Source organism: Hippocampus guttulatus, chromosome 7 (genome assembly GCF_054856545.1).
Source record: "Hippocampus guttulatus isolate MCC_2025c chromosome 7, RoL_Hgut_1.0, whole genome shotgun sequence".
Taxonomy (NCBI): Eukaryota; Metazoa; Chordata; class Actinopteri; order Syngnathiformes; family Syngnathidae; genus Hippocampus; species Hippocampus guttulatus.
Window position 1 is genome coordinate 6,889,534 of NC_141267.1, and position 70,504 is coordinate 6,960,037.

General features: G+C 41.1%; 6 protein-coding genes across 10 annotated transcripts in view; 3 read left to right on the forward strand and 3 right to left on the reverse strand.

Annotated features, from left to right (window-relative positions):
- The first annotated feature begins 2,468 nt into the window (after positions 1-2,468).
- Positions 2,469-8,257, forward strand: pdcb (phosducin b). Its single transcript, XM_086115367.1, has 4 exons — positions 2,469-2,617; positions 3,654-3,700; positions 4,427-4,575; positions 7,084-8,257. The coding sequence occupies exons 2-4, from the start codon at positions 3,658-3,660 to the stop codon at positions 7,597-7,599; spliced, it is 708 nt and encodes a 235-aa protein (XP_085971493.1). The 5' UTR covers positions 2,469-2,617; positions 3,654-3,657; the 3' UTR covers positions 7,600-8,257.
- A 4,265-nt stretch (positions 8,258-12,522) lies between these two features.
- On the forward strand, positions 12,523-41,010 carry tprb (translocated promoter region b, nuclear basket protein). 5 transcript variants are annotated; one of them, XM_086115292.1, is made up of 51 exons: positions 12,523-12,696; positions 13,009-13,113; positions 13,199-13,272; positions 13,443-13,539; positions 13,808-13,911; positions 14,288-14,452; positions 14,539-14,631; positions 15,097-15,177; positions 15,281-15,368; positions 15,499-15,639; positions 15,768-15,871; positions 16,130-16,327; positions 17,120-17,227; positions 17,318-17,544; positions 18,197-18,360; positions 18,514-18,656; positions 19,903-20,051; positions 21,581-21,743; positions 21,819-21,953; positions 22,032-22,172; positions 22,385-22,553; positions 22,807-22,973; positions 23,125-23,277; positions 23,390-23,506; positions 23,674-23,877; positions 23,994-24,181; positions 26,322-26,469; positions 26,769-26,906; positions 27,518-27,649; positions 28,143-28,273; positions 29,382-29,592; positions 29,668-29,811; positions 29,879-30,068; positions 30,406-30,620; positions 30,716-30,789; positions 30,873-31,069; positions 31,255-31,545; positions 33,242-33,402; positions 33,485-33,565; positions 33,681-33,863; positions 34,947-35,090; positions 36,159-36,252; positions 36,573-36,682; positions 36,946-37,020; positions 37,117-37,208; positions 38,449-38,546; positions 38,632-38,730; positions 38,819-38,969; positions 39,912-40,039; positions 40,121-40,207; positions 40,807-41,010. In XM_086115292.1, exons 1-51 carry the CDS (start codon positions 12,546-12,548, stop codon positions 40,854-40,856), a joined length of 7,053 nt encoding a protein of 2,350 aa, XP_085971418.1. In that variant the 5' UTR covers positions 12,523-12,545; the 3' UTR covers positions 40,857-41,010. The 5 variants fall into 5 exon arrangements, with proteins under 5 accessions (XP_085971418.1, XP_085971420.1, XP_085971421.1 ...); XM_086115294.1 differs by having other exon boundaries at positions 38,452-38,546; XM_086115295.1 differs by having other exon boundaries at positions 37,120-37,208.
- Positions 41,011-41,041: 31 nt separating this feature from the next.
- On the reverse strand, positions 41,042-47,651 carry prg4b (proteoglycan 4b). Its single transcript, XM_086115711.1, has 8 exons — positions 46,370-47,651; positions 45,053-46,051; positions 43,898-43,984; positions 42,777-42,913; positions 42,504-42,660; positions 42,313-42,420; positions 41,563-41,691; positions 41,042-41,151 (listed from the first exon to the last, which is right to left on the reverse strand). Exons 1-8 carry the CDS (start codon positions 47,649-47,651, stop codon positions 41,042-41,044), a joined length of 3,009 nt encoding a protein of 1,002 aa, XP_085971837.1.
- A 190-nt stretch (positions 47,652-47,841) lies between these two features.
- Positions 47,842-50,258, reverse strand: LOC147202092 (uncharacterized). The gene is made up of 2 exons (XM_086115712.1): positions 48,166-50,258; positions 47,842-48,100 (listed from the first exon to the last, which is right to left on the reverse strand). The coding sequence occupies exons 1-2, from the start codon at positions 50,256-50,258 to the stop codon at positions 47,842-47,844; spliced, it is 2,352 nt and encodes a 783-aa protein (XP_085971838.1).
- A 268-nt stretch (positions 50,259-50,526) lies between these two features.
- LOC147202093 (uncharacterized) lies at positions 50,527-57,123 on the reverse strand. Its single transcript, XM_086115713.1, is given in 12 exon segments — positions 50,527-51,892; positions 51,958-52,099; positions 52,217-52,366; positions 52,496-52,561; positions 52,875-53,135; positions 53,248-53,302; positions 55,080-55,084; positions 55,669-55,728; positions 55,854-55,934; positions 56,203-56,325; positions 56,738-56,854; positions 57,057-57,123. Coding segments are annotated over 12 exon segments (2,493 nt in total).
- Positions 57,124-63,658: 6,535 nt separating this feature from the next.
- The window catches only part of fcho1 (FCH and mu domain containing endocytic adaptor 1), a 40,452-nt gene continuing 33,606 nt past the window's right edge, over positions 63,659-70,504 (forward strand). Inside the window, exon 1 of the mRNA XM_086116007.1 lies at positions 63,659-63,801. The gene's annotated coding sequence lies outside the window, so the exon portion shown is untranslated. The remainder of the gene's footprint in view (positions 63,802-70,504) is intronic.

The window sequence follows — 70,504 nt, forward strand, 5'->3', positions numbered from 1 at the left end:
GGGTACACCCTGAACTGGTTTCCAGCCAATTGCGGGGCACACATAGACAAACAACAACTATTCACACTGACAATCACACCACGGGACATTTAGACTGTTCTATTAACCTGCCATGCATATTTTTGGAATGTGGGAGGAAACCCAAGGACCCAGACAAAACTCACGCAGGCACGGTGAGAACATGCAAACTCCACACAGCAAGGTCGGGGCCAATTACCTCTGCACAGTCAGTCACACCTCTAAAATCATCACTTTTCAGGAGACCCCAAAAATGCTAGTTTTGGTTTTCAACTATCAACATTGCATCGTCAAAGACAGCAAATAATTTTCAACACTTTAGATTGGTCAATAATTTGTGTGAATAAATAAAAAGTAAATAAATAAACACCTACATGCATGAACTGAGCAATAGTATACATTTGTGAAAACCCTGACATTTACTAAATTGTAACTTTGAAAGTTCTAGCCCGATGCTAGCGATAAGCAGATAAAGATAACATTACTACTAAGAGAAATAAATGTATTTTCTCTGCATGTGAGATTCGAGGGTGTGAAAACTCCTGAGTCAGCCGAGGAGAACGGCATGCGAAGCTGAATGGAATCTCCCATAGCACTGCAAAAGCCTGGAGTTGTAATAACATTGGAAGGATCTCAATCCTCTCCGCTCTGGTGATACAGTAAATGTATCAGAAAGGGGGAAAATTCATCTACAGCAGGTCTGCGGAAAATTACAGCCTTACATAATATGGTTTGAGCAAATTGCTCAGAAAGGAATATGTTTTTTTTTCAAGATGAATGAAGAGGTAACTACGATTATTTAGGGATACATTTCTCATATCCTCAACAAGTCAATTAAAAACGTCATTTAAAAACTGCACCATTAAATGCCGTGGGGTGTATTTATGTATGTATGTATTTATTCATTTCAACGAAAATATTCTTGTTTAATTGATTGGAACCTCCATCCCCTTCCAATAGGTGAAATCTGTGTCATATAGTAGAAATAGGCCTACCCTATTAAAATAAACCCAGTATTTTAAACAAATAAACAAAAATAACACCTTTGAAATGATACAAATACTTAAAAAATATATATTGTGAGAGAGCAAGAGCAATGGGCAACATAGAAATATTGTACAGTATACCGATCCCTCGAGTCTACAGTATAAGGATAAACAGATTTTGTACTAAATTTGTATCATGGGTGCTTGGACTATGTTAAACTTGAGACTTGTGAACACCTCATGGTGAATGACAGTCTTTAAGATGAAAAAAAAATATTCACCAACACTGGGACTAGATAGATAGATAGATAGATAGATAGATAGATAGATAGATAGATAGATAGATAGATAGATAGATAGATAGATAGATAGATAGATAGATAGATAGATAGATAGATAGATAGATAGATAGATAGATAGATAGATAGATACTAAGAAATTGCTGCATGTCTTTAAAAAAATAGGACAAATATCCTCAGCTCTGACACACAGAGGTCAAGTGCTGACCTCTAGTGTAATATAAAGAAAAAATAATAATACAGTAGCAACATTAAAGAGGTGGTTCATTGATCTATGATCAAAAGAGACAGTCACATTTACAATTGGGATTAAAAAAGAACAAAAAAACATCCATCTATACAAATATCTTGTAAAGAGTAAGTTTTATTGGTGTAGGGAGACTGATCCAAAGAAAGAGTCAGGCTTATTCACGACTGTCAGGTCTTGTGTCATACCCTGCTAAATAAACTGCAGTACAGTATTCCATTTTAAGCATTGAGCGCTTAGTGAGAGTATGAGATGACGAAAACCCCACCTGACGTGCACCGCTCCTCTGTGTGCTTGAATTTAAAAAGTCTGCTAATCCTTTAAGCCAATAAATGCAGGACACAAAGGGACAGAAAGACGACACACAGGAGTCAAACAATTCCAACCGCCCACATCATTTTGACAACACATGCAATCAAATATCAAATAGTCCAACTTGGCAAAGCTAAAATGTGTGTTTATTCGCTTTTAAATGACACTGTCTGAGAGCTATCCATTTAAAGATGTGAGTTATAGTCTGGCGCAGCACTGTCCTGCATCGTAATGTGAGCCGTCGAATAATCGAGTCAAAAGCATTAGAAACAGCACAGGGACAACAGTGTGATTTCTGTGTTGGTAAGTCATGTGATGAAGCATCCCTAGCCAGAGGTACTTGATGTTTTGTAAGATATTTCCATCATGTGTTGATTTTGTGTGAATGGTGGAATGCCTGGGAGACACTTCACTGAATAACAAACAAAACATTCATTTGAAAATTTCAAGATTTAGATCTTCCTTCAGTGAACTGTTGTGACTTGTTCTGAGAGTCTCTCTCTCTCTCGGGGAGTTGGGCCTGTATCAAGTAGAGGCTTCTTATTCCTGAAGTTAAATCCTCTTAGGATCTATTTCCGTTAGGTCGACAGCGTCTTTTTTAAAATCTCCATTAGACCCTGCTCATTGGCTGGATAGAACCTACGCATGCACGCAAAATCACACACCAAGAAGCAACAGACAATTGTGTGAAGTAAATTGAGCGCAGACCATTGTGAGGTTACTTCGTGCACAGCTTCAGGACATTGTTGTGTAAGGTAAGAAAAAAATATTTCAAATTCCACTTAAGTACATTGTTACATTGTTCATGACGTTTATTGTAGATGTATTATCAAGTAGGCTATCCGTTTACTTTTTTCACTTTTATTCTGAAAAGCATTATTGCTCTTTTCCACTTATTTATTCAACTACTTTATATTTTAAATTTAGAGTTGATTTCACTTGAGTATCATACAGAGAGATTTGAATAACCAAGAAATTATGTGAAATGAGTTCAAAAGTACAGTCTACAACAAAATCTAAAAACAAAGAGCAACTTATTTCGCTACTGTGTCATGGGACCCTCTTTCCCGAAAGAACTCACACACACACACATGTGCGTCCTGAAATTAAACAATGAAACATTCACCCATGTCTTGAACACGTGTTATAGGAAGAACTAATCAAGACAAATCTCCCCCAGTGACAAAGACCATCAGCCCAGATCAGCTTTACGGCTGCCCCCAAAAAAGAAGGCGATACTAATTGAAACATTGGCTCATGACAATTTGATCCAGTGAGGTTTTAATTGAGCAAATCAATCTACTGGTCAAACGGGGACGTGAAAATCCAAGGTCCACCATTTCGATACAAAGATATACTGTAAGAAAGCTTGTAACTTTGGCGAAATTGAAATTAGGTTTCATACCTGTATATAACATACCGGTAGTAGTAAACTGTGTAACAATGGGATGACTTAAATGTATTGTTCACTATTCAAGCAAAATGTCTGCATATATTGTTCTTATTCATTTGAAAAAGTGATTGAACGTACGATATATTCTTTTGAAAAGAACAATGTCTAAAAGGACTAACAAAGCCACAGAGAGACCCACTGCAGTCAACTAATCCTCTCAGACAGCATTAATTTAATGAAATATCATGGGAATCACTTCGTTAACCACTCTAGATTTTCAAAACTATCCAATCACGAATGCCATATGGTCTTGCATGTAAAACCTGTTGGTAGCTATTATTCTTCCAACCATCATCCCATTTCCCCATAATTTATTCCAATTCTGCAACTTTACACAGAACCATGTGTGAGCAGATTGACCTGGAAGAAACAGCAACCCACACGGGTGAGTGAATCAGTGTTGAAACCATTTTAGTTTTAAAACTTAAGGGGCTGCATAGAAGGCACGGTGTTTGACTGGTTAGCATATCCGGCTCACAGTGCAGAGGTCCAAGGTTTGATTCCGGGCTCCGGCCTTCCTGTCTAGAGTTTGCATGTTCTCCCAGTGCCTGCGTGGTTTTTTTTTTCAGGTAGTCCTGTTTCCTCCCACATTCCAAAAATATGCATGGCAGGTTAATGGAACACTCTAAAGTGCCCCTAGATGTGGTTGTGAGCGTGAATGGTTGTTTGTCTCTGTGTGCCCTGCGATTGGCTAGCAACCAGTTCAGGATGTACCACGCCTCCTGCCCGAAGATAGCTGGGATAGGTACATCCGTGATCCTTGTGAGGATAAGTGGCTCAGAAAATGGATGGGTGGATGGATGGGGGCTTCGCATGGCCATCACTCAAATATTGTGTGTCAAGTACGATTGAAAATGAATGTGACAGTGTGTGTCAGTCCTCTGAACACTTTCCATGGTAAGTACCGATAATGTAAACAGAGATTCTTGACAGGTAATGTGTGGATAACACCTGAGCAGAGCAATAATCTTTTTTTTTCTTATCCAGTCTTATCCAGTTAGCACCCCACTTCACCATTTCTATATAAGACAGAAAACCGATTTCTCATGTTAGTACATTTTGATATTGATGCAGAAGTCTAACTAACTACTATTTGTCAATATTTCAAAAGGTCCCAAGGGTGTTATCAATGACTGGAGGAGGTTTAAATTGGAGAGCATGGAGCAGGAAAACCTTCCACCTGCAAAACGGGAACTGCTCAGACAGATGTCATCCCCTCATCGGAAAAAGGACGACTCTCGGGCAAATCTTAACCGCAAGGTATATATTTGATTTGAAGAGTTTTCAAAGACTCTGAGGTTTGTCATTTTTAATGCCAAACGTGTGAAAAATCCAACCTCAGGGCTGTCCATATTTGTAATTTCAACAATAAATGTCACTTATTTGTTGGGCAAGAAACTAACACGTAGACAGGAAGACTGTAGTTAAACAAAATTAAAGAGCTAATAATTTATCTATCATAAGCAATTGAACTCATGTGTGAGTCAAACAGACACGAGGCTACGCACAAAGGTAGATCAGGTAACTTCCTGCCAGTTCCAGCAGATGGTACTGTGATCAAAAAAGCTTCAACGGTGTACCTGTAGTAAAATGGCTATGTGTTCTCTTCTGTGTAGGCAGTATCGTAAATGTACAAAGTCATCAATAATGTAGTTTTATATAAATGCACACTAGTCACAAAAAGTTAAGTACCGTATTGGCCCGAATATAGGACGGCCCTGATTATAAGACGACCCCCTCTTTTTCAAGACTCAAGTTTGAAAAAAGACTTTTTGAACACCAAATTATTTTTTATACAGAAAATAATTACAGTACATCTGAAACAAATGATTATAACAAGATATTTGAGAGAAAAAGCATGTTATTTTGCCTCATTCAAATCTTAATACCTGAACATTTAAATACGTAAACTAAAATGCACTCACATTCGTAAATGAATGACTTCTGGTTTTTGAAATGTAAATTACATCATAACTTTTCCACAGCTGCTGGTTAACCTGGCCAATCTTCGACCCACTTTTCTCCAGACTGTCGCTACTTTTCTCCATTTTCTGTTATCTCTTCTATTATTTTCTTCTGTTTTCTTTCGTACAGCTATTTTTTATTTTTCTTCTTCGTGCTACCGTTATTTTTATTTTTATTCTTCGTGGCAGGGGTTCGCTTTGGCCTGGGGAGTCAAGTTCAGCATTCGCTTCAATGATATGTGGCGCCATCTAGCGTCGTAAATTGGTATAACGTCTAGACCCCGAATATAAGACGACCCCCACTTTTTCAGTCTTATTTCAATGCAAAAAACACCGTCTTATATTCGGGCTAATACGGTATATTTGGCTTTTGGGTGAGATTTCAGGACAAGTATTCAAACCCTTACAGGTGAACTTAATGTGACCTTCTTCAAGCTTTTGAATGCACATGTCCAGCTGTTAAATGTTTTCGTACTTTTTGCACAAGTTGCTGTTCTCCATTGAGGAGGAGCTTAAAGGAAAATTACACAACAGGCATTTGATTCTTGACTCAACCAATGAATGTCCAGGTTCAATTCAAGTTGGTGTTTACACAGTCGTCCTCATCATGCTGTTCACATTTTGACATAATGAGTGCCAGATGGCACCTAATAATGGATCAACAGTACCTTGCCATTGTCATGCTTCAAACAGCACGTTCAAAGACGCAAGTGGCCCCTGAGCTTAGAGTGTCACAGAGTGTCATCAGGAGGTTGCAACAGAGATACCGAGTGACTGGAAGAGTCACAGAAAGATGTAGAAGTGGATGTCCTTTGGTCACATCGCATGCTGATGACTGCTGCATTGTGAACAATGCCCTGAGAAACCAGATGATGAATGCCACTCAGCTCCAAGCACGTTTATGGGAAATGAGAAATAGATAACCTGCAAGGGTACCTCCACCATACCACCGGGCGTCATCGTTCTACATGGGCCAGGGAGCATTTACGCTGGACGAGGAATCAGTGGGCAGGTGTATCCAGTCGGTACAGGACTGCCCTACACTTGTGACCATACTATGCGAATAATTTTTTTAATCCAGTGATTGTGCCCCTAAATGAACAGCATCAGCCTTATTTCATCTTCATCAACGACAATGCTCCATTTCATCGAGGTTGCATCCTCAGGGAAGGGCTGTTGGAGACTGATGTACCTCAAATGGAATGTCCTGCACTTTCACCAGACTTGAATCCTATTGAAAACCTGTAGAATCAGCTGAGTCGCCATGTAGAAGCTCGAAACGCTGCACCCCAGAACCTCAATGATCTGGGGGCTACCCTTCAAGAAGAGTGGGATGCTGTGCCTCAGTAGACAATAAGTCGACTTGTGAACAGCATGAAATGTCGTTGTTTAGCTGTAATTGATGCTCAAGGGCACAGGACGAATTATTGAGATGTTGACATTTTTTGTTGTGGTGTACCCACCATTGTTGTTAATTTTTGTTTTAATGAATTGTTTGAGTTGAGGAACTCACCAGTGCATCCATCTACTAATGCCATCATGTCATCTAAATGTCCTATTTTCATATATATATATATATAGAGAGAGAGAGAGAGAGAGAGAGAGAGAGAGAGAGAGAGAGAGAGAGAGAGAGAGAGAGAGAGAGGGAAAGAGAGAGAGAGAGAGAGAGAGAATGTATATAACTCACCATATACTGTATATTTGAAAATTCTATTCTAGTGTTCCTAGTTGTGGTCATTTTTACATGCAAAATGCCACTGATCATTCAGAGCTAATCTAAAAATACATTTGAATTTATTTTCAGATGAGTGTACAAGAGTATGAAATGCTCAAGGAGGAGGATGAGGGCTGTCTCAAGAAATACAGAAAGCGGTGCATGCAAGAGATGCATGACAAGCTTAGCTTTGGGCCAAAGTTTGAAGGCGTGCACGACTTGGACAGCGGGGAGGCGTTCCTTGAAGTCATCGAGAAGGAACATCACAGCACAGTGGTGGTAGTCCACATCTACAAGATTGGAGTCAAAGGCTGTGAAGAGCTCAACAACTGCCTCAACTGTCTGGCCACAGAGTATCCCACTGTTAAGTTCTGCCGGATTGATGCAGTTTCCTCAGGTGCTGCTGAGAGATTCTCAGATGAGGTGTTGCCTACGCTTTTGGTCTACAAGGCAGGTGAACTGCTGGGGAACTTCTTGGCCTGCACACAGCACTTAAATGAGGAGTTCTTTGCTACAGATGTCGAGGTCTTCCTCAACAGCTACGGTTTGCTGCCAGAGAAAGAGATGCCTATGATGGATGATGAAGAGGAGAATGATGTGGAGTAAATTATTCTTCGCGATTGCCGAGGGGAAAAAAAAAATCACTTGTTTGGGTGGTTGTATGTAAAGTTCATGAGCGTTATTAGAAAATCCTAAAATGACTAAAATCTGTGTTTGAGAAGAGTTCTCTGCGAAGGCTGTTAACGTCTCATTACCAAAGGTTTCTCTGGCATGTTGCCCTCAAATCTGGTTTGACTTCATTAGACTGGATTTAAATTATAATAGTACCAACACCCAAACTCAATTTGTGTTCATATAACTTTAACCAAAAAGGTAGTCTTTTGTTTTGCACTCTTAGAATATTTTACATATTACAATTAATGGCAAAGTGCATAATGCAAGCATTGAAAGTCTTTTAGCACTTGACTGGATTGATTAATGACTCCTGAATTTATACTACGGCCATTCAATTTGTTTTGATAGTTAACCAAAGGGCTGTTTTTAGTAAATTTACCAAAGAAGTGTGGATGTTGTAATCGTATTCAGGTAAATGAGACGTGCATCTATTTTAACATACAGTATTTTGTGCATACAGTACAATATTTAGTAAAAGTGCAAAATGATTTGCATAAGGATCATATTTTGTTGATGATTACAGTACAGTATACATGGTCAGAATTATAATTTGCCCATAATTTTAAAGAATAAAACAGCATGAAATGTTTGTCTTGGTTTGTTTACTCTAATCACATCCATCTGAAAATCTAAATCTTTTAAATTTATCTATTGGGGCACTATGTGCAGAAAATATTGCAAAATGTCCATTTTTATGTCCAGGAACATGGTAAACATAATGAGTGCAGGCATTTACGTTTTTAAGTGATTAGGTTCTTGCAGTTGTCCTCAGTAAGTTTTAATAATGCCACACCGTGAGGCAGTGGTTAGCAGTTCTGCCTCCCTGCTGAGTGGTTCTGCATTCACTCTCTATGGGTACTCTGTCTTCCTATTCCAAAAACTGGCATTTTAGGTCAATTGAAGACTGTCAATTGTCCCTCGGTGCAAATGGTTGTTTGTTCAAATGTGCCCTGCGATTGTTGACTAATCAGGGTGTAATCAGTGTTCACTTCTCCTGTCCCACGTAATCCGCTTCAAACTCCAAGCCGCGACTCCCAGTTCCAACGCTCCTTTCTTCTCATCGTCGGCTCCTCAAGCCTTACATCCATCCAGCCGCAGACCGTTCAACAGCACCGATCCCCCCACTGAACAAAGCGGGGCTGTGAAAAATGCTGCCCATTACAGGCGCAAGACACAAGCGCCCCGGGACTGTCCAGCAACGACAGTCAAATGGCGCCGACATTCCTCCCAGTCAAAAACAGTGCTGGTATACCCATGCTGCCGAGAAGGCTCAACCACCAAGCACAGAGTCTCCTCCTTGATGAATGTCATGGCCAAAAAAATGCTGAAAAAAGTCCACATCAGGTCCACACGACGTAACAACAAACACAAAGTGACAAAACAAACACAAAAACAACAAAAAAAGCAAGGCTCATGAGAGCACTTGCCGACGGCTGCCTACTTGGGCGCCATCTTGACTTCAAAGGTCAAGATCAATATCAATAATATAATCAACCAATATCCGAAACCGAGTAACCTCTTCCACATACAGTAAATAAAGCAAGTGGCAGACTCATCAAACGAGAAATTGCAGGTGTGCCATCCAAAGTTATCTTTGAAATCTCCAATAATCGGAAGTTAAACAATATTTGTTGATCTGATACTATGACATATCATCAGTGACATGCTGCCATTTTATTAGGAGGGCAGTGATTCACATAGCTGAATTTGTTGCTTGTGTTGTGAAACACAATTCCCACTCAATGTCCAATTAACACTTGCCCTCTGACTGACTGGTGATCATCAAATTTCTTCATATGCCTGCAGGCAAAGACTCCAGGTCCTGGCATGACCCCGATAAGAATAAAGCACGTAAAAAAGATAATCCAGTGCAGGATGTCACAATCAAGTAATTCAAGAATTGATTGAAAATATCCCCTATTTATACACACACACACACACACACACACACACACACACACACACACACACAGGTCAAGGTCAAGAATGAATCATAAATTCGGAGAGGTAACATACTGTTTTGCTTTGGGGGGGGGGGGGGGGGGGGGGGTTAACAAAAACATTATGGGTTGACTCATTATCCTGTCCACTTAATGGGTGCCTAAATGTTTGCCCCTCCATTGGTCACATGTCCCTACCCCCATATCTGACATTATTATACTTTCCCAGTTGATTATACAGAGTCACCAATTAAAGCATATTTTTGCCTTTTGTGTTTGGACTTTTGAGAGCCCAGCTGATACGCTCTAATTCACCCACATAAAAAACGTCACCGTGTGCGATATAGCCCACTCTTGCCGGTCACTCACACTCACCAAATATGGGCAATGGTGTGAAGGATATTACATAACTGTGTTTACTGGCTTTCATCATGAATCAAAATGTCAACAGTTATCACTTTAAAGTTCATTTTAGATGTGCTAAAGTGATTGTCCACTGATAAGCTCCAATAAATACATTTGCTCTTCAAGAAAAAGAAATGTTAAACTTCAGCCAGTACTCATCTAAATGAGGGACAGATAGGTCATGAGAACAAATGCAACACAACAGCAGCTCAGCACTCAAACCTCCACTCAATAGCCTGTTCACTTACTTTGCTGGCCGGTCAAAAAGACTAAATAATCTCACGCATATTCATGAAATACTGCACATTAGCCTCTTGAACAACAGCATGTGTCATACATGTGTGATAAAACACGTGTGTATTGGAAAAAGTGAAACTGCGGTGTCTCTTGTGTGACAGCATGCACCAATAACTGCCGATGTCAATTAATGAGTGAATAGTCGCATGGGGCACTTGGGGAGCAATGCATCTCACAGCCACTCTTTCCTTCTGGTCCATGTTTTGTCAAAATCAGAAGCCTCTTTATTGGCCATGTATGTAAAACATACAAGGAATTAGGTTATACTAGTATTGCAAGAACAAGCAACTACAATAAACAAAGACCTGACATTTAAGTCTCAAAAGAATTTCCATAATGTAAGGGTAATATTGTGTAGTAGTACCACCCAATGACAGCTGTGGGACAATGTGCAGAGTCATTGAGCAGAGGTAAAGTGATCAGTGGTGCAATACAATACTATGATGGTTCGGCAGTTGGTGCTGATAACTATTTTTAAGTGGATTTTTTTCTGCAACACCACACGTAGTGCTCGAGCTGCAACAACCTCACATTCACCCTTAGGCTGATCTTACCTGTGTTTGTCCCACAAGGCTGTTACTCCCATTTGTACTCATCTGTCCCGCAATGCTTTTAATACCTTTTAATCTCTTTTACCCATTTTGCTTTTTGTTCATCTAAATGTGCTTTTGTAAATTATGTATGCTTGTTTTAAATGCACATTTTTATCCTGTGTTTTAAGCTCTTGTAAAGTGTCTTTGAGTGTGATGAAAAGCGCTTTCAAATAAAATGTATTATTATTATTACCTGTACAGTGCCATTCATGTCAATGGAATGCCACTGTCAACATAAATCACTCAATGGGGGACAGCTTGTGTCACCAAGTATCTTGGTTTCTGTCAACACTTTAAATTATATCTTTATAAAGTTTGTGCTGCTCAGACTCTCCAAAATACATTTGGTGCACATGATGGTAACCAGGTGTACTGATGAGTTTTAAAAATGTCTGCCTCAAGACAAACTTCTTCCATTATTCTTCTCAAGTTCACATTTTTATTCGAATGAATGATGACACAAATAAACATCTTCTTTACAAGATATACAGTATTTCAGTGAGAAGGCAAGCAATTTGTGGGGGTTGACTGGCTCGCACGTCAGCCTCACAGCGCAGAGGTGCAGTGTTTAATTCCTGATCCGGCCTTCCAGTATGGAGTTTACATGTTCTCCCTGTGCTTGCGTGGGTTTTCTCAGGGTACTCCTGTTCCCACCCACATTCCAAAAACATGCATGGCAGGCTGATTGAACACTCATAATTGTCCCTAGGTGTGAGTGTGAGCGCGGATGGTTATTCGTCTCTGCGTGCCCTGCGATTGGCTGGCAACAGGTTCAGGGGGTCCCCCGCCAACTGCCCGAAGACGGCTGGGATAGGCTCCAGCACCCCCTGCAACCTTTGTGAGGATAAAGCGGATCGGAAAATGGATGGATGGATGGATGAATGGAGGGATGGCAAGCAATTTGTCTTGACAGAAGAGAGTTTTTTATAAATGTATTCATTGAGATTTAAATTGACTACATGAATCCCCTGAATTTCCAGCAGCATACTTGAAGGTAGGGTCTAGCGAGGAGGGCTCGTTTTTGACTCAATAACTACATGTTTTGTTTTGTTTTTAATCAGGAAAATGACATTACATTGCATTGTCAATTGTATCAATTTATTTTGGAGAATTCAATAAATAACTTCTCTGAAAACATACCTTTCTGGTCAACAATATAGCAACGCCCTGGTAGGTGTCAGCGGAGGAACCAGACACCATTTGTTCAATCAAATTAAATGTCCAGACATCGCTAATAATGTCTAAAAAATCAACTGGAATTTGTAGAATTATTATAACTACGTTGTTTTTTTTAAACAACGCCCCCCACCCCAAATATACCGCTGAGCATACAGCACTAACTGAACAATACAACTCTCCTTTACTTTCAGTTTAGTACCATCTGCTGGTGATCGCCGTCTATGAAATGAAAACGCCGAACCACACAGAAGGCAGAATTTGAATTCAACGTGGTTCCGATGGGTCGAGGAAACCATCTTAAACATTTTTTTTTTTGCGTTTTAATTTCAACAATTTCAACAATTTGTTATTATCAGTGACGGGTTTTGCCTGTCGTAAAATTACATCCTCTCCCACAATCCACCAGGCGTTTACGACATCAAATTGCAGCTCTGCGCCTGCGCCGCCTCTCACCCTCGGAAAAATGGCGGCACTCTTATTGCAAGACTTGGATAGTTCCGAGCTGTCTAAATTGTCAAAAGGGACACTAAACAAACTCGAGAAGATTATATCGGATCAGCATTACGAAATCGATACCCTCAAATCCCAGCGGGAACAATTCAGAGTTGACTGTGGTAAGATATGTGCCGATATTTCGCTAGCGAATGGTGCTCGTAAAATGTTCGGGTCTGCTCACCATGCACGCAGTTGGTAAATAGTTCGTCGCTATAGTGGACAAGTCTGTTTTAATTTCACTTCAAGCTAGCTCATGCAGTTGAATATAGCGCATTCTATTTCACAACTGCCGTAGCTGTTTATTTTCAGTTTTCATATTGCATTCTGTTTTAAATAAGTCCGTTAGCAATGCTAATGTTTAGCTAAGTTGCATAACAAGCAATAACGTAAACAATATGTCACCGTTCTTGCGATTCCCATTTCTCTCGCAGAACAACATTTCTTTGACAAGGTGAAACAGCTGTCTCAGTGTCAAGAAGACTTTCTGAGACAGACACAAGAACACAGTACACTGCAAGAGGAGTTGGAGAAAATCGGTAACAGTGAACTTTGCGATCCCAATTTATCACGTCTCTTGATCCTTCGTGCTAACTATGTATGTGATCTTGCCTTATTGTAAAGCGGTTGAGCTAAAAAGTGCCCGTGAGAAGAACCATCAGTATGAACTTGTTCAAGAGAAGTCATTTTCAGAACAGGTAACGTAGATTACTTTTAAGTTGTTCATTCACTTTGTGAGTTAGTCGGTTGATTTGTTTGCTCACTGAAGATAACCAAGTCATTGAGATTGTCTCGGTTCACTCCCCGACATAGATATGTATGGTTTGTTTTAACAGTTTGATCAGCATATTTATTCACTCAATTTTAGACGAGGCTGTCAAACGCCAAGGAAGAACTGGAGACACAAAAGCTTGAACTTGTGCGGACACTTGAGAGGAGAAACTTGGAAGTGGAGCATTTAAATGGTACAGGCACCTTCATCCATCAATAAGATAAGATAAGATAAGAAAACTTTTATTAGTCTCGCAATGGAGAAATTCCCGATTCACATGTGTCTTCTTTTAATTTTTTAATACCATTTGTCCGTATTAAGGTTACAGGTAAGACGGAATCTGTCCAATCTATCTGCTTTTTAACTACAATTTATCCCCGGGTCTATTTTTTTTTGTTGGTCCCCCCCCCCTCCCTGAAATGAACCCAAAACAAAACACTTTTTTTTTCTTGTCCCACTAGATGACTTGAGGCAACTGAATGATAAGTTGGTGGAGGTCAGTGCCTCCAAAATGTCTCAGCAGCTGAGGTTAGACGAACTTGAAGGAGCGGAAGTCAACATCAAAGTGAGTTAATAGTATATTTGTGTATTCACCCACAAAACAGATTTCATTCACTACACTGTATGTTAGGGCCAGGCCGATTAATTGGCTTTTGACGTTGGTGTGCTGTTCTTTTTTTTCCTCTGCACACAGTCTTGTGTGTTCCTTCTAAACTCAACTTTGGTTTCTTCTGTCCACAGAATATACATTTCATGTTTATATTTTTGCTAATGATCAACCGATTAATTGCCTTTTCAGAATTATTTTTTGCCAAATATCAGAATTGGCATCAGCCTAAAAAAAACATATTGGTTGGATCCTAATTATTTTAGTGTAAAATTGTATAATTCAATGCGCAAACAGTAAAGTAACATGAACTTGTGATGGTTTGACATTCTAGTACAAGGAGAAGCGTATGGAACAAGAAAAAGAGCTCCTGGATGGGCAAACATCTTGGTTGAATGCAGAGTTGAAGGCCAAGAGCGAAGAACTTTTGAGCTTGTCCCGACAGAAGGGTAAAGAAATCCTTGACCTGAAATGCAGCCTGGAGAATAAAATAGATGAGGTATGTTACTTTCCTTCATTGATACAGTAACTGTGATAACATTATGTTTGCGGATTTAATTAGTTTATGGTCCATGTATTTTGTAGTTGAACAGGGTCCAGGAACAAGTGGCCAGTCTGAAAACATTAAATGAAAACCACCAAAAACAGAATGACGACCTCATCCACAAACTGAAAGAAGTATGTGCAACCTACTTGATGATTTTCATTTTCTTCTTGCTGTTGTGGAAAACAAATTGCTGTATTTTCTGGAGTATAAGTCACATTTTGGGGGTAAATGTATTTTACAGAAACAGACGATCTCAGGTTCGCACCCAAAATCCCTGTTCCGTAATTGTGGGCACTTTGATAAATATGCTTGGAATGGGCACTACTTCACTTGGACCATTCGGAAATTCAGAGCGTTCAAATGTACCGTTCGGTTAATCAGAGTGCACAATTAATATGACTACTTTTTCATTTCTTCTACTGTGTTAAGGTTAGCCATACAATAATATGCAATAATTCTATCAACATCTTTTTGGCTTTTAGCAAACACTTGTGGTGCATTACCACCACCTTACTTAGCATGCTAAATTGTGTTGACTTTCTTTTGGCGGTTGGCAAAAATACGGGAATTAATTTTACAATGTTCATTTATTTAAGGCGAAGGAGCAGCAGACCACTACAGAGGAAAAGTTCAGAAATGAGCTGAATGCCAACATTAAGCTCTCCAATTTATACAAGGTATATTTTATGAGAGAATGTATTCCAACAAGACATCAACATTTGGTACTTGATTGGTTCAGATTGAAGCTCAGTAGATGCTAATGTGTTAATATCGCTGCAGGTAGCAGCAGCTGATTCTGAGGCCAAGGGTGAAGAGCTGAGTCGAGCCATCGAGGAGCTGCATAAACTTCTGCAAGAGGCAGGGGAGGGTATGAGATGACAACTCAATTTTGTCACAATTGTCCATGAAGGAAGACTCTTGACTGTCCGGTTTTGATTCTCTTGTCAATGCCCCGTTAATATTCAATTTTGGTGCTCTGTTTCCTCCTTTGGCTGCAGCAAACAAAGCTCTTGAGGAGAATTTGCAAATAGCCAATGCTGCTTCGGGTCAGACTGTTGAGGAGCTGAAGGAGAGGATCCAAGCGCTTGAGAAGGAATTGGACAATGCCAATGAGCTCCTTTCCTATTCTAAACTAAGAGGTAATTCGGTTCTGTTGTTCCCTTGATTGCAGTACGTCAATGTGTCATGGTTGTTATTTATTTATTTAATTCATTTTTCTTTTCTTATTCGTTCATTGTCTGCCTTTTTATCTATTTTGTGTGCCCAGGTCCAGTTGGCACAACATCTGTGCATACTGAGGCGCAAATGACAACGGTGTCACCGACAGCCGCTGCTGTGTCAAAGATTAAACCTGAAATGAAGCTCACTGAAGTGTGTGAAATTCAATCAAATTCTAAAATTAGTATTTTTAAAAACCCTCGTGGAGCTTGCATGATTTTACTTGTGATGCATTGAAGTAGCATGCAAGTTATTGCCTCGGTCAAACGACACTATGCTAAAGCTCATATTTATTCCTAACTGGCACAGAATTTAAATTTGATTTTTATTTTTTTTGTGCTCACTGTGGGGTATTTTGACTTGTATTCTTATTTATTGTGTTTTGTGACTTATTACTGGTGTTTTTTGCAGTTATATACTGCATATGTAGAAAGCCAGGAGCAGTTGCAGTTGGAGCGCCTGGAGAACAAGCGTGTCAACAAGTATCTCGATGACATAGTACAAGAAGTGGAGGCAAAGGCTCCCATTCTGAAACGGCAGAGGGATGAGCATGAGCGCATGCAGAAATCTATAACCAGTCTTTCAGCCAAACTGGAGCAGGCTGTAAAGGTATGTGGTCGTATGCATGCGTTTGAAATTGTTTCAGATACTTAAGTTTGGTTCAGTGTAATTGACAGGCACTTGACCGTTATATATGTACTTATAGACTAGGGCTGATATATTATTCAGACGATATGATAATCATCAGCAAAAATTTCGTAATATCAAGGTATAAAAATTAAAGGTCTATAAAATGTCCTTTTTTGAAATACTTTGGGTAAATAACAGCGTTGTATTCTTATATACTATCCACAATATATTTAAGTTTTAAATGAAATACAGAATATTTGGTACATTATAAAATAAAGACTCATTTCAACTGATTGCTGACCTTTCATATGAACATTTGTTTTTTTGTTTTTTTTTACACTGTCCAAAAATCATAAATCCTCATTTATAAATTAGTCACGTGTACATTCGACTGTTTTATATCAGCTGTGCCAAGGAAGCAAGGTCTACTTCAAGACAAATAGCATATTTTCCTTGTCATTCTCTACTGCAGTATGCTATCTCTTTCGCACTTATTTAAAATTACTTTATGTAAAATATTTAAAATGCCATAGCTTTAATGTGTAAGGAAGCTTAAGTTATTGTGAGTGGTCATTGAATTTGAACTTGATGAGGTGTACGCACCCTAATTTTCATTTAGTACTTTAAATCATTGGATTTTTGTTTTACCTCTTTTATTTTTGCCGTGTTTTGTCTGGCAGGTTTTACTGTTCATCCTAATCTATTGTTGACAGCATTTTCCATTGTCGTTTAGTCAGCAGCTTTCAATGTTTGCTCCTTTGTGTGTTTCAGGAGGTGCACCGCCTACAGAATGAAGCTGATGAAGCCAACAAGCGTTCCTCTGTTGTAGAAAGGGACAATAAAAGATTTGAATTGCAGCTTGCAGACATGGCTCAGCAGGTAGGTTATTCTGATTTAAAAAAAAAAAAAAAAAAGTTGGCATTGCCTGGTTTTAAAATCAGGAAAATCTGACCCGTGATTCTTTTTTAGGTGCGCGTGCTCCTTATTGAGCTGGAGGAGGCCCGAGGAAACCACGTGTTTAGTGAGGAGGAGTTGAGTTCTGCGGATGTTAGCAGTACCTCAGAAGTGATTAGTCAACACCTCGTGACCTTCCGAAGTGTGGAAGAGCTCCAGAAGCAGAATCAGCGTCTTCTGGTGGCCCTCAGGGATCTTAGTGACGCCCAAGAGAAAGAGGAGTTGGAAGCCTCTGATTACAAGTATGTTAATATAATTTATTTTATGACAACGCTGTTGATGTTTCTTTGGCTGGAATTATAGTGCATATCTTAAGTGTCCAATTTCAACTTCCTCTATGCAATTTATTATTCAAACATATTTTTCAAGTGACGAGTGTTCAACATTCACATGACCCATATTTCCATTTACTAATGCAAACCACTCGTTCTGAAATAACATCAGGTATCAGCAAGCAAACAATAATACATATAAATAATAGTAAAAATATCAATACTACATTAGTGGTATGACCCTTGTGAGGATAAGGAAATTAGAAAATGGATGGAGGGATAGATAAGTGGTACGTATAGTTAGCCCGCTCTATCTGCCTTTAGTTTAAACTCGGTAACCTTGGAATTACTCCACTGACCACAAAATACAGTATCCTTAATCAATGGTCTGTGCACTTCAATATCTACATTATATTTGATGGGCTATGTTTTTTGACCGGAGGACATGAGATTTCATGCATTTCCCCTTCAGTTTATGCTGCCATTATTGATATCTGTAGACATGTCTGAATTCTACCACTTGGATCACAAAAAAAGAAATCATGTTCGTTTAACAGTGTATGGTAAATCCAACCTGGATGATATGATGAAGAATTGGGCTAATCAGCATGAGCTTTCACAGGCGAGTTGAAGTGGAGCAGAGTTTGGAGACTACCTTGGCTGAGGTGGAGTCTCTGAGGGAGCAACGCAGCCAACACGTAAAGATGGCAGAGACCATTATGAGGCAAAGAGACATGTACCGTGTGCTGTTGGCTCAGGCAACGGGAGTCAGCTTCCCTCAGCAAGGTATTACTAACAATGTAAAGCATGAAGAAGCTGTCAATTGTGCATGACAAAAAAGTTAGACATTGAATATAATCTTCTTCCACACAAAAAAAAATGTTGAATCTAATGTAATGTTAGTGTTCCTATACTGTATAGCTCAATTTTCTGTTTAAGGGACATCATCTGAGGAGTTCACACTTACGTCCACCCCTCGCCGTTCACCTGCAGCCACACCCACCACTGGGACACCCACTACACTCGTATCCATGGCAACCGACACTGCTGAAGCATTGGAGGCCAAGGCAGCCTTGCGACAGGTATGTCAACGTTGCTTTTGTAATGTTAATGTACAGAGATAGGGGTTGTCATTAAAAACCTCACAATTCGATTTGATTTGGATTCTTTAAGTTGCGATTCCATTTGAGTTCGATTCTTCAGGTTGCAATTTGATTTGTCATCTTATCAATTAAAATGCTCCAATATTGATCAAGAAGTCAAAATTTGCAAATAGGAGTATGTTGTATTATTTTTGTTTGGTTGGTTTTGAAAGATTTAACTCCACCATGTCATACATTTTTTAGCAAAATACAAATTTGCATGCAACATATGAGCATATATAGTACAGAGTAAAAATTATTAGTGTTGTGCAAAACACTGAAAAATAAAGTGCATGTTAACTTAAATATTTATTTCCTCTTGGAAATTGTAATATCCTTTCAAATTACAGAACCGTGCATATGACGATATGTTGAGAAAGTAACTTACTTATCACTTTCCTCACAATGAAATGATAGGTAATAGTTATGTAGAGGTCGGTTGCTCTTGAAATCCAACTGTCACGCCAAACCGGCTATCTTCAACACTGTACAGCTTCCGGTGACTTCTGTCATGTTTTCATGTTGGTAGAGTTGTGCCATCTGGACAAAAAAAATTGTATCGCGATACAGGTAATTTTTTATCCCGATATAATTACAGGAAATTCATGGCAATTTTCTGGCATTTTTTCTTCATGTATTTACAAAAATACATATTTTATATAGAACTCACAATAAATTGAAAAAATGGAAAAATATCAAATATTGAAAAAAAAATCCATGAATAGGTGAATTATCAACCCGCGAGTACCTGAGGGCCCACTGTAGGATGCCATGTTACCTCTGTGTGGGTACGTGTAATAAAGTAGAAATTAGAAATTCTGATTGGCACAAGCATATTGAATAGCCAAGGAAAAGAAACTACAGCATTCACTCTCTTGCAACACGGTGAATCTTATAATGGATCAACTACAGAGGGAAATTATGTCCCTGTTTTTCTGATTTTTGTCAGGTACTTATGATATACATCTACTCCTGCACTGTAATTTGTACCATACATGTTTACTTTGTTTAAATTAATTGAAATGAGTGAAATCAGTCTTAACACAGATTTGGTCTCATCACAGAAACGTGGCAAAATATTACGTGATTGTTTTGTAGACATGTACAGCTGTTGACCAAATACTCCTAAGCTAAATTAAACCTTTTTTTACAAGTTGAAATAAGACATATATTCTTGCCTTTGCAGCTGCAGGAGGTGTTTTCCTCCTATAAGAAAGAACGATTGGAGAGTGACAAGGCACTGACCGAGCAGAATGACAAATTCCTGCAGCAGGTTTCAGATCTTCGCTCCCAGAATGCCAAGATGGCAACACAGTTGGAGTTTACTTCCAAGAGGTCTGTTCTATCTTCAAAGCAGGACCATTAATGTACTATACCTTTGAATTACTGTGGAACCTCTTAAATCAGGTACACGCAAAGACTGGCGATCTTGCCCAGATTTTGCCCCTTCCCGATCTAGGATGTCAAACGGCTGACATTATGTCTTATGAGATTGTTTTAGAAGATTACTTGTGTGTGATGTGTGTGAAGTCTGGATGTTTCCTCAAAATTGGATCCAAAACCAATTCGGACGTCAATCTTAAATAATTGTTTTCAACATTTTCGAGCAAAAATCTTCATGTGGGTTGGGGAAGCAGACACCGCAAACTCCGCAATCTGATGTGGCAGCATGTCAAAGAATCAAAGAAGCCCTCTCTCTGACTGACGGCCAAGAAAACATCGGCCAATAAAAAAAAAAAAAACAAAGGTTGTCCTCCCTCACTCGGATCACTCGAATGGTGGTGGCAATCTCAGCCCTGCATCGTCAGACTGTTTATATGGAGCCCTCAAGGTGATATGGAAAAAAATCTGTGTGTGCGACATAAACTCTTTTGCCAAAAAAAAAAAGTACTTCCCAGTCATCTTCCGGCGAATCAAAGGCAACAATGTTTTTACTTCAATTTTGTTTGTATGCTTGGGAACATTTTCCCCCTTCTTTTCTTCCTCTTTTTAATAGTGTATATATTATTCCCCAGATGGTAGGAAGTATTTTCCAAATAAAGTATTTCCTTGCCAACATTGCAACCTTACAATGCTCCCCTCCCCGGTCGTCTTCGGAAACACTCGGCAACCATTGGCACCTACATAGAAGAACTTGGTCATTTTTGTCAATGCACATTGACACAGACACACACACAATCTCTCTCTCTCTCTATCTCTCTGTCTCTATGTATGTACTGTTTGTGTGTATTTGTGTGTGTGTGTGTGTGTGTATTTGTGTGTGTGTGTGTATGGGGGGTCCTGCTAAACATTAAAAAAAAAAAACCGTAAACATAAAAAAATCATATCCAAAAAATCCTTGTGTGTTAGGGGGGAACAAACCATTCTGTGATTCTGGTTCATTCCAATATACAGTACAAAAAAATTCATAGATTATTTCAAATATTGAATCTAAAACAGAATAAATGATCAAACTGTTGCAACAGTATCTACAGCTCTATATAAGTATGCGCACACAGCCTTGTCCTAACGTTATCATGTATAGCCAGCAAAGTTATGCTTGGCATTGTATTGTGATCAACACATGTAGGTCAAATTCCTAATTCTACCATCTTCATGGCTTTAAAATTGGAATTTGACATTCAGCTCATTTATCATATATTAAATTATTTTTATGATATTTGTAGTAATTATTTTTTAATTATTGGTAGCTTAATCCAGAAGAATCCAAAGTGCTCTTTGAGAACAAAACGAAATGGTCTTCTGAATATCTGGCATGAACCAAATTGTAACGTGTTTTTCCGACATTTATGTAATGTGGAAGTTGGATTTTTGCGTTTTTAATATTTCATTCGGAGTAAAAAGCTTTCTTTCAACAATGGCAGGTATGAAATGTTGCAGGATAATGTTGAGGGCTACAGGAAAGAGATTGCTTCCATCAGAGAGAAGAAGCAGAAATTGGCCTCAGCCTCACAGAAACACGAGCAGACCATCAACACATTATCTGAGGATCTACGAGCTGCACAGGAAAAACTCACACTAGCAGAGGTATTTTTTGAAAAACCTAAACTGCTGCTGCGGACATTTGTAAAATATTTTAACTGTATGCATCTTTCTTTTTAGGGTCTTTCTGAGGGTCTGCGTAAAGAGAGAGACATGTTGAAACTGGTTGAGTCAAGGTTGACTCAAGAGAAGGATATGATCGTGAGTCAACAACAGAGTCAGAGCCTTTTGATGACCAACCTTCAGGCTATTCAGGTCAATTTAATTATCTTGACTAACTCCCTCAATGCCATGCACACAAAACTATTGGTTCCCAACATGAGTGTTTTATAGGCGACGCTTGAGCGTTCAGATGCTGACACACGTCAGCGCCTTGACAGCCAGATTGAGAAGCAAGAGCGAGAGATCTCTCAGCTACAGAAGAGGTTGGAGCATGAGGTGGAACAGCGGTATTTGCTGAGCAGAAATCAAGAAGTAGGAAATGAATTTGAGCTCTTTGTCTCTTGTTGGCCACCACATTTTTATTTACATCCAATTGATGGGACTTAACCTGTCAACCGTTGTCAATTTAAATCAATAGAGACCTCATTGAGCCGTTTTCCTTCCACAGCCCGTACAATCGTAACACTGAACAAGTGAAGGCAGAAAAAGAATATCCGTATAATATTTCTCCTTCCTCTGCTAAGATCCAAGTAATGGAAGCAAAACGGCAATTGGAGACACAAGTGGCTTTACACCAGAAGACTAAAGAGCTCCTGAATACTGCCGAGGTAGAACTCGACTCCCTCAGGGTGCAGCAAGGTAGCATCGAACAACGTCACATCCTGGGCTCCCCCTCCACACCCAAAACTAGAGGTTGGAACAAAGAAACATGTACGCATACATACTGTATACAATGAGTTGCGCCAAGGAGTGGTTATTCTGACCATTATCATTCTACTTGATATTACAACTAAATCCAAGAAAATTGGATTTAGTTGGAAATAGCCTAAAAGTTTACTTGGCGATCTTTAAGTGCATCTAGTTATTACTTCGAGTCAATGTTGTTATAACAGGCCCACTTAAGGGTCCTGTTTAAATAATGTTGTTCAATTGCTCCTTCTCTCAGGCTTGCAAGTTTCAAATCAAGAGCGTGAGGATCTTCAGGGTCGTTTGCTGCAGGCTGAAACACGGGCAGAGCAGCTGGCAGAGAGCCTTAAAGCAACCACTTCCAGTATGGAACAGTACCGAGCCATGGCTCAGAGTCTGGAGGAATCCCTGGACAAAGAGAAACAGGTGATGTACTCTTCTAAGGAAATACAACTACTGTATGCACACATCGTGTTAACTTTATATAAAAGGGCAGTCTGATATTCATTTACACGAGTCCCAACCTTGTTTTTAAAACGTTGAGATTTTCTTTTTGGATCATGTTTCTAATGTTTAGGTCACGGAGCAAGCTCGTGCCTCCATTGAAACTCGTGTGAAGGAGGCTGATGAGGAACACCGCAGGCTTGAGGAGAAGCTTCTGGATGCCGAGAGAGAGAAACAGAATATGGAAGAACAAAATAAGCAGGCTATGGACTCCTTGAATAAGCAGGTCGTCAATTTTCTTTTTATACTTTTCTTAGCTGTACATTTTTAATGCATCGACCCTGAAATGGGTTTGAAGAAAAGGAGAAAAAAAAATATTTTCATCCAAACCTTATTAGATGGATGCGCTCAAAAGGAATCTGAGCAGTGCCCAGGCAGAACACCACATGGCACTACAACGTTTGTCAGCTGCCGAATCCCAGCAGCTGCAGGCTTTACAAGACACCCAAGAGCAGGTAAATAGCCACCACGTTAATTGGCCATAAATTTCACCCCGTCACTGATAGCTAGTTACCTGCAGATGTCTTTTTTTTCCCCCCATTGTATATTCCCCTCAGCATAGCATAGCGGGTATTTTTCATATACCGGTATTCTGAAATTAGTTTTCTTTCAAAATTTTAAGGCTAAACTGGCAGCTGAAGCACAAGACAAGTATGAGCAGGAGATGACGCTGCATGCTGCAGATGTGAAGGCTATGCAGGATGCTAAGGCTCAGGCGCTGCAAGCAGTTGAGCGCAGGCATCAGCTGGAGGAGAGAGCCCAACGAGCCAGTGCTGAGCTAATGGAAGCCAGGATCTCCTGGGGGGAGCAGGAAAACATCCTTAAGGTTGGCTTTTAAATGGAACATTTTCGTAGAAGGCCACACTGGATTATGTGTGGGTACTATTTCATGTGCATGCTGGTTAAATCTATTGTATTTCATTCCATTTTGTCATCTCACAGGAGGAAATGTCCAAGATAGAAAGTCGCTTTGAAGAGTTGCAGAGGCAGAACGGTCTCTTGCATGAACAGATTCAAACAATGAGTAGCAAGATGGCTGAGAATTTGCAGCGTGCTACAAATGAGAGTCCACTTAACACCTCCCTGACTGAAGAAGGCAAATCTCAAGAACAAGTCCTTGAGATTCTCAGGTAGCACATGTTCATCTTGGAAAAAATAGTGTTGCCCATTAACTCTTATTTTATAGTGTATCACTGACCTAATTTCCACTCCTCCTGAATTATTTGTTTAAATTTGGTTTCCTATGCAGCCATCTTATTACCTCTGCGTCCTGCGTCCTAGACGCAGAATTTTCCCACGGGACGCACAGTTCCAAATAATGTGCGTTTTTGGGACGCAAGGAAATTTCTCAGTCAAAAAAGAAAGAAAGAAAAACTACGCCAGGCCTGAAGATTTCACTCTAACAATCGTTACCGGAAGCGTGTCGTTTCCGTGGCGTCATTTTAACGGTACTGAAAAATAGTTTAACCCTAAAAGTCACCGCACACGAGTTGACTGTACTGGACTGATCAAATCTCTCCTGTGTGATCAATGCGATTTCACTGTGCCTGTATGTGTGTTTGTGGTGTGGTGTGGTGTGTGAATGTGTTTCTTCTAATTTACTTTTGTTTTGTTTTGTTTTCAGTGTTGGGGGGGGGACGCAACAGATAAAGTTATGTGCGTATGCGGGTTGGTATTTTACAATAATACATTTTATTTATAAGCGCCTTTCAAGACACCCAAGGACACTTTACAATAACAAAAAACACAAAACAATACGGGTTGAGCAGCGGCAGCCAAAACGCGCCAGCGTTCACTCAACCCGAAAGTCAGAAAGAAACCACAAGGGAGGGAGAGGGGGAGAAAAAAAAAACACGCTCGAACTACCCTCATTTTGAGGATAATTTGAGTGAGGCAAAAAAACCCTGCACAAGCATATGACAGTTACAACAGGTCACAAGACATAAACAATGAAGACGGTGAAACAAGGGAATGTATGAGGGAGGGGGTAATGGTGGGGGACTAGCTTCCGTGCGTATTTTAGTCCGCAAACTGAGGAATCGCGCGGATGAAAGTTTGAGATGGCGGCGAAAAAAACTCACAAAGGTCTACTAATTACGACATTTAAGAAATGGGAATGCCAGTCAGATTTTTCGTATGAATCGTCCAAACACCAGTTTTTGGTCCATTTATTTTTTTGAATAAACCAGTACACAGCTGCTGATATAATGTTCATTGTTAATGCAGTTTTCAAACATGTACCCTTGAAACATTATTCTTTTGAGTTTCAGAATTCTTGATTATGAATATCAGTCAAAATAGAAAAATGGGTTCCCATGATGAACGTTTACGGAACCCAAAATTAGTTACCGTGGTTTCCCATTGGGTAATCCGATGGAGCCGAAAAACGGTTCCCGTGAATTTCCGAAATCCTCAGGCCTGCTACTGAATTATTTACATTTTTGCAGCATTTGTTTATAATTGTATGTATATGTTGTTGTTTGTGTTATTATCATATGCAATTGAATGAGTAGACCATTTCAAAATTCAAAATTTGGAACTCTCTAAATGCATAATGGGACTCACACTTTTCTGATCAGCGAGTCCCTGGGACTCACTGCCGGTAAACTGTAAAATTATCACTGCTCTGTAGGGATGGGTACCTTTCAAATTTTAATTTGCATTAAAGCATAATATAAAATCTTTTCCCCCCGATTATAAACCAATTATTGTTTATTTAGTATTGGTTAGTGATTTTAAAAACAATAACAAATAAGCAGTATCACAGGAGAGGGATTAATGTATTAACTAACCTTTTTGAAACTGGTTAATTAATTGTTTCCAAAGTAATTTTGATTAAATACAAAAGACATGAGTCCTCTTTCATGAAAGACTACAGAAATCAGAGAATAATTATTATTAAGAGGCTGAAAATAGAGGATTTGGACACTTTAAAATGAACAATAGCTCAAAACACTTGATTATTAAAAATAGCTATTGATTAATTTGATAATTGATTACTTGTCAATTAATCGATTAATTTTAATACCTACCTCTAGTTGGGTGTTAGCTTTAGTGACTTGAGGAAATGTTATTGCTTTAATTGTTGAAGTATCCATGGACATAATGCTCTATACCCCCCGTGACAGTTTCTTTCTACATCAATGTTTCAAAAAGCACATGCAAGATAATTGTTTCATCTAGGCCACATGATAAGCTGATTTGAATAATATGAAAGTGTACTGCAGGAGTACTATCCAATTACAAACTTTTTCCCATTATGTGTCATAGGTTTGTGCGTCGTGAAAAGGAGATCGCAGAGTCTCGTTTTGAGTTTGCTCAAGGGGAGAGTTTGCGTTACCGTTTAAGGGTTGAACACTTGGAACAGGAGCTAAAAGAGGTTCAGGACAGTTTGAGTGCTGCTCGACAAAGGATGCAGGTAGGTTTGTAGACTGAATGAACCCTCAGTTAATAGTCATGTTTATTTTCAACAAGGTAAACCTAAGTATGTGGGAACATGCCCCCCCCCCCTTGACATTTTATTGCCCAACATATAGCACGAGCCAAAAGTTCAGACACATTTGATCATACTATTTAATGAGCATGTCCTAACCTATGATATTGACGAACATTTTGTGACATGCACTTTGACTTTATGAAGTTAATTAACGAAACACAAGCATACCAATTGACTTAAACTATAGTTTGTGACAACAATTTTAAATACTTGAAAATCAGGTAACGGCAAAGACGCTGGCCCAGCATGATGAGCTAATGAAAAAGACAGAAACTATGAGCATCCTAATGGACACAAACAAGATGCTGCGAGAGGAGAAGGATAATTTGGAGAAAGAGCTGCAGCAAACCCAAGCTAAGGTAAATTGTGGTGTGTGTGTGTGGGAATGTGCGTGTGTGCATGCGCATGTTAGTATTACTGTAATTTCTCAAGAATTAATTTCTCAAGAATAACCTGTTCTCAAATTTTATATGCGGCCCCAAAATCACTATTCGAAAGCAGGGTTTTTTTCTTTTGTCTTCAAGCATTATACAGTCTCCTGATTTGCTGTGTCCACTCTCAAAAATTTAAGCATGATGCACATAGCAAGTTGACAGACTGATGAAATGTTTGCCATTTAATGAGTAATGAAAATAACATTTCTTCTTCCTATTATTATATAAATCTGTTTTAGAGCGACGAAGAGAATACTGATTATTTTATACCCACCATGTTCCACCGTGTTTTGGTTTTGCAGATGATTTCCTCAATTCTTTCTTCATTAGAACATTAATTTGCTTTATAACTGGTCGTTTTTTTTTTTGTTTGTTTTTTTATGCCTGCGGAAAATCAACTTTTTAGCCATGGAATCAAGATTTGCTCCCTGCAGAATCAGGATTGTTGTCCCCAGAATCAACACGTTTTCTCTGCAGATTCCTGGGGGGACTATCATACTATTAAATCCAGATTAATAATCTAATTTATCTTGCAGGTGCAAAAATTGGAGTCAGATGTTTTGCCACTGAAACAGACTAACACTGAACTGAGTGAGAAGAGTGGCATGCTACAAATGGAGAAAAAAATACTGGACGATGAAATCAAGCGCTGGAAAGCTAGGACACAGGTTCGTTGAAAGGCTGGCCATATGCTCTTAAAATTCTCGTATCAGTTGTGCCATGCACAAAATGTAGCCAAAGGGCCATCCAACCAGCGGTAAGTATCGTCATGTGCAAGGCATTGTTTTATAGATCTGAGGCAGTGCAGCCTCTCTCCATTTGGCAGCTCAAAACCATTTCTGGCCTGCAGGGGGCAGCAGTGGAGCTACAGATTCTCCCACCGTTACCTTCTGCCCCATATTTATGGAGCAGAACTCTATTCTTGCTGTTGTAACCCAAACCATGTTGCATATTTTTATATTTAAACTGCACTGAACAGTATGTGAGAACAAGGCTGTGAGAGAGTGATTTCTGCATTAAGCAGTTGCAAGTAAACTAATATATCTCAGTGGAAATGTGTACTGCTTTAGCTTCCAGTAATGAGCCGTTTTTGCTTTATTACTGCCCCTATTTTGTTTTTACGCATATATTATTTTTTTACACATATATTATTTTTTTTAGCATTTGGTGAGTCAGCAAAAAGATTCTGATCCAGATGAGTACAAGCGTCTACATTCAGAGAAGGAAATGCACCTCAAACGTATCCAGCAGCTCATTGAAGAGAACAACAGGATCAAAGCAGAGGTTATGAGGTGAGAAATAGTCATTTGTAATTGTCAGAGACTCGACCAGGAACAGATTGTCTTTCACTGCCAGGCGGGAGGTACGATTCTTGAAGCCGCACTTACTCGTGCTCGCTTCTCAAACCGAAAACCCAAACTCTCGTAGCTTCTGCTGGACTTTATTGACAGTTTATGCAAATTACAAGTGGCAATTCAGAAAAACACTCCCTTCTTCATTTACATACCACCCCTCAGCCAGCCCCAATGATACACCTGGAGGCCAAGACACTTCCCTGGTACAAGTACCAACATCTTCCCATGAACTGATACATCTGTAACTTTTGCTCAAGGACATCTTATTATGCTGGAGCGTATTCTGTCCTCACTATCCACCTCAAGTCAAATCTCTCTTCCTAGCTTATCAGTTACCAAGCGCCTTTGTTCCATTCACCTCAAACTGACCCCTGATTCTCTGTGCTCCATTGTGTACCAGCTGTATAAACACGCGTTCATGGTCAATCAAGCATGTAACAAATTGAAACCTTTAAACATAATAACATTGTGTTAGTCTATTCTCCATCATAAAGCAGAGGTTATGGGGTGAGAAATAGTAATTATAATTGTTTTTGTAATATAAATGTACCGTTCAATAATTTGGGTAGTACAGTGGAACACTAGATTCTTGCTGTTCAGCACGTGAGGTGTCGCATATTTGCTGATTTTTATGAATGTATTTATCCGTGTGTGTGTGTGTGTGTGTGTGTGTGTGTGTGTGTGTGTGTGTGTGTGTCAAATTGCATATTGAATGCTTATCACTGTTTTTGAGAGTTTGACAAAATACATTCATGTATTCATGTCACTTGCCGGTGCACAGCAGGCAGCTGTATTTCGCTCATAAATGGATTGATTTTTCATCAGTGTGAATGTGCCAGTGCATTTTGATTGGCAATAATTTGCAATGTCTTTGCATTGTGCAACTGCGATTCAAACTTTGAATCACTGCAAAACCAGTGGACGAGACTGGGCCACTCGTGAAATATTGTGACAGAACCCTGTATACTGCAGGAGTGGTCACTCATGCAGCAGCCCTAACTTTGTCCTTTCATAACAAATCTGTTTTATGAACATCTGTCTTTAGGACCAGCAATCTTACAACATCCCAGCAAAGCCAAATTCAAAACTTGCTTGATAATTTGAGTAAGATAACAGATGAAAGAAACCTGCTCAAAGAAGAGGTTGTCACAAAGAGACTTGAAATTCAGGAGAAGGTAGAGACAATTAGCCAGGTCAAAAAGCTTGGACGACGCTACAAGACTCAGTATGATGATCTTAAAGTACAACATGACAAGGTAAGTGACCCCAACATTGTTTACTCTCTCCTATTGATTATACCAGGATTAAATCTTTTATTGTACACCTTCTAGATTGTAGCTGAGGCTGCAGGCCCATCAAAAGAAGAAGAGGCTCGGCAAGCATCAGTTCAGGAACTGCAGGGACTTAGAGACTCTCTGAGCCAAGCTGACACAAAGATTACAGATTTGGAGGGACAGCTGGAGAATCTTAACAAGGTGAGCCAACTAATATGTTCTAACAGTCTATGGCCGTAACTCATTCAGTCATTTTCCCTTCGTAAAGGTGGTTGCAGAGCGTGAAATTGAGGTGCACAATGCTCAGGAACAGTCATCCAGGCTGCAGACAGAGCTGGCCAGGCTAAAGCAAGCGTTGCAGGAGAAAGAGGACACACTGAAACAGCAGATGGCAGACAAGGTGGAAAAGACCAGGAAGGCTATAGTTTTTGCCAAGCAAAGGATCAGCCAGCTCACAGGTAACAGACGGGACATTTCCCCATTACCTACAATCATGAGCAAGGTGATGATATTTACTTGATAATGCAGTTTTCATGTTTGTACAATTCTCAAAGTGCTAAAAAGTTGTAGTATTGTTTTTGCATGAATATCAGTGTGCTTAACTAAAATACGTTTTAAACTAGACAAAGGCACTGAATCATCAATAAGAAACTGCACAATTAAATTGAATAGTCAAAGCACAACAAATGCATGAGTCTTTTTACAATCTTTTTTTCTCCCCATTACTGTCTCCAGTCGCACCATTTTGTTTTTCTTTGTGTTACTTTGGATCTTAAATATGCACTTTATGTCTAGGCGCCAAAGACGAGCTGCAGAAAGAAAAGGAGGAGCTCAAGCAGCGATTTGAGGAGCAAAAGCAGCTAAATGAGGAGTTAGAGGTGCGTGTAAGTGCTATAAAGTCTCAGTACGAGGGACGGTTTAATCGACAGGAGAGAGAACTGAGAGAACTGCGAGGTCAGCAAGAGAGGCAAGAGCAAAGAGATGAGCCTGCTGAGGCAGGTCCAAGCAAGGTGAGTCTCTGCTCCAAGTTTTTCGGTTAAAAATATCTGTTCTGTAGAATAAGGAATCAAGTAAGACAATGACCCTGTGTCTGTTATGGTTCTAGCCTCAGGAGCAGCAGAGAAGCACAGAACAGAGACAGATCACTCTTAAGTCTACCCCAGCTGCAGATAGGGGCAGGTATGATGTGAAACAATTATCCGGTCCAGTCCAACAGGGTCATACAGGTGTGAACTGACATTGTTGTCCGCCTTTTCTCTCAGCGCCAGTAGCTCTGAACCACCAACTGCCAACATAAAACCAACACCTGTCGTCGCCACAGCCAGCAAGCAAGCCGTCAACCCTGGGAACAAACCCACCCCAAGGGCCAGCATCAGGCCCATGATCACCCCGGCCCCTGTGCCCACTCCAACCCCCACCGCGACTGTCATGCCCACAACACAGGTCGAGACCCAGGAAAGTAAGTCTTAGTAATAGCATGTGAAAAGATTGACCATTCTCAAATAATGTTTGGAGCCACTCCAATGACATCCAATATGTCAGTTTTTTAGCTCTTACCTAGTTGAGTCTGAAGTCTGAGGAATGTCAACTGTGAATGTGCTATTCATTGAATTAATTTGACCTAAGACCCAACTTGCTCTGCAGCCATGCAGACGACAGAGAGTCCGCCAGTGGAGCATGTGACTGTGTATGGGAGTGCCAGTGGTTCTGTGCGCTCGGCAAGTCCCAACATCCAGACAACGTTAGCCGGCCCCATGCTGACTGTCCAGCAAGCCCAGACACAGGCCACAGCTTTTGTCCAGCCAACTCAACAGCAGAGCGTTACCCATGCAGAGCCAGTCAATCAGGAAATGCCACCTGTGATAATTGAGGCAACGCAGAGCACGCAGGTGGAATGGCCTTCAACATCCTCCACCTCTGCTGTATTTGGAACTGGTGAGGAGAAATTACATTTTCGACAAGTATATGAGTGGAAAAGTACAATATGCATTGCTGCAAGTACTCCGGCAGAGTGTGGTAATTCTGGCGTATGTTTTTTCTTTTTTCTGACCTGTGGCTGTGGGTGATGGCAGCACTCAAGCGTCTGTTTTGTTTGTTTGTGCACCAGCCAGCTTAGTTTAATAAATATAAAACTGTCTAAAGCAGGGGTGCCCATTACATCGATCGCGATCGACCAGTAGATCAAGTCGATCTGAGGGTTGTAGAGGAAAAAAAAAAAAACATTTGTGTCTCTGTGCATGTTATGAATATATTTTTTGTCTTAATGCACACTGCACCCTAATCATTCTATCAGTCTCACTTTCACAAAAAGTATTTAAAAAATAAAATAAAGCAGGTCATCTTTAACCTACGGTGACATGTGACTGCGTCACAGGAACTTGTTAGCGCTCAGCAGTCTGCAATTGCAGTTTGTGATCCGAGTTGTTGCGCTATATCTTTTATCGTTATCATTATTCTCATTCAGAGTTTGTTTTGTACAATTCACCGAGGGGATGGGCAAAAAATGGGAATCTGGAGGGCCGAGAGAAGCATTTTAAAATGGTACGCGTTCACAGGCTGCAAAAGTGTGTCGCATGCCTCCGTGTCAGGCTGTTGCTCATCATGGCATGCGTGTGTGCGTGCGCGTATGGTTAACGGGTCGATCGCGGAAGGTTGGTTGATCGAAAAGTAGATCTTCGCTCAAAACTGTTTGGGCACCCCTGGTCTAAAAGTGTAACCTATACTCCTGTGGTTTTTGTTGTTGGGGTTTTTTTTTTAAATAATGTGTTACTAATACTGGTGAAAAATAACCAAGTGAGAAATTCCTGAAGTTAATTTTAAAAAATTAATAGAATTTTAAAAAATAGATGAGTTCAGTCGATTGCATATAAAAAAAATTAACTGGTTGGCTTCATGTGAACCTGGGGTTGCCAAACGTTTTCTTACATGGACCACTTGGCCCATGACATCTTTCATAACAACTAGCTACGTAATATAACATAAAGTTAATGATTTTACAGGATTTTGGTGTTTACCAGTGGGCCTACCAAATGATGTGTGATTAGGCTTTTCCTGGCTTGCCGCTCAATGTAGAAATTAGACATGGGCCGTGTCAAACGTTCATTTTACTCTATGCGGCCGGCCACATAATCACAAAACAAATGGATGATTGTTGTTTAGGGCCCCCTGATTGAAACAATGGAAACTTTTTTTTTCTTTTCCCTCCCCCTAAAGAATCAGAATCGCACATCATTTTGAACCGGATTCCAAATCAGGAACGGAACTCTGACTGAAAATTTAAAAAAAAAAATTCAAATTCAAAAAAGGTCAACAGTACTCGTACTATATTTATAAGTCGGTACTTGTTTTTGGTTGCTAGCGAGTAATGATACATATTAACTCAAACGTGTGTTTCGGTACCTAAGAACTTCCTTGTGACATTGTGTGAGTGCAAGAACTGGCGACCAATTTCCCAGGTACTACAAGGAATCATTACCATACTTATTAGTTCGGTACTGTACACAGAAAGAAAACATTTCAGGCACTGAGATTTTCCTCACTTACAGCCATGCAATATGTTAATAGAAAATCCTATATTGCATTCAACCCCACTATCTAAGATTTGTCCAAATAAAAGGCATATTTTGTCTAGTTTCAGCTACACCAGGGTCTTCATCCTCATTGTCCAAAAGGCCCCGCGAAGAAGATGAGAGTAGCAGCACGATGGTGACAGATAATGAGGCCCCTCAAGAGGACACCTCCAGGGCTCCTATTCCGAAAAAGCTGCGCATTATCCAAAGAGTGGGTCCAGAGGTGGTTACACAGCTTGCACATCTTTTATTGATGCTTTATTTAGAATTGTCTAAAAGTCACTGGCGTCGTGTGGTTCTGTCAGGAAGAAGTGATGGCTGATGACAGTGCTGAGGCTGAGGGGGTAGTGCCGACAGACAGTCAAGAGGGCGCAGAAGCCAGTCAGGTATGGCAACTTACAACACACAGAATGAAAATCAGTTAAGGACAGATCCACTTTTGACCCTCATAGTTTTGTTTTATTTAATGTTGTAAACATCATTGAATGTTTGGCCTTTTAGACTGAAGAGCTTGCGGCGCTGGATGAAGATGAGAGTGCAGCCTCTCAATCTACCACCGTGCACCAAGAAGTCGCTCTTGCACAGAGTGAAACTCCTGAGCAGCAGCTAGAAGTGATCGTCATAGTCACAGACACGGAGAGTGAGGAAAACCCAGAAGATGGGGATGAAGAGGAGGATGAGCAGGTAAAGTTATAAAACTAAATAATTATAATTAAGAAATATTTTGTTCAGACAGCACAGTGAGATCAGTGGTTTGCTTCCTGGCATTGAATCTCAGTTCTGGCCTGTTTGTGTGGGGTTTTTGTGTTTGTATCTTTCACAGTCCAAAAACATAATGGTTGTTTTGAATAATTGCTGCAAAGAATTAGTGAACTTCAAAATCTGATACCTTTCATTTCCATACAAGTAAATAAATCGAGAACGCCACACATCATGTTCCAAATTCAAGTATTGCAATATTTCCAAACATGAACTCGTTCTTTTTTTTTCCCCCCTCTGACGCAAAAACTGATGAAATTTATTGGTGCAACAAAAATAGTCTCCTCTCTTGTTTAGGACGGCCCACTGTGTATTGAGTCCTCTGATATTTCTCGCATTAATTCAGAAGTTTCTCATTACATTTTTAATTCGTTTCCACTGAGGATTGGACTACCTCGATGGACAGAATTTCTAGATGCAGCTGATGCTTTCTGTCTTTCCTTATGTTGGCTTCATCATTCCTGTCCCCAAATAAGTGGAAGAAAATGGATGGTTAAATGGATTTGTTAAGTAACATAAGAAATGTTAACAGCTAACTTTTTTCTCAATTATTTTTTTAAATGAAGTGTTCATTATTCTTGTGAATTCCTAATTATTAGTCAAATAAAATATATTTTAAAAAATGTTAATAAAGCAAACTTTGGCTGTGCATTTAAACCTTTTTTTTTTTAATCTAACCTGACCATTTTGACACGAAGAATTGTCCAATTGTACACTAAGAGCAATTGAAGAATTAGGCTGTTGGGGGGGGGGGGGGGGTAACCCTTAAAATCCTTTAACTTGGAATTTAGTTGTTACAACCACTGTTTCTAACAACTGATTCGCATCTGTATTGCACAAAGTAGACCAATTTCTCACATTTTTGAACTGATAGAGCGATTGAATACTGTTCCAGCAGTACATGTATTGATTTGAGATCAATCCAAGGTGTGCCTCGCCTCTCATCTCAAGTCACCTGATACACGTTCAGGTGTGTCCATCACCCGGTTGACGTTTAATCTTCTGTAGGACTACGATGAGGGCGACGAGGAGGGAGATGAGGAGGTGGAGGAAGAGGAGGAGGAAGATGATGGCGGCATAGGAGAAGACGGAGAGGAGAGTAACGACGGGAGTGGAGAAGGCAATGAAGCCTACGAAGGAGATGACACAGAGGTTTGATTAGCACACCTATCAAGTACCCGCAGTGACAGTCTTCATTTGTACACTCACCCACCACTTGTCTTTTCCAGTAGACACGTTAACCTTCTGCTTTTTCCAGCTCAACTCAATTTTTCCACTCTTATCCTAGCCGAATCGTACGTCTATGTCATAAGGTGCTGTCTCAGTGTGCTTAATTCACTAGTTTACATTTTCTTGGGTCTGAGTTGCACGTCCAGCGTCTGGGATGAGTCAATGTCTCCACAGCGCCATTTTGCTGTCACCTGTAATCTACTCCAGTGAGATTAGCCTGATCTTTAAACTGCTACCCATGGTGTTTATTTTTTATTTTATTTTTTTGTGGTTGTTATGAATAAAATCTGGACTATTAACAACCTTTGCTGGAAAAAACTCTTGCCAGCTGGCTCTAAATGACTGAAGCCGGCACTAAATTAGGACGACTTCGTAAACAGCTGCACTAAGATAGGTGTGTCTGGCATCACCTCGCGTGTTTTTGTTTAAAGTGAACGTACATCGGGCTTGCTTCGAACAGAAAAGAGGAGGAGCTCCTCTGACACAAAAAAAAACATCGGTAGTCTATCAGGTGACTGTTGGTTATGTACTTTAGTTGCTAAATGCTATTTTGGTTCAAATACTGTTAACAAGTCGATCCATTTACCAAATGTGACAAAAAACTTTGACCTTTAGACGCCCTAAGAAAAAAACAACAAAACAGGTTGTCCTTTTTTTCCTTTTAAATCAACTTTGACATTTATTTTAGAGTTCCCCAACCAGTTTTATTTTTTAACATTCTTGTCCCTTTTTTAAAGGGTCCCATAATTCTACTGTTTCACAGCCTACATTGTTGAAGTGGAAAATAAAGTTTAGTTTTCGGATGATGTGTTCATGAGGTGATCTGTGTGACCATCTATATTGTGCTTTTGTTTTCCAACCGTTTTCTGTCCGTTTCTATAATGTCGTTGACCTTACAAGTTCAAAATTTAACATTGTTGGAACTTCTGTTTGCTTATGGAGTTTTCTTCTTATCCTACTTTAATTTTTTTGTTTCCTTTCTCTTCCCAGCGAGCTGACGCAACTGACCCAGGGACCGAGACAGAGGAGAGTTTGGGGGTGTCAGACTCCACCCAGAGGCCAGCAGATTCCCAGACGGCCAGCTGTAAGATCCAGGAAATCTTATTAATGCACACGTCTAACTCCACCTTGGACTCGCCCAGTGTACTCACAACCTGTCCCGTCATCTAATTTGTTATCGAATGCTTCAGCATGACTTGAAGACGTGTAATGTTGTTGTCTGTCTGAAGGCCAGGGTGGCAAAAAAATGTCCTCCTTTGCCCGTCTTGTGGTCCTCTCGCCGGCGTTCCTACTTAAAAACTAAATCTCTAATATGCTTTATCAGAATAATAAGACGACTGTAATATACTGCAATGAAAGACAATTGCCACTCCACTGACATGATCACGTCTCCAAATGTTTCAGTTGAGGCCACGACAATGGAGGCCTTTTCTACCGAACAGCCCATCACAAGCTCGGGTATACGGATGCCCCAATCACCAAGGAGACCAACACATCCACTACCGCCGTCTCAGGTATGTCGCACAGAACATGTGACAAAGTCTACCGACAGATAATGTATCACCAATGCTTTTTTAAAATATCCTCTTCCTTTGATATTATGAAACCCAGGTTTTTGTGCCATAATACAAGATAATATGCACTATAGATCAGATTTGATTTTTCTTCGACTAGTAGTGATTAAAGACATCACATCATTTTTGAACCCCAAGAAAGCACATTTTATGATTTCATCATTCAGTGCAAGTGGAAAAATATACCATTGTTTTTGTATTAGATGTCCCAGCGCATCCCTGCTCGTCGCCAGTCGGTGGGCAGGGTCCCTCAGCTCTCTGGCGTCCCCAGCAGTGCTGTAAGTCACATTTGCGATATTTTATTAATGTGTCAGAGCCAATTGTGCACACAGCGCATAATGTGACATAGTGTAACTGCCTGGTTGTCTTTGCAGCAGCACCTCATTGATGAAGAGGACCGGATGGTACCTAGCGCTCCGACATTGGTAGTGCCACACCGCTCGGATAGTTTTGACCAGGCTGTCCAGTAAGTCTCACATGTGCACACCTTTTAATTCTAGGAACGGTAAATCTTTCAGAAACTGAAAAGTAATACTTTAATCTACTCAACCTTTAATGTGGATTAGTACATCACAGACAGTTAAAATCATCTCCCACTTCTTGCTTGCTAAAAATACGGCGTTGGTTTTTAATGTCATCTGTGTGATGTGTCTCATCTCCAACTGGAAATCACTCCTTGTACTGGAAATGATCACTGCACACGCCTGTCCTTGTGCACACAGGGGGCTCCACAAAACGTTGCTGTTTCTGGATGACCCCTTGCAAATTTTTGCTCTGTTTTATGCACGGTTCCCGCAGGGTCTTAAAATGTTTTAATGCACAGGTGTCAAACTCAAGGCCCGTGTGGCCTGATCTGACCCGCCACATCATTTTATGTGGCCCTCGAAAGCAAATCAAAGATGTCAACTTTCATGATGCTTGCTAAAATCGCAACCAAAATGTCAAAATCTCGTTTGTAATAAATAAAAGTGACACTGTAAGTATTTTCTTGTTACCAAACAAATCTTGTTACAGCAACTTAAAAAATAAGTGAATAAACTGTTATTCTTGACTTCATTACATGGTTTCAGTCATAATGGCCCTCCTAGGGAAACTAAAATCTGGCCCGCGACAAAAATGATTTTGACGTCCCTGTCTTAAAGGCATTAAATTTAGAAATAATACCTTTTAAAAGTCTAAAATAGGTCTTAAATGTCTCAAATTTAACTTGGACACACCTGTAGGAACCCCGATGTTGGCATTGTTGCACACGTTACATCTCGTTGGACCAAACATGGACATAGCAGTGTGTTGAAAATGTCATAAAATTTTGAAAGAGATCAATATAAAGGTATATTTTTCATATTATTTGTTTCTACTACTTGAAGCATACTTTTTGTTCTTGATGTCAGTCTGAATGTCCTGTTGCACATTGCAGCGTCCTACAGGTTAGTCTTGGTGCAACAGACATGTGGTTTGTGTGGGGAGAGTCATTTTTGTTGGTGGTGATGTTTTTCAGTATATGGTGTACTGTGTTGTTCATGTTGAGTACACCATGCACGAAAGCCACACATTGCTTTAGCTGATTTTTTTTTTTTGTGCGTTCTTTTGAGTTGAAAATGAAATCATATCTTTTATTATGACAGCCATCTGTGTGTTCATTGAACTTTAGTCTCTTCGTGCTTTTGCCAATAAATTCCTTGGTAACTCAAAAGTGTTTCCTTCAGCAGTTCTCCCCAAGTGGCCGCAAGAACCTTCCGTTTTGCCCAATCAGACGAAGTGCCACAGACCAGCTCAGATCTCGGCCAACTTGCAGCCCAAGGAGGTGCACCCCCAATCACCCGTTTATGGAATTACCCTGAGCGCACTTAAAATAGCAAAACAGTCATTGTGATTGGGACCATTTTCAGGTCTTGGGATGTTTGACAGCCCCTTGTTCCTCATATCTCATGAAGAGGAATCTGGTGGACGTAGTGTTCCCACCACACCATTGCAAGTGACGGCCCCAGGTATCACTGATTCCTCATTGCAATACTGAACGTGGAGCACACACTCAAAGAATCAGTACATATGCACTGACCGTTCTCCAACTTGTAGCCTTCTCTGAGGTGATTCTATCAGATGCCACAGAGCAGGCCTCTCAGTCGGTTCCCATGGTGAGCACGTCTACTCCCGGCATACTTGCGCCAGGCACAGCCAGTACAAATGAGGAAAGAGACGACGTCTTCCTGGAGTCAGACCCTGATAAGTAAGACGCCGACCATGCTGCTATTTGGCAGTGTGGGGATTATCAGACAAAACCAATGAGATCAAGGTCAAACATCTCAACCGGTGCTTGAAATTCTTAAATGCTTCATTGTTGCATTTTCAAAGTTTACTTGAATGTTACACAATACAATACAATTCTCGAAACTGCTTGAGAAGTACTTGAGAGAATAAACAGATTCTCATGCTCCTGGCTTGAGCTGACCGACTTCTTAGTTGGGGATTGATTGTTTTATATCAACTTGAGGTCGGCAGCCAGATAAATTACATTTCATTTTATAACTATTCAATTTTATGTGGCAGCGGTTTTTACTTGAGTACAAAATTGCTGCTTTTAATGAGTGATAGGCCAAATTTTATTTTATTTTTCAGGGCTACTACCGGTTTTTAGTAGTCAAGTAGGCTGATATTTATTTGAGGCCAAATGTAGATAAAAAAAATGATGTCAATTTTTTTTAGATTAAAACACCAGCTCTTGACTGTTTAAAGGCCTTTAAGCACGTGTTTATAAAACAGCTTTTGTGATTTGCAATATGTTAAAGGTCTTTCCAGAATGCTCTTGTTGAGTGTCCCCGCTGGCTGCTTGAGTAAGTGGGGGTGGCTCCTCAGGCTGTTTTTGTTTGAGGACCCGGTCATTTCCTTGGATTGGGCGCATACTCCATTTAAAAAGCAAGAATGCTGGCTGAACCAAGGAACATAACACTTCAGGAGTCTTTGTGGAGAGGAATTTGTATTTTAACATGGCTAAAGGCTCAAAAAAGTTGATTTTGCATGATATGGCCACTTTAATAAAGTCCGGTCCAATTTAAAAAAAAAAAAAGGTGCTGAGAGCGGACCGTAGCTAAAATATTTTTGGAAACTGTTGATGATGGTAAAATTATGTCTTAGACTAAAATGTTACGCTACAAGTATGTTTCACATTTAGTTCCAGGCCCAGTGCTGAGAGTTCAGTGGATGCTGTGGTATCTCAAGATGATTTGGTTGAGCCCAGTCAGCCTTCCGACACAGCCAGCTTACCTTCCACCAGCCAGGAGCCTTCGTCCAGCTCTGCAGGTACACTTCGTGACCTAGCGTCATCACCTGATATTCCTATGACATGTAACTCCAACTGTCCTTTTGAATGATGCATGGCAGATACAAGCAGCGCTCCAACCAGGGCTGCGCCCAGCAGACAGCTGCAGCGTTGGCCAGGGAGCCGTGGAGGGCGCGCCAAGAGAGGAGGTAACATTTTAGCTCTTACCATCCCGGAGAGCCAAATACACATCAACATGATGTCGTTACTACACATTGCCCACTTCTAGTGCTCATAGAGTAGTAAAAATAACAGTGCAGAAAATTTGATTTTGAATTCCTTCAGCCCGCAAAAAGCGTGCTTCATAAATGGATGTTTGAAATGCAGATTTTAAAAAAAACTGGTATATACTGTAAGTGCGAATTTATTTCAGCAGTTCAATTAAAAAAGGGGAAACTCGTGTTAATTCACATTGGCAATGAGTTTTCAGAAGACCATTTCCGACCTGATTTCTAAATCAAAATGATGTAGAAAACTAAAATATAGAAATTGATCGTGAAATTTTTCATTCCGCTATTTGAGATACACTTGTAAATAGACCTGCAGTGCTACACTTTCAAAGCTGTAAGAAAACAAACATGCTTCCAACCAGACAATCTTTATTGCATATGTTACATAGTGTATAGATCATAACGTGAATATTTTTTGCATGCTTTTAAAGTTGTGTGCTTTCATTCATAGATTTCAGATATGCAGTTTATTCAGCCGCTGGATATAATGTTGAAACCTGCATTGTGTATTCCATCAGGTCAAGCATTTCCTTCCCGAGGAGTTCACGGCAGACGCATCGCCAGATGAAGCTCCCTACACGGACATCGTGACAGTCTCAACAAGTCACTCTTCTTGATCTTGATCACCTGTTCGAAAGTTTTTCGCTTTTAATATTTTTGATGAGTCTATGGTGGTTATGTGCTTTCTGAAAAATGGAATTAAAAATGTTTAACAAGTCCAACGCGAAGGCTTCATGAAGCAGTCTGTGGTCATCAGAGTGTTTTGGGGCAATTGATGAAGTTGTTGTTCTGAGCTGATGGGTTTTCTATCGGGGAAGTGACAACGGGCCGCTCACCGTCCAACCTGATATTATAGGATTTAGCTGCAAGACACAAACATGAGAACTTGTTTTTGCTTCCATCGGTTATTTGGGAAATTACTGTGACAAGTGTCTGGTATAAAATACAGCCATCAGTCATCAAGCGCTGGGGCCTATTCCAGCTGAAGCACCAGCCAATTGCAGGGCACATAACAAACATTCGTGGTCACATATCACCTTTGACCAGTTTTTAGGCTTCCGTTTACATGCATATTTTGGGAATGTGCGAAAAAATACTCACATTACTACATTCTTATGCTTTTAAGTAGAGCTTTGACTGCAGTTAGAACTGCAATAAATGTTTTTATGATAGAAATACACCACTGTGTCTGGCACACACTTGGTCCCTTTTTTACATTCCTCATCAATGAGTTTAAAACATGTCATTTAAGATGAGGCTCTACTGTGACTTACATCTAGAGAAGACATAGTATCTGTAGCCCTCTGGTTCCCTGTAACTGGGGACAGACACAGCTGAAGTGATGATGGTGGGGAATCCTCGCCAGCTCGTCCGGATGTTGATTGCGGGTCCCAGCAGTGACACTGAAAAAAAATTGGTTAACATTTCACTCCTGAGGTTTCTCGTAAATGGCGCTGAGGCCCTTTTCCATGTGTTAAATCTCACAGGATCTGATTTGTCCCTCTCAGTTGAAGCATGACTCATTTTCCAGAGCGCTGTGTTGAAACTCAAAAATCACGTGTGAGTTCACCGAGTGTTCTTGCGCTGCTCACACCCACTGTGACATTTACCACACATTTTCACTCAAAACAGCCTGAAACTCCCTGGCCACAATGTGAGGTACACCGTCATGATCTAATCATAAGATCATGAAGGTGTATCTAGCATTTGTCTTGCACTCGATTCTAATGCAAGACAAATGCTTCCTTTGCAAAGGTGATGAATAATGCTCAGATTTGACTGACATGGTCAAGAGATATGAATATAATGCTTTCCAAAACCAGCCCCCTGGTCCTAACAACGTCCTTTAAAAGGCTCCATGTTAAATAGAAACAAAATCCATTAAAACATAGCTCCCACAATGTAGATTGTTGGGGTGACAACCCCTAACTGAAGTGCACTTTGGGCACTCTCCAAGTTTTATCAAAATGCCCCCCCCCCCCCCCCCCCCCCCAGTCAGCATGATGTAGTCGTGTTTTTCCTACCTGCTTGTCGCCCCACACGGTTACGGACAGTGTAAATAGCAAAATGGGCTTTCTTGCTACATGATGGGCTGGTGCCAAACTGATATGAATATTTCTGCACCAATCCACCTAGAAGAATCAACAGACAGTTGAGTTCATAGATTAACATGTCAAAATGCAATATTTCTGTAACATTTGACATGCATGGTCACCTCTCTTGAAGAAATAGACAGATTCTCTCCTCCTGCGGTACTGAGGCACAGACAGGGCAGCTGTGATGTGACCTCGAAGACCATCAAAGCCCGACTCAACAAACTTTGGATAGCCTGGGTCCAAATTATTGTTCTCAAATCTCCAGTACTGGTTTCCCTGCAAACCACATGAGACGCACACATAAAGCATTTGGCTTTCAGGTGAAATTTCAGGACATGCCTAAAATGCATGCGCACATATATATATATAGAGAGAGAAGTGACAAATATTACTTTGAAGATGTATGTTTTCCCCTGACAATTGCAACGGGTGAACACAGTGTCAATGGGTGACGGGATCCCCCACATTTGTGTGATGTCATGGGCTGGACCTGGCACCCTGTTTCTATCCAAAAACCAGAAGAGGTGACCTGTGGACCAGAATACAAACACATATTTAGACTTGTCCATCTGCATATGAGAACCTTGAAGAAAAATTGTGCATTTTCAGGGACATATATTGTCTTAACTCATCTTTTGTTTTTCTCAGTTGCTAAAACACTAGACAGTCACTCTTGACCAAACCATCAGCACTTTTCAGTCACAACTTGCCAGCACATTTTCATTGTGGTGCACCTGTTTTGCATAATGGTGAGCACAGGTCGCAAAAGTCAAACACGATTGAAGCACAAGTGTCATCGGTTGAATGCAACATCTCAAAATTGATCACAGTCATGGCTAATGATATGAAAGATCATATTTTAGCCAGAAAGCACTGGTTTGAGAATCACTAAATTGGAGAGAAATCTTAGAGGAGGAGTTCATGAAAGAGGTGGATGAGGTGGTCAAGGTGATCCGCGAACACAGAACAGTAATAGATGATAAAATCAGAGCTACTGTGCTGCAAGTGCTGAGTATTGTGTTTTCTATCTTTTATTTCATGTTTACCGACTACTTAGAAGTGTTTTTCATTTTGATTGACCCAGGCCACGATTAGACCAGATAGTTCCGTTTTGAGCGCAGATTAACCTGTTTTGAGGCGAGAATTTTGTTTTGCAAGAAGAGTCTTGTGAATGTCAAAATTGTCAATATGAATAATTAGAAAATGGTGAATTTGTCGTGAATAGCGGTATTTAACACCACTTCTTACAATCTTCGACGACTATTCAGCTAAAAGGCACTCTTTTATAAAGGTTTAGTTTCCTGCCTCATATTGTAACAATACTTTCTGAAAGTTTTGCCTTCATTTGCTTGACTCCTAAACAGCGGTGATGCAATCATATGAATGTCATAGAGTGAGAGAGTGTTCCAAAGTCACGATAAAAAATAAAAAAAAATACTTTTGGAACCACAGTGACTTAACATCTGTACTTTTTGTTGTACTTTTTCTCATTAAAATAATTGATGGCACCAACCTCTGAAGACTGCTATTGTGCCGTTCCTCAATGTGGTGACTCCACTGGGAGGACGCCCACTGCACAAGTTTGTGTCATTGTTGTCATCTGGAAATAAAGACATCGCTCATAAAAACATCACTGTGTGGAAAATTAAAACAAAAATTGCAACTGCAATTTAATCTGAAGGTGGCTGTTTCTGGGTGGTGTACATTTTTTTGGGGGGGGTGTTAGTTGGAACTCATAATGTGGGAAAGCACAAGTGCTTTGAACACTTAATTATGTAATTCATGGGAATTTGCACTCAACAGTAGAGTGAAAGGAAATGACTAAAATTAAGAAAAAAAGGTCTTTCGATGATTTTTTATTAAAAAAATGTGTCAAAGACCAGGAGTAAAACCACACATCCAAAAATCCCTCAGGTAATATTTTACATTAACAGACATTGAAATGAGCTAAAACAAAACCAAAAACAACAACCCATATCTTATCGTACACCCTGCACACACTGAAGTGTGAGTATGAACTATTAAAATATGGCAGAAATACAAGTGATTACGATTCAAATATCTCATAGAAAAACGCCTTCATTATCCATCCATCCATTTAATTATCCATCCATCCATCCATCCAAAATCCATCCATCCATTTTATGAACTGTTTTATCCTTATGGAGCCAATCCCAGCTGTCTTCGGGCAGTAGGCACACCCTGAACCAGTTGCTAGCCAATCGCAGGGCACACAGTAACGAAAACCGTTGTGGGAGGAAACCGGAGGACCCGGAGAAAACCCACGCAAGCACGGGGAGAACATGCGAACTCCACACAGGAAGGCCGGAGCTGGAATCGAACCCGGTACCTCTGCACTGTGAAGTTGATGTGCTAACCACTCGACTACCGGGCCGCTCAATTACCGGTAAATTAAATGAAATTAATCACTATAAATAACAAGAAATGGATGGCTGGGGATGACAAGATGTATTGCATTCATGTAGTGTGCAGTGTTCATGTTTGCAGCAGTCCCTTGCTCCAAGACAATTTTCTCCTTTGGGAGACAAAAAGAAACACTTTGAACCTCAACAACCCAACTTGTCATTCATTACTATTCCCAGACTTCCTTTTCTATTTATTTTTCTTAGAATGCTGTACTGATCTTTCAAAGCAAGTGTTGATTTACCTGGTTGGTAGTGTCTGGAGCTATCCACATTCAGCACCGCATCCACTGGCTTAATCGCCGGTTTGAAAGAAGGTTTATCCTCAGGGGCTGCAGTCATTGGTGGACTGGAAGTGTTTGGTTTAGGTTTTGGGGTGGATTCTGGTGCTTTAGCACGAGGGGGTTTTGGGGTTTCTGTTACTGGGGCGATGGAAGGTTCTGTTGGTATAACCTTGTCTTTAAAATCACCCTGCAATGCATCTGTGGGTGAGGGATTAACGGTCATTGTAACGTCAAGGTCTGATCCCACCGGAGAAACACCAGTAGAGTAATTCTGACGGTCTGGTAGAGAGAAAGGTTGGGCTGTTGTAACCCCTGAAGTGGTTGGGACTGATGGTGGGAAAGACCTCGTTGAATCGGGTATGTGAGGCGCCTCGGAGCTTTCTGCGTTTGTGGCGGAATCTTGTGTTGGTTTTTGGGGTGCTGAATTTGTGAATGACTCTTGTGAAGCATTTGGTGGCGCTGAAAAAGTGGAAGACCTTTGTGAAGGATCTGGTGAATCTGAAGATCTGGATGACCCTTGGGTGTGTTCTGATGGCAGTAGGGGTGTGGACATCTCTTGAAAGGGATATTCTGGTTGTGAAGGTCTGGATGACCCATGTGATGTTTCTGGTGGTGGTCCTGAAGATGTAGAAGACTCTTGTGAGGTTTTTTGTGGGCGTGAAGGTGTGCATGACTCTTGTGAAGCCTTTGGTTGCGCTGAAGATGTGGAACACCCTTGTGAAGGATCTGGTGAATCTGAAGATCTGAATGACCCTTGTGTGTGGTCTGATGGCAGTCGAGGCGTGGACAACTCTTGAAAGGGATATTCTGGTTGTGAAGGTCTGGTGTCAACTGTGGGAGAAGGTTTGACTTGGGATGCTGAAGTCCAACTGGGTTGGTTGGAAACTCGCTTACCTCCCATGGTGGCTTGTGGAAATGTTGTTCTGGAGTCTGATACAGTGGTAGGATTTCTTCTGCTATCTGAAAGTGCAAGAACAACAAATAAATCAGACTGACTCATCTGCCATGAGGGTATTTACAGTAGTCCAGTAACTCAAGTATACTGAATTTTTGACATGTAAAGTTTCAGTCGTTCACTAATTCAATTTCAAAGATTCCAGATCCTGACCTGACCTTCTATGACTGTCATATAACGTTAATTTGAGATTCAGCTAAAATAGCTGATTTTCTCGACCTACTGCGGCTTCATCCGTTGAGGTACAAGTCCAGCTTCGCTACTCCTATGAAGATCAAAATCAACCTCAAGTTCCAGCCCATCATACCGGAAACGTTACACACCTTCTGAAGATGTGGAAGATCCTTGTGAAGGATCTGGTGAATCTGAAGATCTGGATGACCCTTGTGTGTGTTCTGCTGGCAGTCGAGGTGTGGACATCTCTTGAAAGGGATATTCTGGTTGTGAAGGTCTGGATGACCCATGTGATGTTTCTGGTGTTGGTCCTGAAGATGTAGAAGACTCTTGTGAGGTTTTTTGTGGGTGTGAAGGTGTGGATGACTCTTGTGAAGCCTTTGGTTGTGCTGAAGATGTGGAAGACCCTCGTGAAGGATCTGGTGAATCTGAAGATCTGGATGACCCTTGTGTGTGTTCTGATGGCAGTCGAGGTGTGGACATCTCTTGAAAGGGATATTCTGGTTCTGAAGGTCTGGATGACCTATGTGATGTTTCTGTTGGTGGTCCTGAAGATGTAGAAGGCTCTTGTGAGGTTTTTTGTGGGCGTGGAGGTGTGGATGACTCTTGTGAAGCCTTTGGTTGTGCTGAAGATGTGGAAGACCCTCGTGAAGGATCTGGTGAATCTGAAGATCTGGATGACCCTTGTGTGTGTTCCGATGGCAGTCGAGGTGTGGACATCTCTTGAAAGGGATATTCTGGTTGTGAAGGTCTGGATGACCCATGTGATGTTTCTGGTGGTGGTCCTGAAGATGTAGAAGACTCTTGTGAGGTTTTTTGTGGGCGTGAAGGTGTGGATGACTCTTGTGAAGCCTTTGGTTGTGCTGAAGATGTGGAAGACCCTCGTGAAGGATCTGGTGAATCTGAAGATCTGGATGACCCTTGTGTGTGTTCCGATGGCAGTCGAGGTGTGGACATCTCTTGAAAGGGATATTCTGGTTGTGAAGGTCTGGATGACCCATGTGATGTTTCTGGTGGTGGTCCTGAAGATGTAGAAGACTCTTGTAAGGTTTTTTGTGGGCGTGAAGGTGTGGATGACTCTTGTGAAGCCTTTGGTTGCGCTGAAGATGTGGAAGACCCTCGTGAAGGATCTGGTGAATCTGAAGTTCTAGATGACCCTTGTGTGTGTTCTGATGGCAGTCGAGGTGTGGACATCTCTTGAAAGGGATATTCTGGTTGTGAAGGTCTGGATGACCCATGTGATGTTTCTGGTGGTGGTCCTGAAGATGTCGAAGACTCTTGTGAGGTTTTTTGTGGGTGTGAAGGTGTGGATGACTCTTGTGAAGCCTTTGGTTGTGCTGAAGATGTGGAAGACCCTCGTGAAGGATCTGGTGAATCTGAAGATCTGGATGACCCTTGTGTGTGTTCTGATGGCAGTCGAGGTGTGGACATCTCTTGAAAGGGATATTCTGGTTGTGAAGGTCTGGATGACCCATGTGATGTTTCTGGGGGTGGTCCTGAAGGTGTAGAAGACTCTTGTGAGGTTTTTTGTGGGTGTGAAGGTGTGGATGACTCTTGTGAAGCATTTGGTTGTGCTGAAGATGTGGAAGACCCTCGTGAAGGATCTGGTGAATCTGAAGTTCTAGATGACCCTTGTGTGTGTTCTGATGGCAGTCGAGGTGTGGACATCTCTTGAAAGGGATATTCTGGTTGTGAAGGTCTGGATGACCCTTGTGATGTTTCTGGTGGTGGTCCTGAAGATGTAGAAGACTCTTGTGAGTTTTTTTGTGGGCGTGAAGGTGTGGATGACTCTTGTGAAGCCTTTGGTTGTGCTGAAGATGTGGAAGACCCTCGTGAAGGATCTGGTGAATCTGAAGATCTGGATGACCCTTGTGTGTGGTCTGATGGCAGTTGAGGTGTGGACATCTCTTGAAAGGGATATTCTGGTTGTGAATGTCTGGATGACCCTTGTGATGTTTCTGGTGGTGGTCCTGAAGATGTAGAAGACTCTTGTGAGTTTTTTTGTGGGCGTGAAGGTGTGGATGACTCTTGTGAAGCCTTTGGTTGTGCTGAAGATGTGGAAGACCCTCGTGAAGGATCTGGTGAATCTGAAGATCTGGATGACCCTTGTGTGTGGTCTGATGGCAGTTGAGGTGTGGACATCTCTTGAAAGGGATATTCTGGTTGTGAAGGTCTGGATGACCCATGTGATGTTTCTGGTGGTGGTCCTGAAGATGTAGAAGACTCTTGTAAGGTTTTCTGTGGGCGTGAAGGTGTGGATGACTCTTGTGAAGCCTTTGGTTGCGCTGAAGATGTGGAAGACCCTCGTGAAGGATCTGGTGAATCTGAAGTTCTAGATGACCCTTGTGTGTGTTCTGATGGCAGTCGAGGTGTGGACATCTCTTGAAAGGGATATTCTGGTTGTGAAGGTCTGGATGACCCATGTGATGTTTCTGGTGGTGGTCCTGAAGATGTCGAAGACTCTTGTGAGGTTTTTTGTGGGTGTGAAGGTGTGGATGACTCTTGTGAAGCCTTTGGTTGTGCTGAAGATGTGGAAGACCATTGTGATGGATCTGTTGAATCTGAAGATCTGGATGACCCTTGTGTGTGCTCTGATGGCAGTCGTGGTGTGGACATCTCTTGAAAGGGATATTCTGGTTGTGAAGGTCTGGATGACCCATGTGATGTTTTTGGTGGTGGTCCTGAAGATGTCGAAGACTCTTGTAAGGTTTTTTGTGGGTGTGAAGGTGTGGATGACTCTTGTGAAGCCTTTGGTTGTGCTGAAGATGTGGAAGACCCTCGTGAAGGATCTGGTGAATCTGAAGATCTGGATGACCCTTGTGTGTGTTCTGATGGCAGTCGAGGTGTGGACATCTCTTGAAAGGGATATTCTGGTTGTGAAGGTCTGGATGACCCATGTGATGTTTCTGGGGGTGGTCCTGAAGGTGTAGAAGACTCTTGTGAGGTTTTTTGTGGGTGTGAAGGTGTGGATGACTCTTGTGAAGCATTTGGTTGTGCTGAAGATGTGGAAGACCCTCGTGAAGGATCTGGTGAATCTGAAGTTCTGGATGACCCTTGTGTGTGTTCTGATGGCAGTCGAGGTGTGGACATCTCTTGAAAGGGATATTCTGGTTGTGAAGGTCTGGATGACCCTTGTGATGTTTCTGGTGGTGGTCCTGAAGATGTAGAAGACTCTTGTGAGTTTTTTTGTGGGCGTGAAGGTGTGGATGACTCTTGTGAAGCCTTTGGTTGTGCTGAAGATGTGGAAGACCCTCGTGAAGGATCTGGTGAATCTGAAGATCTGGATGACCCTTGTGTGTGTTCTGATGGCAGTCGAGGTGTGGACATCTCTTGAAAGGGATATTCTGGTTGTGAAGGTCTGGATGACCCATGTGATGTTTCTGGGGGTGGTCCTGAAGGTGTAGAAGACTCTTGTGAGGTTTTTTGTGGGTGTGAAGGTGTGGATGACTCTTGTGAAGCATTTGGTTGTGCTGAAGATGTGGAAGACCCTCGTGAAGGATCTGGTGAATCTGAAGTTCTGGATGACCCTTGTGTGTGTTCTGATGGCAGTCGAGGTGTGGACATCTCTTGAAAGGGATATTCTTGTTGTGAAGGTCTGGATGACCCTTGTGATGTTTCTGGTGGTGGTCCTGAAGATGTAGAAGACTCTTGTGAGTTTTTTTGTGGGCGTGAAGGTGTGGATGACTCTTGTGAAGCCTTTGGTTGCGCTGAAGATGTGGAAGACCCTCGTGAAGGATCTGGTGAATCTGAAGATCTGGATGACCCTTGTGTATGTTCTGATGGCAGTCGAGGTGTGGACATCTCTTGAAAGGGATATTCTGGTTGTGAAGGTCTGGATGACCTATGTGATGTTTCTGGTGGTGGTCCTGAAGATGTAGAAGACTCTTGTGAGTTTTTTTGTGGGCGTGAAGGTGTGGATGACTCTTGTGAAGCCTTTGGTTGTGCTGAAGATGTGGAAGACCCTCGTGAAGGATCTGGTGAATCTGAAGATCTGGATGACCCTTGCGTGTGTTCCGATGGCAGTCGAGGTGTGGACATCTCTTGAAAGGGATATTCTGGTTCTGAAGGTCTGGATGACCCATGTGATGTTTCTGGTGGTGGTCCTGAAGATGTAGAAGACTCTTGTGAGGTTTTATGTGGGCGTGAAGGTGTGGATGACTCTTGTGAAGCCTTTGGTTGCGCTGAAGATGTGGAAGATCCTCGTGAAGGATCTGGTGAATCTGAAGATCTGGATGACCCTTGTGTGTGTTCTGATGGCAGTCGATGCGTGGACATGTCTTGAAAGGGATATTCTGGTTGTGAAGGTCTAGATGACCCATGTGATGTTTCTGGTGGTGGTCCTGAAGATGTAGATGACTCTTGTGAGGTTTTTTGTGGGCGTGAAGGTGTGGGTGACTTTTGTGAAGCCTTTGGGTGTGCTGAAGAAGTGGAAGACCATTGTGAAGGATCTGGTGAATCTGAAGATCTGGATGACCCTTGTGTGTGTTCTGATGGCAATCGAGGTGTGGACATGTCTTGAAAGGGATATTCTGGTTGTGAAGGTCTGGATGACCCATGTGATGTTTTTGGTGAATGTCCTGAAGATGTAGAAGACTCTTGTGAGGTTTTTTGTGGGCGTGAAGGTGTGGATGACTCTTGTGAAGCCTTTGGTTGCCCTGAAGATGTGGAAGACCATTGTGAAGGATCTGTTGAATCTGAAGATCTGGATGACCCTTGTGTGTGCTCTGATGGCAATCGAGGTGTGGACATGTCTTGAAAGGGATATTCTGGTTGCGAAGGTCTGGATGACCCATGTGATGTTTTTGGTGAATGTCCTGAAGATGTAGAAGACTCTTGTGAGGTTTTTTGTGGGCGTGAAGGTGTGGATGACTCTTGTGAAGCCTTTGGTTGCCCTGAAGATGTGGAAGACCATTGTGAAGGATCTGGTGAATCTGAAGATCTGGATGACCCTTGTGTGTGTTCTGATGGCAATCGAGGTGTGGACATGTCTTGAGAGGGATATTCTGGTTGTGAAGGTCTGGATGACCCATGTGGTGTTTTTGGTGAACGTCCTGAAGATGTAGAAGACTCTTGTGAGGTTTTTTGTGGGCGTGAAGGTGTGGATGACTCTTGTGAAGCCTTTGGTTGCCCTGAAGATGTGGAAGACCATTGTGAAGGATCTGGTGAATCTGAAGATCTGGATGACCCTTGTGTGTGTTCTGATGGCAATCGAGGTGTGGACATGTCTTGAAAGGGATATTCTGGTTGTGAAGGTCTGGATGACCCATGTGATGTTTTTGGTGAACGTCCTGAAGATGTAGAAGACTCTTGTGAGGTTTTTTGTGGGCGTGAAGGTGTGGATGACTCTTGTGAAGCCTTTGGTTGCCCTGAAGATGTGGAAGACCATTGTGAAGGATCTGGTGAATCTGAAGATCTGGATGACCCTTGTGTGTGTTCTGATGGCAATCGAGGTGTGGACATGTCTTGAGAGGGATATTCTGGTTGTGAAGGTCTGGATGACCCATGTGATGTTTTTGGTGAACGTCCTGAAGATGTAGAAGACTCTTGTGAGGTTTTTTGTGGGCGTGAAGGTGTGGATGACTCTTGTGAAGCCTTTGGTTGCCCTGAAGATGTGGAAGACCATTGTGAAGGATCTGGTGAATCTGAAGATCTGGATGACCCTTGTGTGTGTTCTGATTGCATTCGAGGTGTGGACATGTCTTGAAAGGGATATTCTGGTTGTGAAGGTCTGGATGACCCATGTGATGTTTTTGGTGAACGTCCTGAAGATGTAGAAGACTCTTGTGAGGTTTTTTGTGGGCGTGAAGGTGTGGATGACTCTTGTGAAGCCTTTGGTTGCCCTGAAGATGTGGAAGACCATTGTGAAGGATCTGGTGAATCTGAAGATCTGGATGACCCTTGTGTGTGTTCTGATGGCAATCGAGGTGTGGACATGTCTTGAGAGGGATATTCTGGTTGTGAAGGTCTTGATGACCCATGTGATGTTTTTGGTGAACGTCCTGAAGATGTAGAAGACTCTTGTGAGGTTTTTTGTGGGCGTGAAGGTGTGGATGAGTCTTGTGAAGCCTTTGGTTGCCCTGAAGATGTGGAAGACCCTCGTGAAGGATCTGGTGAATCTGAATATCTGGATGACCCTTGTGTGTGTTCTGATGGCAGTAGAGGTGTGGACAACTCTTGAAAGGGATATTCTGGTTGTGAAGGTCTGGTGTCAACTGTGGGAGAAGGTTCTACTTGGGATGCTGAAGTCCAACTGGGTTGGTTGGAAACTCGCTTACCTCCCATGGTGGCTTGTGGAAATGTTGTTCTGGAATCTGACACGGTGAGAGGATTTCTTCTGCTTTCTGAAAGTGCAAGAACAACAGATAAACTAGAATGACTCATCTGTCATGAGGGTATTTACAGTAGTCCAGTAACTCAAGTATACTGAATTTCTGACATGTAAAGTAGTTCACTCATTCAATTTCAAAGATTCCAGATCCTGACCTGACCTCCTATGACTGTCAGATAACGTTAATTTGAGATTCAGCTAAAATAGCTGATTTTCTCTACCAACTGCGGCTTCATCTGTTGAGGTACAAATTCATCTTCTCTACTCCTATGAAGATCAAAATCATCCTCAAGTTTTAAGCCCATCATACCGTAATCTTTACACACCTTCACTCTCAGTGTAAGTGACTCCATCAGCCCTGTCCACGGTGGTTGACTTGACCTCATCTTGTGAAGGGCTTGTCACCGATGGAACTGCTTTTGCTCTCGCCTGTAGAGTGTCTCTGATCAAGGTGGCTTGAGTGGGGATCGCTTTCAGCGGCTCAGCTGGAGATGACGCATAACTGCCAGTACTCTCTGGCATATCACTTTCCATCCGATCTGGAGTGTTGGATTGGTAATCGCTGGGAATGGTCTCGGTGTCCGTACCTATGTGGACAATGTCATTGTGTGTAGACACTGTTACACTTCAATGTCAATTTCATGTCAGATTACTTGTGAAAAATCTCATTTATTTCCCCTACATAACAAAGTAGCTCACCATCATTGGCAACATCTTATGGAAATGATATTGGACTCACCAGTGGAACTTCAGTCTTAGATGTCATCGAAAATTATGAAACAAATGATGCAGATGTTGAAGTGTGTATTCTGCTCATATTTAGTCGAGTGAAACCTCTGCTGTGGTCTTTTGTGTTACTTCACGATATTTGATTAAAATAATGCACTGAAGTGTGTCTTCTGCCATATTCACTGTTTCCTACAACCGATTCTTAGCTTGTATCAACCCGTCTCCAGTAATCAGTGTATCAAGGCTAACAGATGGCTCCAAGGACGCGCCTGGTTTACTACGGGCATGAGATTGTTATACAGGCTAGACTAAATATGGCGAAAGACACACTTCAGTGCATTATTTTAATCAAATATTGTTAAGAAACACAACAGACCACGACAGAGGTTTTACTAGACTAAATATGAGCAGAATACACACTTCAATGTTCACACTCCTACGCCTGAATGAATACTTTCAACATACATTCACACTTGGGAAGACGTAATGGAACTCCCAGGCCATTAGTTGTCAGGGAGAAAAACATGGAAGAACATACGGATTTGATCCACTCTTCTGTGAAACCTTTTTATAAGATGTTGGAGTATGTCTGTGGAAATGTTGGTCCATTCATCCAGACCGTTTGTGAGGGCAGAGGTTCACTGATATTGAACCTGACCTCTTCCTCCACACCAAAAACATCCAAGCATACCTTAATGGGACCTTGGATTGCGTACTCGTGGAGCAGGTATGCGGAAAAGGAAAAAGCATTCCCAAAACTAGTGGTTTTATCCATCCCTGACTGGTAAATTACCGGTACCAATTATCGGATTATGAGGCCTGTTCCAATACTTTTGTTGTTATTGCCTAAATCCTGCCATCTTCTTTTGCTTTCACTCTCTTGCATGTGAAGCTGTGCCCATTCGCCTCCCACACTTTGACACCACTGCTCTCTTGTGTTACTTTTGGCCACTCAAGTTTGTACTTCTTGGCCCGTTCTGCGTAGTGACCAAACCACAGCAAAAGAACCACAATTGCTCAGGAACATCATTTTAATAATTAAGGCTCGCTCATATTAAAACCACATGAGCCCAAGCGTATTTCAGAGGACAATACATCTTTTCACCCATCTATCCATCATCAATAGAACTAGATTTCATTTGGGTTATAGGTCAAACAACATGCAGTTTAACAACAATTTTTCATCTGATCTATTAAGAAAAGAAGTCTATCCGAGCTAACTTTCGGTGAGAGGCGGAGAGCTCCCTGGACTTGCCACCAGTCACATATAGACAAGCAACCATTCCCACTCACACTCTATATCAGTGGTTCTCAAATAGTTGGGCGCGAGGGTCCGTCGAGGAGGACGCGTTTGGCCTCGGGGAACATGCTTTTTTATTTTGATTTTTTTTTTTGTCCTAGAATAAAGTGCAATTGCATCTCGACTACATTAGGGGGCAGTGGTGCTCTCCTTGGCAGAGTGCGTAGGGAGCATTCGCTCGGTGTTTTGTTCGCACTGAGCATGCGCGCTTTGCACTCTGCACAGAGTATGAGTATGAAGTGTAGACAGTCGACAGACGGAGAGAGCGACGGAGGAAAGAGGTCTGCCGAAAGCGAAGACGAGGAAATATTACGAAGCGTATGTAGCGCTTGGCTTCACTGTGACCACGGTGGGAGGAAAGACAGCGGACAGCATGAAGCCAAATGAATTTTATTAAGGCGTCACTTAAAGACATTACACCCCAATCCCGTTGATAAGAGGTTTTTTTCAGAGAAAACGTGCCAAATATTTTAAATATTATTAAATTGCCATTAATCCAGACATCATCTCTGATTTAAAAAAATCAGCACAAATTATTTTATATATTTTTGTTTTGCAGGTTAAAAGTTTTATTACGATTGTGCTCCTGAATTAATGCTGGTGATCAGTTTGAATGCATTGTTATTTATTGATTTGATGTAATTTTATTTTTCAGTATCGTATGGTAAGGATTTCATTTTACTTTTGAATTTCAGATGCACTTTAAATCTTTTCTGTTACAGTTAATAAAGCTATTCATTGTTGTAAGTTGGTCCATATTTCTTTTTTTATTCTCTTACACGTTAAAAGGATACAGTGTTATGCAGAGGTGTACTTATAAGAATTTTATAGACAAATGATACGACAGGTATTTATAGTTACGAGGGAGGCGCGCGAGATGTTTTCTTCTTCTTAGGGGGGGAGGGGGGCATGATAGAAAATAATTGAGAACCACTGCTCTATATAGAAGCATGAAAGTTTTCTTGGATGTGTGAGGAAGCTGGGGGATACTCAGGGAAACCCCAAATAAGGAGAGAACATGCAAACTCAACACAGAAACTCCAAAGTGGAGATTCACTCTTGGAATATTGGACAAAATTTCAAATTGTTACCTTCAGTGTTTCCCCCACTGAGTGGCAAAAACGGGTCTTCTGCTTCATTTGCAGTTTCCTCTGTTGGAATAGTGATGAAAAAATATTAGCCAGATCACCATATGCAGTACTACAAACAATGTATTTACATTACACAAACACTGTATATTTCGTTTGAGTCAAGCCTTTTGTCAAGGTAAAAATACCTTTGGGATTTTTAGCAACTACATTATCACATGTACTACTCGTCCCTGGCGCTAATGCATTGGATGATCCATTGTTTTCCTCTCATTGTTCCTCTCATTGTTCAAAGAGAAAATCGTATCAACGCAATGTGTTGGTATGGATGCATTGCATGCTACATGCTTGTTGTCAAGTAGAAGTGCTTTGCTCTGCATGACTATTTCTACCTTTCTTTATTGTTTCGTTCATGCAAGTTAATGTTTCTCAAAGTCATGAACTCAAAGTCACAGCAAATGCACCGTGCTTACTGCTGTGTCTTGTGGATGAGAAACACTATGCTGATCATGCTGAATAAGACTGGACAAAGCTTGCCTTTTGCATCACAGTGGATCTTGTAATCTGGACAACACTGCTTGAATTTAATACAATCAGAGTCACAGCTACACAGTTGGCCTCTCTTGAATGTTTCCCCACATCGACCTTTACAGGAGTTTTCTGTGGCAGATAAATGCAACATGACAAACCTGCAAAGTGAGCTACACCAAATGACTGTCGTACATATCCGGTGACATTTTTTTTACTCTTGAGGACCATTAGCGCAACAGAGGACACTTTAGGTACACCAGTAGATACCAATAAGATCCGGTATGCTGGTACTTATTGTCATTATTATAAAATATTAGAAGTCCGGGACTTGACAAGGGTAACAATAAAATACAGCACATTTTCGAAAGTTGCCTTTTTTCTGGTTGCACTTGGCCAATATTATGACAGTTAGACTGAATTTGAGTGGCTGTATATTGTTTAAAGCTTATAAATTTAACCATCGTTTCATCAATTGAGAGTATGATCAAATATCCATCTAGTCTGCCTCTCAGCAAAACCATTGTTGAGGGTTCAACCTTACTTGTGGTGCATTGAGATTCAAAGTCAAGGCAGCATTCGTCGTAGGCCATGCAGTTGTAGTCACATTGGCACAGGTAACCTCGGTAGTACTCGTTGCCACATCTTCCCTCGCAACTGTCTGTTTATGGGAAGAGAGCATTGAGCATTGAGTTACGGGAAAACGGACAGCAGAAGTGATGACTGCACAAAGAGGACTCGTTGACTGGTAAATAATTGCCACCACGGTAAACATACGTGAGAAAAACAAACGTGTCATTCATGATTTGTTTCGTCACAGCATGCGCCTAAACGTCCACGTGTAACGAAAGCATCATACTCACTTTGGCTGAGAACTGGAATCAAGGAACAAGCCAACAGAATAAGTGAACGTAGAGGAGTCCAAGACATTCTCTTTTGTACCTGAAAGTAAGCAACATGAAAAATTAATTATTTTATTTTATTTTTTATTTTTTTAGGTGGTAACAGCACAACCTACCAAGTATCAGAGGCTATGTGTAAATCCTGCGTAACTTTTGGGCTGTTGCTGCTTTTATAGGCTGACAAGAGGCCGGCTAACTTCGTCATAATTGGCAGATCCGTTCTATACTCGAAATGACCTCACAGGCCGCTGGGAGGGTCTTCTCGTTCAGACAGCACATTTCCTCACAAACACCTGAAAGTACGCCGACACACATTGGTGCCAGGCAGACTTCTGAAAACACTTTGTAATGAGCCGCACATACAGTGCTTCCGGAAAAGTGTTGGCAGCGCTTCACTTTTTCCACATTTTATGTTACACCCTCATTCCAAAATGGAATAAATGCATATTCCACCTGTGATAAATTCAGTTGATTGGACATGATTTGGAATGACATACAACTCTCTATATAATATCTCACAGTACTTGTCAGAGCACAAACCAAATATCAAGAGCAAGGAATTGTCCGTAGTACTCCACAACAGGATTATTACAAGGCACAACTCTGGGGAAGGGTACAGAAAAAAAATCTGCTGCTTTGAAGGTTCCAATGAGCACAGTGGCCTCCATAAATGAACGGAATTCTTAACTAGCAGGACTCTTCCTATAGAGCTGGCTGTCTGTCAAAGGTTTCAAAGGCCAGTCTCGAGTTTTGACAGCTGTACCAAAATTCAGTTGTCAGGTTGTGTAACCTCGGGTTTTAGAGCGAGCAGGGATTTAAAGGAGTGTTTGGCTTCCACGCGGAGTCCTGATTTGTGGTTATGAATTTGAGTAAAATTTCAAGTTTAAGAACACGTGATAAAACAACATCAACTGTTCGCCGTGTATGTAATATGTAAAGGTGGTTAAAAATTTATATGGTTCTACAAAATGCACAGTCATAACGGCCCTCCAAGAGAAACCCTAATTACAATGTGGCCCGCGACAAAACTGAGTTTGACAGCACTGCATTATCTGATCTGGTTTTCCTTACAAAGGCCACAGGCATGCTGGAGCCCTCCAATCGCAGGGCGCACATAGACAACAACAATTTGTGCTCATAATCACACGTAGAAGCAATTTTGAGTGTTCCATAAACCTACCCTGCATGTTTTTGGAATGTGGGAGGAAACCCCAGAAAACCTACGCAGGCACAGGGAGAACATGCAAACTCCACAAGGAAGCCCAGGGCCAGATTCGAACTCAAGACCATTGCACTGTGAGGCAGACCTGCCAATCAGTCTCCAAACAGGGCCTCCACAAGCAAGTATTTTTTTTTAAATTGACACTATGACCGTAAGTTGAGAATGACTTGGACAATTAAAACACACACAAAAGTCGATTTTTAATCAATTTATAATTTTTAGTAAAAAACATGCCATTCATTTTATACTTCACACTTTGGGTGCAACAAGTTGAAAAGTGGGCCCAGCGCGCTCTCTGCTGGTCACACTGGTTAATTAGTTTTATTCACGATCAGTATTTACCAAACACTGCTTGAAAAACAACTAACTTTACAACATTTATTTTGTGTGCATTTAGTTTGACAGAAATTTTACAGAGAACACTGACATGTCATATCACAGAATGTGATTATTTTTGGACGCCATACTTTGATTTTCGGAACTGCATTGGACAGCACCGAGTGAGATCTTAAGCCTCACAGAGACTCCTCAGGCCGTAACGAGTTACCTACAAGTGCCACCTTTCATTTTATGGGGTGCATGGTGGAATTTTGAAGAAATGAACCTATGTAACCATCCATTCTTTGACTGTACCGCCTATACCCACCAGGATAGCTGATGTGCTGGAGCCAATCCCTGACTTCGGGTAAACAGCAGGGTACACCCCGAACTGGTCGCCAGCCAATTGCAGCCCATTTATTCATATTTATTATAACAGGATACATTCACGCAAAGATTGGACTCTCCTTTTCACATTTTAATCAAGTTTGAGGGCTCTTTTTGAAGACAGCGAATGCAGAAATGCTGCTGTACCCTGACGTTTGTGTAAGCGCAAGGATCACGTCCTTGTTTGCCCCAAAACATATTCAAATATACTTCATTTTAAAAACTATTGCGAAAAAAAATCCGCAGATGAATCTGCAGGTGCGGAACCACAAATATGCAGAGGTATCCTTGAGAGATGTGCCACATTTGAAGGGAATGCAATGACCCATTTTGATTGCTAGTTTATAAAGCCGGCTCTGTTTTCGCACAAACCCATTTTTTATCGTGGTTTGTGCAGATTTACACTGTGCGCCGCAACAGATTTGCGCCAGTCTTGAACACGATGGTGATTTGATGTGCACATCATCAAAAATGCAAACGTGAAGGCAGATTACTGGCATGGACCCATTGCAGCTATAAGGCACATTTTTGTGACGTAGTCATGGAACATGTTACTGTCAGAAACCTCGTATTAAGCACCTAGTAGTCGTAGTTACTGGCTGATAGGCCTCGAGAGAGACTTGTGTGAGAAAGCCCGTATTATTTACATGTTTGTTTTTATACTCATTATTTTTTTTTGTTTTGTTCTGTTTTTGTCAATGATGGTGTTTTTCTATTTGGGGTTCAAATATCCTATTTTGATGACGGTCTTTGGACGCACCTAGTACGGAGGTAGAACCCTCAAGGGAAGTCAATATGTTGTCTACTTTTTCTCCCGATACAGCCGTTAATAACTCTTGCAGTCAAACAATATACTGTTGATATAGTTTGCCTTCCGTTTATTCTTGTGTAAATGTCAAAAAGGGCTCATTACTGACAGGCCTACCGTTGTATAGCCTGTTTGTTTACTCAGGCAGTGTTCTGCGCCAGCTTGGTATTCTCGCAGCACTTCGTGTATTTTATTTCTTGTTTGTGGCCTCCAGGGAGTCTTACCCCTGTCAATAAAAAATGTGGGCGTGCATAGAAGGTCCGTAAAACTCGCGCTGCACCTTCGTCAACCTCCCTGTTTGTTGAATTTCAAGGCGATTTTTAGTTTTTATGACGTCACATAACGCAGGCGTAGACGGTGTTCATATTTCTGCTTACGCGACCCTCATGAGTATCAGAGGTATGGACAACGGATGGATGGGTGGACGTTAAAATAAGGTTGGTCAGAGTCCGTTTTTGTGGCTCGTAAACAGTTTACCCACATAAAAGAGCCACCTAACCGAAAGGAGCTTCATCTGTTAACTTCTGCATGCAGCACCTATGGAGCAAGATAGAACTCATTCAACCAATGTGGTTGAGTTCTATGCAGGATTTAGGGAGCACAGCACAAATGATGCTCCTCTGGAGGAGGAGACAACTTCAGAACCCGATTGGGGAATCACTGATACAACCTCGGAAGAGGAAGAAGAGAAACCCATTGGTTTGCCTCAAGAAAAAAAGGGTAAGGAAAAAAACTGTGATGTACTCTGGGAGGAGGCAGAGGATGAAGAAGAGGAACCTAGTGCTGCACCTCAAGATGAGGACGAGGAGGAAACCACAGCCACATGTTCTCATGGCGTAATAGCACCCCAAGAGGACAAAACCACAGCAGCACCTACGAAACAAGAAGCCACTGATGGACCACGAATGGAGAACATTTTTGCATCACCTGAGTATGATTTTAAAGTAACTGGAGTGACTCGAACGAGTATGACACCTGCATCGCTCGCCACTCCGTTCACACAAACGTTTAAGAACTTTCCCTCCAAAGACCACTATTTTCAGCAACAAATAGAGCAACGGAAACGAGACTTAGATTTCAAGCTTCAACAACGCAGGGCCTCCAATATGCGGCAGATGATTATGGAGCAGGTTGCATCGAATCAGGCACAAAAGGAATTGGAGCGACAGAAAAAACTGTCTGAATTGAGCTTGTTAAACAAAGTGCCACCTGCTACCAAGAGCACGGAGGATGTCCAAACCAGTGGTGGCCAATCTGGTGAACATAATCATGCAACAGATAGAGAGCTTGCACACCACAAAGTAACAGTGGAGGAAAAACACAGCGAGGTGGAACGCCACCGGAGAACAAAAGATAAAGATAATGAAAGTTGCACAAGTAACCCACAAACAAGGCACAAAGCCAAAGACAAAGAAAAGACCAAAAAACAGTCGAAAGGGGGATGGTTTAAGAATTGTTGCAAGAAAAATACAAAAAACGAATCATCATCCTTGTGAAAAATGTATCTCTATCTCAGCGCTAGTGGTACTTTATTTGCCCTGGAATGAAATACACATTGGGCATTTACTATTGATGTATTGTAGGACAATAATAATCAACCAACATTGATTTTCAATGTACGACATCAACCATTACAAGCAACTTACAGGAGAATTCATTCACAGTGGCTTGTACATTTGAAGATACTGCTTAACAAACCTGTGCACAGCACCCAAATTATGACTGTCCCTCACAGTCACAATGAAGTCAATAGTAAAACGTTCTACTTTAATTTTGTAAGTACTGTAGTGCTTTTGTGCACGTGTGAACACTAGTACAAGCGAGGTAGTGAGCAAGAGCTACATGTCTGAAGTGTTGCCAACCTCACCGTGTTTCCACTGTATTTCGCATCTTTTCCGAACTCCCCAAGCAACTTTTTCTGGGGAAAAAAAAAGGCAAGCAAAAATAACGGCAGTGGTCCTTATGTTAGCAACATTCTTAATTCCTGGACGGGGATAGGGAGAGGGCCAGGAGGCCTGACATTACAGTACTCTACGCAAAGATAAATATGCAGTACAAATCCATACAGGATGTATTATAAGTCATCATTGTATTATTATACATTGCTCTCAATAAAATACTTAACACTTTTCAATTTATTTGAGAGTCCTGATTAGGAACGACTAATATGTGTTGGCGGTTAATGCACAAACTCACTATTCTCATTTTAAAAGTGTGAACATGTAATTTGATTTTTTAATGACTCTTTATAATTTTGTTTAAAATGTGTATTTGCAGTGGCCCGGTGTTCCAGTGGCTAGCGCATTGACCTCACAGTGCAGAGGTACCGTGTTCAATTCCAGCTCTGGGCTTCCTGCGTGGAGTTTGCATTTTCTCCCCGGGCCTGCATATGTGTTTTCTCCAGGTATTCTGGTTTCCTCCCACTTTCCAAAAACATGCATGGCAGGCTGATTGAACACTCTAAATTGTCCTGTGGTGTGAGTGTGAGCACTGGTGCTTGTTTGTCTGTGTGTGCCCTGCGATTGGCTGGGAACCGATTACATTTTTATTTGTGTCATTGTTTTCAATGTTTTCATCGTCATCACAAAATCTATAAAACTCGTTGCGTCATTCTCTCCTTTTGGAATATGTGAAAAAGAAGGCATTGATGTTGAGCAGAAAGTTTTCCACAGCAACAGTGGGATCGTCAAGAGCCTGCCTCACTGTGTTGTGCACAATGTGCAATGTTCAGTGCAGTTTCCTTGGAGGAGATCGTCTTTTTTCTTCAAGTTAGTAAAGAAAGAGTCATGAATTCCATAATTCACATGTGTATTGTCTTAATTATACACTGACTTGTCAAATAATAAACCAACTTTGTCCAGAGACTCATCTATGTGAGCTAGAATCCCAGCAGGGGACTCATCTGTATTCTCAATGAAATCGAGCATTTTGTTTGTGGCCTGGCTGAACGAAGTATTGAACTACAAGGGGAAATGTCTTCCTGTTGCCTTTATTTGATGTCTGTATAGAGAATAGAAGTGTTTTATCTTATTGAATGACCCTTCTCGGGTGGATGCACAGGGACACGGGCCCTCTGCATGCCCCTTGCAGCGCTGTCGTGAATGGAAGAATAATTAACTATTCTTCTTTTAGGTGGCAAAAGGTGCAATAAACCTACGTACATGTATTGACATGTTGCCATTCATACAACAAAATAAATTATGGCTGCTTGCAAATATATTTTCGTGCAGGAGGCCTAAGTCACACCAATTCCATTAAAGTAAATAGAGACGAGATAATTATTTCAGTATTTTTTTGCCCCAGTATTTATACTTTTTGACATTGGTGGTAAAATTTTAAAACGGATGTTTTGGCTCAATGAAGTTTTGGGAAACATTGGTGAAGGTGAAGGAGTGTCTCAGATGCCTAGTTCAGTGATGTTGATGTAGTTGGTGTCATAATCCAGGTGGGGGTGCCGTCGCTTGCTAATTAGGATTGTCTACAGTTGAATTTGAAAGTAGCAGTGAATAGCGGTCACGACAAATAGCATTCACTGCAAAGCATAGTATGCGGGAGTGGTATCAAACTGAAGCTAATGATATTCACAGACTTTGGCCCGCGTTGTAAATTGGCAATATTCTTAGTTACAGCAAGAGAAGCCACCATTAAATGACAAACGCTATCTAATATCTGCAGCTGAGCCAAGGCGTGGCTTCATATGGAATTAATCAACCAATAGGATACTAGTGTTCACTCTTAAACACTCCTTTTTACGGTTGCTATGCCTACTTTCACGGTTCTCTCTGAATGACGGGCTTGGTAGCCAATCGTCTTTGTGCAGGTTGGAACCGGGAGTGTACTCTGGAAAGCGTCGCTCATTTCTACTACAGTGAGCAGACCACTGGAGCCACATACAAGACTGTCGGATGGACGCTACTCAAACACCGGGGGAGGACAATGCAATATAAATGTCTTCACAGAAGTCTGCACAGGTCATAAATCACCTTTTATTTCAATTTACGTTTATTCAACCACCGTTATGAACGCATGTTTATTTGTGAAGGCGTCGCACGGGTTGTTCGAACCATGTATGTGACAGCCCTCCCGTTGGCGCAGTTGTTTGACTCAAGCTAACGCAACAAAGGTGCAGTTCACCTGAAGAAACTTGAATATTAGTTCCAAAATGTATGTTAATGTGGAACCACGTTTAAAAGCTTTGTTATATTTACCGTCATAGAAACGTATTTTCTTTGAGGTGTACAGGTATTCAAAGTGTATTCAAAGTTCGCATTAATTTGATCAGTAAATTGAATGTATTGATTAAAATGAATGCCAAGTTTTAGCTTAAGTCAGTACTCAGTGTGAATTGTGTTGTCAACAGATTTTATAGACTATTTGTTTCAGCCATTTTAAATATCTCATGATACGAATTCCTAAATTTGCACAGTTAAATACTTGCAAAAGTGGCAGCGTAACTACATGTACGCAAACACGCTATCTCTTCATTTCGCTTCTGTGATGTCTTGTAAATTCTTAGTCTATCATCACAGGTGCCATCCATGGCATTGGACAAATAGTTTTACGTTCAGTAAGATCTCTTGAACACATTGCTACTTGCAAATACTAGTCAAAAGATTAAAACTCAGTAGCATTTGGTTTCTGGTTTGTTGGTCTCCAGTCGCACTTCATTGTTTGATAGATGTTCCAATAAGTTTATTGAAATTTTCCATTCTCACTATTCTCAAGATCAATTGGATTACATTGTTTCAAAACACACTATGTATGTATGGATGAATGGCTGCATTTATAGCCGCAATTTTCACATTTTCAAGATCCACAAATATAGTTGAGATTTTCACGTGTTTTGCAGATCCACAAATATACGCTTGATTTTCACATATGTTGTTGATTTTAATTTTGTGTGTGTGCATTTACCATGACTTACTGCTTGTAAAGATTCAATTCTGCTTGTAAAGTGTTGAATGCTGTTGTGAAAGCGCCATATAAATCAGCATGTATTGTATTGTAATGTGCGTTTGTGGATCTGCGGACATGCACGTTTATTTTTGAGACAAACGACACATGCCATTAAAAGGTATTCTCACGCACAGGTTTCGGGTATTCATATGTGTGGAAAGGCCGTATTTCCTCCAGCCACTAAGAGGCAGTGTTGCAGTCTCCCGAGAACGAGCTATGTCCCATTTTTCATCTAAAAATTGGAAAACGAAAAATGTAAAATGAGCCATGATCTAATTTTCTATTATGTGTTTATTTAACACAAGTCGGGCAACAAAAAAATGACCGTAATTTGTTCCCCTCAATCTTCTGCTGCTGCTACCTCAAAATCTTCTATGTCGCTGTGGCCGCAGACAAAGACAAAATAAGTGAACAAATGAAGAGAGAAGAGAAAAAAAGGGATTGGACATGCAGAGTTTTCACCAGCCTCTATATACGACATATTCTTTATATAAATGTGGGTGAGGTGACCATCGAGAATTTTGGAAAAAAATCTGTTAATTTTCCTGAACGGACGATCTATTTCCAGGACGGTTCTGGCAATCATGCTGCCAATGAGATTTTACACTCCCCAAAGGCTTAAATAATGAACTACAAATCTTTTGATGCCGTGGCGTGAATATAAATTATGAAATGGATGAATTTTTTTTCCATGTTCAATTTGTGTTTAAAAATGTGCAAAATTTAGTTTTTAATCTTATCAAAAGCATTCTAATTTGTACCTTTATAGTATTTTGTTCAACTAATACAGAAAGAATGCTGTCAGCAATTACTGTGTATTTCTCTGCTTTTTACTGATGTTTTAATTTTTTTCTGTAGTATCGTTTTCTGTTTTTTTTGTCCTTTTTTAAAGTTATACAAAATAATTGGTCTGCTTTTTCAGCCGCTGCTTGTCGCAAACAAAGTTCTTGTTGCAGCAAAATATTCTTCAAATATATCTTGTTACTGTACTTTCCATCTTAATATAATGTGAAACTACACTATGCCAATTTCAATCACTATACTTCAGCAAATATGATCATGCCATACATGCTGTCAAAAGGGTGCGACAAAATCTATGCTTGTGCGACCAACTGAAATATTGGTCGCACCACTTTTACCAGTGCAAAAGTGTAGAGCCCATTCACGTCCTTTTTTTTCTCCCACTGTTGTCCTGCTACTTTTATTCCTTCCTTTTACAATCTGAATCCGAGTGGATCTCTTGTTATATAGTCAGCTAAACAGTTTAAACTCGTAACTATTGCTAGTAAGAGACTGGGGCAAGCACAAAAAATGAGGAGAAATGATGACTGAGGAGAACTCCGAAGCTGGGAGAAAGTCAGAACATGCCAAATTAAAATTACCGACAGACGTTGCAGCCAATTGTGTGAACAGAGCAACGGTAACACTTGCAGGAAAATGAGAGAGGCAGGTGAATAATCCCCCCCGCCCCCCCGTTTTGCATTTAGGTTTGAATGGATGAGTTTATTGACACCTAGTAAATTGTTCTAAACAGGCAAAGAGCAAGAATATGCACATGGTTACAGCCATGCATAATACGTATAGTTTGACCTTACATATTGAATTTAAGGATTTCTTTGATCTTGTTTCTCTCCTTCTGAATGATTGGCTCCACATCAACTGGCCATGATGTGTTAATCATATATTAACTTAATTTTCATATGGAAAATTAATCTGCCCCGCATTGCCATAACTCAGTGGCAGGGAAGCATCAAGCCCCAAAGAGCGAATTGAATTTGTTCCACACAACACAAGCAAAGCAATCAAGTTCAAGGGCCGCAGCACATTGAGCACCATGAGCGAGCTGCACGATTGCAAACACACCTACCGACATGCTGCAACGGAAAAATTGTGAACCTTTGTGTTTGTATCAGGAAACAAAGTCTTGAGGCCATGCCTGCGTTGTCCTCCCCTCAACCCTGAACTGGATCAACAGTATACATAATGGATGTGTGGATGAATATACTGTATTGTGTTGAATTCGTCTACGAAGAAGTAGATTGCCCTGGCCACTGTTGAGATATTTTAGTAGTAAAAAGAGAGGAAAAGGGATAGAATTAAAGGACAGTGTGTGTGTGTGTGTGGCAATTTGAGAGGCAGAGACTGCGGCAGCAGAGACTCTCTATGCTTTGCTTTTCAGCCTCAGGTACATATGAAATCATGTAGCTCTGTATTATTTTAAAATAGAATGTACGTATATGTACCACATAGGTTGTATTAACTGGCTGGATCTTACTTCATATCCAGGAACGTCATGTTTGTTGTTAAAAACCTGATTTGTGGCAGTTTTGATTGGCAATTACAGCTGAAATGATTAAATGTCATTAATTTGCAATTCAAATTTCAAATTGCAGCAAAACTAGTTGCCGATTTTCAGCTATTCAATCAAATTAGTAACAAAACCTTGCACACTGCGCCACAGTTCGGTCGTACATGTCTGTTATTTTATTGTATTATAATTATAGTGTTCTTTTACTATATCCTCCCTCCGTTATCAAAGGGTGCAATAAATATATTTATGTGTTCCCCCACTTCAGCGATTACCGGTAATCTGGCACTGCCTCTTTTCAGAACAACTCCCCCCTTTTTCCTCTTGATGTCCATGCGGAGGTGGGCATTTTGTAGAGCTGGAAGAAAGTTTTGTTTTCATTTACAGGTTTATGTATTTTAGTACATTGCTGTGCCTTATAATTTATGTAGGGGCACACTGTATCACTCTAATTAATGCGATGACATTGTTTTCTGCTGTTTTCGTCAGGTATGTTGTGTTATGTGGGGCCCTTTTTCTATTGATGTCCATGGGGAGAGGCACACTGTACAGTATCACTAATTGAGGGGATGATATTGTTTTCTGCTATTTTCGTCAGGCTTTGTGATTGGGACAGTTAAACACAGCCAATCCAGGAAATCCTGTTGGCCGGCGTCAATATTCTTCAACACAATGCGGTCGGACGCTACCGATTACATAGACATCCCGTTTAGTGCATAGTCTTGCTAAGAAATACTGTTTCAGCCTTCATGAAAGACCATGACCTGTGCTCGAGGCTGTGAATGTGTACAGCCAAGGTGCCTCTCTTCCACAGATGGAAGGATCCTGGGGCACTCTGGTTCTGGCTCGCTTTCTGGGTTAGTAGTTCATTTACTGCCTCGCTGTGTACGATGATCAACTCATATTTATTTTTTAAACAAACAAACAAAAATAACTATACAGAGCTTAAGTTAAGTGGTAATTGCCTTCAGGTCTTCTTTTTGTTTATTTATTTTATTTAATAAATGGTTACTGGCTTTTAACTAAGGATGGATTTCATATTTTGTGGTTTGTTTATTTTTAAATCATTCACAATTCTTCTGTAGTAACATCACTTAATGTTTGTAGGGTATTAGTTAGGTGTCCATATTAGTAATATATTTTTTGTGTTAATGTACACTGCACACTAATCATCCTATAAGTCTCATTTTCACAAAACGTATTCCAAAAAAAAAAAAACGGGTAAATCTTTAACCTACGGTGGCGCGTGACCTGCGTCACTGGAAGTTGTTAGCGCTCAGCAGTCTGCAATTGCAGCTTGTGATCAGAGCTGTTGCGCTATATCTTTTATTGTTATCATTATTCTCATTCAGAGTTTGTTTCGTGTACAATTCAATGAGGGCACGGGCAAAGAATTGGAATCTGAAGGGCAGAGAGAAGCATTTTAAAATGGTAAGCGTGAGCTACAATAGTTAATAGGCTGCCAAAATGCATCGCATGCCTCCTTCTCAGGCTGTTGCTCATCACGGCGTGCGTGTGTATGTGCGTGTGCGGTAACTGGTCCATCGCAGGAGGTTGGTTGATTGAAAAGTCGATCTTCGGTCCAAAAAGTTTGGGCACCCCTGGACTCTATACCATAGGTGTCAAAATAATAATAATAATAATAATAATAATACATCACATTTGTAAGCGCCTTTCATAACACTCAAGGACACTGTACAACCAAGAGCAATAGTAAAACACAGATAAAATAATAAACAAAGAAAGAAAGATTTAAGGCGGGTAGGCAAGTCTGAATAGGTGGGTTTTGAGCTGGGTTTTGAGTATGGAAAGAGAGTCAATATTATGAATGTTGGGAGGAAGTGAGTTCCAGAGTTTGGGGGCAGAGCGACTGAAGGCTCTGCGCCCCATTGTACTGAGACGGGCAGAGGGTAGAAAAAGGTGGAGGGAGGATGAGGACCTGAGTGAGCGAGAGGGAATGGAGATTTGAAGAAGATCTGACAGATAGGGGGGCGCAAGGTTATGGATGGCTTTGAATGTATAGAGAAGTAATTTGAAGTTGATTCTAAGTTTGACAGGAAGCCAGTGGAGCTGTCGGAGGATGGGGGTGATATGATGGAAGGAGGGGGTTCTCGTGATGATCCGGGCTGCTGAATTCTGAACAAGTTGAAGTTTATGGAGGAATTTTTGATGGACACCGAAGAGGAGTGAGTTACAGTAGTCAATACGGGAAGTGACGAGACTGTGAACAAGGATACCAGTGGTGTGAGGAGTGAGTGAGGGACGGAGGCGGTTTATATTGCGAAGGTGGAAATGAGCGGACCGGGTAATGTTATTGATGTGGGAGTGAAAGGATAGTGAACTGTCAAGGATGACACCCAGACTCTTCACCTGGGGGGAAGGAGATATAGTGGCATTATCAATTATGAGGGAGAAACTGTCGGCTTTGTTTAGAGTGGATTTGGTACCGACGAGTAGGAGTTCAGTTTTATTGCTGTTTAGCTTGAGGAAATTATGGGTGAACCAAGATTTGATTTCTGAGAGACAGTGAGAGAGGGATGAGGGTGGGAGAGAAGCGTCGGGTTTGCTGGAGAGGTAGAGCTGGGTGTCATCCGCAAAGCAGTGAAAGTGTAAGCCAAATTTGCGGAAAATGTTTCCGAGCGGAAGGAGGTAGACAATGAAAAGGAGCGGACCTAGGACAGAACCCTGGGGAACACCAGAAGAGACGGGGAGGGATTGTGAAGTAAAAGAATCAAGTTGAATGAACTGAGAGCGGCCAGTGAGATATGAGTGGAACCAACGTAGAGGGGTGTTGGTGATGCCTATGGTAGAGAGTCTGTTGAGGAGGATGGGGTGAGAGATTGTGTCGAAGGCTGCACTCAGGTCAAGGAGGATGAGGATGGAGATTAGGCCAGAGTCTGCTGCCATGAGAAGATCGTTTGTGATTTTTATGAGGGCTGTTTCAGTACTGTGACGGGGACGGAAGCCGGACTGGAATTGTTCATAAAGACTATTGTCGGTGAGGTGGGAGTGGAGCTGAGAGGCGACAGTTTTCTCCAGAATTTTCGAAATGAAGGGAAGATGGGAAATGGGGCGTAGGTTATTGAAGTCATTGGGATCTGAACCGGGTTTTTTCAGGATTGGGGTGACAGCTGCAGTTTTGAAGAGCACAGGAACAATTCCAGTCGACAGAGAGGAATGGATAATGGCTGAGATGAAGGGAAGCAGAGAGGGTAGGCAGGATTTGACCAGAACTGTGGGGAGGGGATCGAGCTGACGTCTTGGATTTAATGACGAGGTCTGAAATTAATGAGAGATGGGGGAGTTCAAAAGAAGAGAACAGTTTGCAAGGGGTGAGAAGGTCAGAGGAGGGGAAAGGTACAGAGGATTCTGTTGGATTCTGTTGATTTTTTTGTTGAAAAAGAGGAGAA

Coding starts and splice junctions, on each gene's coding strand:
- pdcb (XM_086115367.1), top strand. CDS start 3,658: ATGTGTGAGCAGATTGACCTGGAAGAAACAGCAACCCACACGG. Junction 3,701..4,426: donor AGAAACAGCAACCCACACGG/GTGAGTGAATCA, acceptor ATATTTCAAAAG/GTCCCAAGGGTGTTATCAAT. Junction 4,576..7,083: donor GGGCAAATCTTAACCGCAAG/GTATATATTTGA, acceptor ATTTATTTTCAG/ATGAGTGTACAAGAGTATGA.
- tprb (XM_086115292.1), top strand. CDS start 12,546: ATGGCGGCACTCTTATTGCAAGACTTGGATAGTTCCGAGCTGTCTAAA. Junction 15,369..15,498: donor TCTGCAAGAGGCAGGGGAGG/GTATGAGATGAC, acceptor CTTTGGCTGCAG/CAAACAAAGCTCTTGAGGAG. Junction 23,278..23,389: donor TGGACTCCTTGAATAAGCAG/GTCGTCAATTTT, acceptor AAACCTTATTAG/ATGGATGCGCTCAAAAGGAA.
- prg4b (XM_086115711.1), bottom strand. CDS start 47,651: ATGTCCACACCTCGACTGCCATCAGAACACACACAAGGGTCATCCAGA. Junction 42,914..43,897: donor CACAATAGCAGTCTTCAGAG/GTTGGTGCCATC, acceptor TCTGGTCCACAG/GTCACCTCTTCTGGTTTTTG. Junction 42,661..42,776: donor GGAAAACATACATCTTCAAA/GTAATATTTGTC, acceptor TGTGGTTTGCAG/GGAAACCAGTACTGGAGATT.
- LOC147202092 (XM_086115712.1), bottom strand. CDS start 50,258: ATGTCCACACCTCGACTGCCATCGGAACACACGCAAGGGTCATCCAGA. Junction 48,101..48,165: donor CCACCAGAAACATCACAAGG/GTCATCCAGACA, acceptor AACTGCCATCAG/ACCACACACAAGGGTCATCC.